Raw genomic sequence first — 52,861 nt, 5'->3', positions numbered from 1 at the left:
TCTGTGCTCATTCTGAACTATCCTCAAGTTATTCTTCTGTTAGTTACACAGCCTTGAGAATCACAGAATCATAGAACCAACCAGGTTGGAAGAGACCTCCAACATCATCCAGTCCAATCCATCACCCAGCCCTATCCGATCAAGCAGACCATGGCACTAAGTGCCTCATCCAGTCTTTGCTTGACCACCTCCCTGGGCAGCCCATTCCAATGCCAATCACTCTCTCTGCCAACAACTTCCTCCTAACATCCAGCCTAGACCTCCCCCAGAACAACTTGAGACTCTGTCCCCTTGTTCTATTGCTGGTTGCCTGAGAGAAGAGACTTAACCCCCACCTGGCTACAGCCTCCCTTCAGGTAGTTGTAGACAGCAATGAGGTCACCCCTGAGCCTCCTCTTCTCTAGGCTAAACGACCCCAGCTCCCTCAGCCTCTCCTCATGGGGTTTGTGTTCCAGGCCCCTCACCAGCTTTGTCACCCTTCTCTGGACACCTTCCAGCACCTCAACATCTCTCTTGAATTGAGGGGCCCAGAACTGGACACAGCACTCAAGGTGTGGCCTGAGCAGTGCTGAGTACAGGGACAGAATAACCTCCCTTGTCCTGCTGCCCACACTGTTCCTGATACAGGCCAGGATGCCATTGGCTCTCTTGGCCACCTGGGCACACTTTTGGCTCATCTTCAGTCTACTATCTATCAGTACCCCCAGGTCCCTTTCTTCCTGGCTGCTTTCCAGCCACTCTGTCCCCAGCCTGTAGCGCTGCTTGGGGTTGTTGTGGCCAAAGTGCAGAACCCTGTTTACAGTTTTTTTGAGAGGATAGGTTGCACTGCCAAATCTTTAAGCAATAAACCCCCATTTTTGGATCAATCATTCTATTTTTCTCTCTGAAATTCAGTATGTGACTCATGATGACTAAGATGACTGTGCTGTTAAATACCACACATGAGGCATTTCAAATATCTATCCAGTAATACAACCATTTTTCAGTCTGGTTGACAAGAATCACATTGTATAAACTTAGTCTTTGAAAGTAAGCCATAGAAATTTTATGAAGGACTTTTATCCAAAACGCTGGAAATTTTAAAGGAAATAAATCATCTTAATTTCTAAAATTAATAGGTGCAAGATTTATTCTTAAATCATGGATACTCCTTTCTAATTAAATTCAAATGTGTTTAATGCATCTCAGGAGTGTTAAGATAATAAGTAGTCCTTTTCTGGAACTTAAGATCCTCGATCCCTGTCAATAATTATATTGGGTGACTAATAAAATATGATGCCAGGCATTTTAAAAATCTTTATCTTCCTCCTCTGTCTCATTAGCCAAATGAATAGGTTTGCTTCACAGGCACCACATAACCTGGAGAATTCAACGTTGTTCAAGGACATTGCAAATAAATTTCAGAGCGTGTTCCTTCATGCAACAGTCATATATAAAATGCACTTTTACTGTATCTGCTAGTTCCCATTCTGACATTTCACTTCACTGTCTAAGCATATTGCTAGCATCAAAGGCTGGGTGGCTAAAAAGAGCCACTACAACTGTCAAGTCTGATCCACTGACCAGGAGAAATTTATGCATTTGCCATTGGAATGGGTTTCCCATGGAGGTGGTGGAGTCACAGTCCCTGGAGGTGTTCAAGAAGAGACTGGATGAGGCATTTAGTGTCATGGTTTAGTAGACTGGATAGGGCTGGGTGCTAGGTTGGACTGGATGAGCTTGGAGGTCTCTTCCAACCTGGTTGATTCCATGATCACTGAGTCAAATAGAGTGGGTTCATAAGCATCCATCAAGGTAGTCCCTGTTCCTCACAGGACTACCTAAAAATCATATGACCAACCTGGTTGATTCTGTTCTATTCTATGCCATTCTATTCTATGCAGTTATCCCATCAAAGGCTACACTGTAGGTAGAGCTCAAATGATCAGTATTTCACCCACAGAACATACAGCACTCATCAATTTCACCAGTGGTCTAGCAGAAAATCCTGACATCATGAGAACTGATCATTTTCTAACATAAGATAATGCTTATTTTCAGAATTGGACTCAGATCTAGGCCTTTTGACAAAAATCAGGCTATTAACATGAAATTAGCTGATTTGCTCTTGAGAATTGAAATTCCATGCTCAAGTAGATACTACGTTAGAGTAATTACACTTCCAAGTTAAAAAAGAAAGTATGGCAGGATCCTCAAACCCTGGGATGATATATAGTCCTCATATAAAAAAGCAAAGGCCATCTCTAGACTCAAACATTTGCCTATATCTAAGTATTTGAATGGAAGACTCCAGAGACTTGATATTGCCTTGAAGGTGGGAGGGTAGAATGAGCAATAGATTGTGATTCATCCAACTTCTTAAAATATTTTCATCTTCATCACTTTAAGTCCTGTGTCATATGTTAAATTCAAATGCTGCCCATATACTGTAGAGATAAGCCATGATGAATGTTCCTTGCATGTCTATGCTACAAAGAATATGAGATGTGTGAGCATGTTTGACAGTGTGTGTCACATAGAATCATAGAATGTCTTGAAGAGGAAGGCATGCTTAAGATCAGGAGGTGGTGGAGCCATCATCCCTGGAGGTGTTCAAGAAAAGCCTGGATGAGGCACTTAGTGCCATGGTCTAGTTGACTGGATAGGGCTGGGTGCTAGGTTGGACTGGATGAGCTTGGAGGTCTCTTCCAACCTGATTGATTCTATGATCACTGAGTCAAATAGAATGGGCTCATAAGGATCCATCAAGGTAGTCCCTGTTCCTCACAGGACTACCTAAAACTTAATCATATGACCAATCATTGTCCAGATATTCCTTGAAGTCTAATAGGCATTAATGGTGTGACCCCTTCCCTGGGGAGCCTCTTCCCATGACCAGCCACACTCTCACTCTCAGTGATGAACCGTTTCCTAATGTCCAACCTAAATTTATCCTGACACAGCTTCACAGGACACCCCTTTGAAAGTCACTATCACACTGTGCTTGCTTAGTTTTCTTTAAATGTTACTGAGCATAGCCCTTGTACCGGGAAAGAGAAAAGGTCAAGTTACACAACATATAGTAGAGCATGCATGGATTTATAAATGGCAGAGGAGAGATTCAAACTAGATGTTAGGAAAGGTTTTTTTCCAGTGAGGGTGGTGAGACACTGGCACAGATCACCCAAGGAGGTTGTGGCTGCTCCCTCCCTGGAGGTATTCAAGGCCAGGTCGGATGAGACCTTGAGCAACCTGTTCTAGTGGGAACCCTACGGCAGGGAGTTAGAACTGGATGATCCTTGAAGTCCCTTCCAACCTAAACAGTTCTATGATTCTATGCATCCTGAGCTCTCCACATTGGTCTAAGTCATGTCATTCTGTGAGCACTTACTTAAATGGTGGAGATGGTTCGAAGTTAACAAGGTTTCATAGGATACATTCTTATTGTTTTGTATATTTTGTGTTGATACCTCAAAACTTATTTGCTTTTGTCCCCGTAGGGCATAAATCCTGCCGGGCAGATTTAACCCTGGCTCTCCTCTTTGGGTCTTGCAGGGGTCTGGGAGCGAGTAGAAGAGCAAACAACAAGGGTTTCACCCCAGTAAAGCCTTGAGGGCTAGGGGACTTAGCATCTGTCTCAGGTGGCTTGTGTTGCCCTCAACGCACCAGCGTAGTTAAAGGAGGCTTTGAATTCATTGGCCAGAACAATGGTGCTAGTGCGTATTGGCCAGTTTGATTTCAAAATCGAGTATATAAAGGGGGATGACTTAGAAACCGTGTCTTTCTACAGCTGCTTTTCTTCCTTCTGCCTTTGCACTGTAGCCTTTCTGCCCCGCGCCTTTGCCTGCAGGGAGCATCTCCTCGTTTGCGGCTCGTTAACAGGCGGCCACGTGTCTGCGGCTCACACTAGAGGCTTAGCAGCATCTCCTTCCTCCTCTGCCTCAAACATTTGTATTTCACCCCAGGAGCAGCACGAGTGTGAAAGCATCTTTCATGCAGGAGACTTACTCGAGGACCAAAGGCGTCGTAAGTATATGCTGGAGTGAATGCCAAGGTTCCATTAAGTATAGTTAGAATTTTTGCTGGTTTTGTGTTACCTTCTCCGAGTTCTGATTGTTTTAACTGTTTAATTCTGTGCAATTGGCTTCTTGTCGACTGAAAATTTAAAGAACTGCAGGTGTTTTTCCTTTTTTAACAATATTCTTAATAAAAATCAATAGTCATAACTCATAACTGACTATTAATTTCTGATACAGCTTTTACAGGAACAGTGTTGTTTTTTATTAGTTAATTTGACAAAAGCTAAACATATGATAGAAGCCAACCTAAGGCACATCGGGAAACCTGGATAAAAAGGGGCCACTTCATCCTGCAGAGTAAAAACAAACCCCAGGAAATGACCCTGCAGTTTGCGGTCACTGGTAAAACAATGCATAGGATGTTGTGTTCTTTCAAGTGCTGGTAATGCTGCCCAGCATATGACAGTGTTGCTGTTTGTGTAGTCACGTCCACACTGAACACTGCTGCTGCAGTCTGACAGTTCACCTCCCTGCCCTCTGGCCTGTTATCATTGAGGCACCCAAGTGCCATTACTCTGATCCTTTTATAAACCCTAACCCATAGCATGCTTTAGTCCATTTATAGTTTAATGGTTCCAGAATTAGCATAATTAGAATGTAATTTCAGACCTGTTTGTTGTCTCTTTGTGGTTTAACACCTGGATATCATCAACAAAGTAAGTAAACAATCAACCTTTTTCAGATGGGTCTTCTCCACACTTCAGCTTTGTTACCAAAGTGCCATTTAGTCTCAAATGCATTCGGACTGCCAGCAAACCAGTGAGGAGAATCATTGGGATGGGCTGCCCAGGGAGGTGGTGGAGTTGCCGTCTCTGGAGGTGTTCAAAAGAAGACTGAATGAGGCACTTAGTGCCATGGTCTGGTTGATTGCATAGGGCTGGGTGCTAGGTTGGGCTGGATGAGCTTGGAGGTCTCTTCCAACATGGTTGATTCTATGATTCTTAACCATTGGTGTTGTCCTAAATAAGACTATCTGCTATGGCATTATGTTTAGATTTTCTGTTGCAGTGTTAGCAGTAGCACAGCACTGAGCTCATTACCTTTCCAGTTCTCTTCATGCAACACACCACAGTAAAACTCTGGCAGCAGCTTAGTGAGATAAAGTGTTTTAAATAGCTGAAACGTCAGCCATACTCCTTCCCTTCCTCTGTCTTACACCTCCACTACTGCCTCCCATCTTACAGATCTGCTGGCACATCCTGATGCCCTTTATATTTTCTGGTCATACCTTGAGTCATGACAGGTCTGAGGGAATACCAGCTTTCCTCTAAAACAGCTCATAAGCAAAGAAGGCTCAGATCTCTTCTCCATGGCTTAAAGGACCTTGCAGAACAACTGAATGTATTTTGTCTGCTCATGTTAAAAAATCTATCACATAATTTGGCACTCATGAAGCAATCCTGCAGTAGACACTGTACCACTCCAAATTCCTTACATCTAATTGATTTTTATATTACTGCAGGCTAGTAATCCTCATGGAGCTTATGAAAACCCCAAGTGAGGATTTCTTTTTAGCACTTCAAGTACTCAAGCAAGTACCTTTTGGGCTCTAGTGCTGATTCCATCCAGCTTTGCTGTTGTTCAATTTGTTCCCACCATTTCTTCAGCAATATTGACACAGCTATACTTGCCCAGACAGACCAGGGGACAATAACCTAGCAAAGATAAAAGCATGAATTGGAGCGAATGCTCTGAACCAGTTCATTCCATGTTCACACAGAAGGAATAATACAACTTAGGGAGCTGCACCAGCCACCACTGTTGTAGAGAGAAGTGCCTCTGAGCAACACTGTATGCTCAAAGCAAACACAAAGAGCTTCTGTCTGGCCAGTGCCATTTTTAGTACTGAGAGTAACAGAGAAGGTGAGAAACTCTATTGTCCTCTTGCACTGCACTCACAGCATCCTTATAAAGGGTTCATGAGCTTAGAATCATAGCCTGGGGGGTTGGTATCTCTCTCCAGGCAACCAGCAACAGAACAAGGGCGCACAGCCTCAAGTTATACCAGGGCATGTCTAGGCTGGATGCTAGGAGGAAGTTGTTGGCAGAGAGTGATTGCCATTGGAATGGGCTGCCCAGGGAGGTGGTGGAGTTGCTGTCCCTGGAGGTGTTTAAGAAAGGCCTGTGTGAGGCACTTAGTACCATGGTCTAGTTGATTGGCTAAGGCTGGGTGCTAGGTTGGACTGGCTGAGCTTGGAGGTCTCTTCTGACCTGGTTGATTCTATGATGGTATCTACTGATTTCTGGAAATGGTATTTTTGCCTTTATAAGAAAGCAGCAGGTTATAGTATTCTTTCATATGAGCTTGTGTGAATATGTATATGAAGGAAAGACAAGTATCATTTAATTACTGTTGGAGTCTCTCTTCAGGTTACCATTTTATTATGCAGGTTTTCTTCTATTTCCTCAAGGAAATAGCATTGAATCCTGTGCCCCAAATAAACCATTTCATTTAAAAGAGAGGAAATATTTAAATGGCTGCTTGAATTCAATACAAGAACTAACAGGTTTCATTATTACAAACTGAACAGAAATTAAGCATTGTTTTAGTTACCTTCCTCTGTCACAAAGCCATGTACTCCAAATTAATATCCTCACTGAAGCTACATTGGGGGAAAAAATGAGTTTTGACTACATGGGGGGGAAAAAAAGAACTTCACAATGTGACCTATAGTATTTTTCTGAAATATATTAATGGATGGCATGACGATGCCAAGATTAAAGAGAGTAGTAACAAAACATTAGTAAGCACTTCTAATGTAATTAATTTTTTGATGTATTACAATTTTTAGCATGTAATTATTTTTGAAGGAACTGGGAAGCAATATTGGTTCATACCCTTATTCAACTTTAGTTACTGAAGAACAAAAGGTGACAATGTTTTTCAATGCTGCTGCAGAATAATAGTGAGTTGTCCATCACAGAAAATGATGGCAAGAATTTTCTCCTCTGGTAATCACTCACAGTGATTACCTAATAAAAGGACAATCCTTGGTACTATAAGACCCTATGGTCAGTCCAGAATGTAAGCAAGTGTTGGAATGTGCTATATAAAGCATCTCAGCTTGCAAGTGACCTTGAATCTCTGTTTCCTTATTACTGGAGGCTGAGATTGTTCCATGGCTACATTCCCAGTCTGCATCAAGGGGCTGCTGGTAACATCAATCTTAAACACTGGTCTTTAAAACAATTTTTGATGTTAGTCTTGAGCAGGTCTAATAATTTTGCTTAATCACCTCTATTTCTACACAAAAACTGGGCTCTAGGCTGACTTCTAATTTTTCATTCTTGTGAAATTCAGCCACAGGCTTTCTGTCTGCCATCAAATATCTGGAATTACAGTTAGATAAAATATGTCAGATGCCCTGTGACACCCAATCATCTTTATTGTATAGAAGTTCACTTTCAGCTTAGAGTAGAATAAATTCCACTTGACTCAGAGGTCAGTACTTGGGAAGAAAAATGAGAACTGGATCATTTGCATGTTCTGATATGCAAAATGGATGCATCTAATCTGCATTATTTGTCTCCTAATGAGAATGACCTTTTCTGCTGATGGGAAAAGCAATTGAACTTGGGCATGTGAAAGTTATGGAAGAGTAGGGAATTCCAAATCTCTAATGAATCAGGTTGAATTCTTTTGTGAATTAAAAAAAATCAAGGTCATATTCAAGCCTAAATCACAGTGCTCTTTCCTCTTTAAGGACACCCAGGGTAAGCTTGGTATCAGAACTCTGCTACTCAGATGTATCTCTAATAACACTTCTTGCCTAGGACCTTTACTCCTTCACCATCCTTTACAAAGAACATAGAATCAGCCAGGCTGGAAGAGACCTCCAAGCTCATCCAGTCCAACCTAGCACCCAGCCCTGTCCAATCAACTAGACCGTGGCACTAAATGCCCCATCCACATCTAACATTTCTCCCACCACTAATGTGGCTCAAGTTAACACTGTAACTTCTTTATCATTATTTTACATAACAAAGTTTAAAGCTTCAAAATTTAGAGATGGATTTGGCCAAGGCTGCCAAGAGGATGATACTGTTAGAACTGGAACTCAGCTGCATTTGGTCTTTGGTCCTATGTTGAAACACTTCAGATCAAGTTTCTTTCAATATTGAAACTGAAATGGAAAGAAGCTGTGATCAGTTTCCAAAGCAGCATTAGGATTACAGAGCCTATGGTGTTCTATTTCTGTGAATGCTGGAGAAGGAAATGAGGCAGCTCACCTGTAGACAGGTAATAGCAACATTATTGCCTTGTAATACTAAACATTTAATATTGGGGGGGAATATATAATCATAGAATCAACCAGGTTGGAAGAGACCTCCAAGATCGTCCAGTCCAACCTAGCACCCAGCCCTGGCCAATCAACCAGACCATGGCACTAAGTGTCTCATCCAGTGTGGCCAGTAGGTCAAGGGAGGTTATTCTGCCCCTGTACTCAGCATTAGTCAAGCCACACCTTGAGTGCTGTGTCCAGTTCTGGGCCACTCAATTCAAGAGATGTTGAGATACTGGAAGGTGTCCAGAGAAGGGCTGTGAAGCTGGTGAGGGGCCTGGAGCACAGCCCTGTGAGGAGAGGCTGAGGATGTTTAGCTTTGAGAAGAGGAGGCTCAGGGGTGACCTCATTGCTGTCTGCAACTACCTGAGGGGAGGTTGTAGCCAGGTGGGGGTTGGTCTCTTCTGCCAGGCAACCAGCAACAACATAGTCAAATTGCCAGTATACTTCTCTTCCTTTCAAGTTTACTCTCATCTCCAGACCTCAAAACCAGGCAGTAATATTACATAGGTCATAGAACTAGAAACACTCAGGATTAATTAAAGGGCTAGGAATCCAAACAAATATCTTGGCATAGCTTATAAGCAAGGGCATAGTTGGTTATTCTTCTTTTTGTTTCTTTATCATTACAATGCTGCAGAAGTTCCCCACAAGGGATCAGGGCTCCATACTGTGAGGATTTATTTAAACACTTAATGAATATATGGCACCTGCAGTTAAGAATTTACAACTGCAATTACAACAAGAAGAATAAAACTGTCTCTTCAGATGATTTCTGTAATCATAATGTTCTAAATGATATAACATATACCTCATTTTAAGTGTGGGGTTTCACCTGGGTACTGCAATGGGCTGCTGTAAGCCTGACACTGTTGCTCTGAAATCCATCCAGACAAATGTGAGTTGTCCTAAAAACAGGCATCTTACCTTTGCCACTAGTAAGCAAGGAGGACATTTCTACCAAGGAAAGGAATATTGAAGCTGTACAGAACCAGCCAGCTCACTGGGCATACACATCCATACCCAGTCATTTAGAGCTTTGTTTTTAATGTTAGCTTGTTGGTATGCTGCCTGTCACAAAACTATTCGTGGGAGCAAAATACCAAACCTTTTCATGAGCAAGAATGTAATTGCACAGAGCTTTTGTAATTGTTCCTGTTTTCACCTCTGTTGCAAAACATATTTCCTTTTTGGCACCAGTGCCAAGTGTTCACAGACTGAACAGGACCTGTTAGAGTTGTTAGAGTAATGAATTCTCCTTTAAAGCAGCATAGGAAATAACTGCCCTACCAGCAGGTTACCCTAACAATAACTTTTGTAGTCCCCTAATGGAGTATATTTCATAATTGATTTAGTATAATCTTGGGGACATAGTCTCAAGTTGTGCAGGGGGAGGTGATAGGTTGGGCTGGATGATCTTGGAGGTCAGTTCCAACCTGGTTGATTCTATGATACTTCTGTGATATTTCCTTCCTATCAGCCAGCCCTATCCAATCAACCAGACCATGGCACTAAGTGCCCCAAACAGGCTTTGCTTCAGCACCTCCAGGGATGGTGATTCTACCACCTCCCTGGGCAGCCCATTCCAATGCCAATCACTCTCTCTGACAACAACTTCCTCCTAACATCCAGCCTAGACCTCCCCTGCCACAACTTGAGACTGTGTCCCCTTCTTCTATTGCTTCTTGCCTGGCAGATAAAAGCAACCCCACCTGGCTACAGCCTCCCTTCAGGTAGTTGTAGACAGCAATGAGGTCTGCCCTGAGCCTCCTCTTCTCCAGGCTGCACACCCCTAACTCCCTCAGCCTCTCCTCTCTAGCCTTGATGCCTTTCTCTGGACATGTTTCAGTATCTCATCATCTCTCTTGAATTGAGGAGCCCAGAACTGGACACAGCACTCAAGGTGTGTCCTGACCAGTGTTGAGTACAGGGGCAGAATAACCTCCCTGATCCTGCTGGCCACACTGTTCCTGATCCAGGCTAGCATGGCATTGGTGCTCCTGCCCACCTGGGCAGCCTTTTTGCTTATGTTCAGCTCTTCTCTCCCAGCACCCCCAGGTCCCTCTCTGCCTGGCTGCTCTCAGCCACTCTGGCCCCAGCCTGTAGTGCTGCTTAGGGTTATTGTGGCCAAAGTGTAGAGCCCTGCATTTGGCCTTGTTAAATCTCATCCCATTGGCCTCTGCCCATCCAGCCTGGCCAGCTCACTCTGCAGGGCTCTCCTACCCTCCAACAGATCCACACCTGCTCCTAGCTTGGTGTCATCTGCAAATTTACTGATGCTGGACTCATTCCTCTGGTCCAGATCAGCAATAAAGATATTGAACATATCTTACAATAGAATGATAGTTGGTATGTTGGTATGTTAAAGCTAAGCAATTAGCAACAAAGGAAAAAGAGGGGAAAGAAAATGTCCCTTGTTAAATATTTGCAGGGGGTTGATGAAATCTGCCTTATAAATGACAACATAATAAAAGTGTTCCTTAGATAAGGTCAGTGTTCAGCATTGAGTTGTCTTCCACAGGGATGTATGCTTCTTGGCACAGAAACTTTTGATTATATAAATTTCATATAGGAAATGCAAAGTGCCAAAATGGGAGACTTTGATCAATGATGCCATCCTGATTTATAATTGTGGTGGAGTTTTTTTTAACTGTGGTGTGCACAAAGCACTAATTTAAAAGCTCATTTTAGTTGCAACCTACCCCTTCCTTTTAATAACAAGCAAGTCATCTGATTACATTTTTTTCCAGTCATCTTTGTGTCACATATTGGATAATCTCCTTATAGTTTAAAACTAAAACTGCTAATGGATTGGGGAAATGGGTTCTGCTGTCACCCAGCATATCTGTCTTTTTTATGCTTGTCTTTTGGGTCATTTATCTAAATAATAACCTTTAGTACCCACTCCTTCCTTCCAATGAACTAAAAGATGATACTAATGATTAAAATCAGGGAATACACATCTTCTCCCCACTCTAGTTTTGCCAACTGAGGTTACCACTTTTAGCTGCTGCTTTTTTGAGGGGGGAGAGGGGGAGCTACAGACATTCCCTTGTGTTTCCTTGCAGAGCTACTCATGGTTACTTCCTAAATTGTCTTAAAACAGACTGTCTTAAACTAAATGTAGGTTTCTTAACATCACCAGTCAGCATGGACTGAAAGGACATAGAATCATAAAACCTTTTCAGTTGGAAAAGACCTTCAAGATGTTAGAGACCAATCATTATCTAACAGAACAAGAGGACACAGCCTTAAGCTGTGCCAGGGCAGGTTCAGGCTGGATGTTAGGAAGAAGTTCCTCACAGAAAGAGAGATTGGCATTGGGATGGGCTGCCTGGGGAGGTGGTGGAGTTCCCATCCCTGGAGGTGTTTAAAAGGAGCCTGGATGAGGCACATAGTGCCAGGGTCTAGTTCATTAGAAGGGTTAGGTGATGAGTTGGACTCGATCTCGGAGGTCTCTTCTGAACTGGTTCATTCTGTGTGAACTCTCCCAAGTTTGGTGCTAAGCCATGTACTTTAGCACCACATCTCTGCATCTTTTAAATGCCCCCAGGGTTAGTGATTCAACTAGCTCCTTGTCCAGCCCATTCTAGTGCTTGAAAACCCTTTCAGAGAAGTTTGTTCAACTGCCCAATCTAACCCTCTTCTGGTGCAGAGGCCAATTCCTTTCATCCTATCATTTGTTTCTAGGAAGAAGAGACAAACACCCACCTTGCTACAGCCTCTTTTCAGGTAAAGTGCAAGGAAGTCTCCCCTGAGCCTCCTTTTCTCCAGGCTGAAGAATCTCAGCTCCCTCAGCTGTTCTCCACTGATCTTGCCCTGACACTGATCTCAGTCACCAAAAGAAGGCAAATGGATGAACAAATCAGCATACAGCTTTCAGACAGCATATCTGTTGTGACAGCCCTAGAAAAGCAGGGAAGGTGCTGTGGGGTAGCAACTTCTTTAGCAGGCAAAACTGGAGATACAGGAGGATACATTTGCATTGCTTTAGTCTCCAGAATGATAGGAGATAACTAATTTTTGTTCCAAAACAGCACAGAGAAGATAAATGACCAGGTCCAAGGTCAGGAACTGAGATTGTGGAAATGGTGGGAGTAGGTGCCAGGACAGCTATTTTTGTAGGGTTATTTGTTCAGTTTTTATCTTGCCTGGCTTAAACTGCATGAGGACTGAGCTTTCAGAAGTTGCTTAGCACACACCCTCTGGAAAAATCAGGAAGACTGTGAGCAACAGGGATATGATTCTAAAACACTAAGGAAATTACTTTCCTCACCTACTGACACACTGTGAATAGATGGGACTGAAGCACATTTGAAGGGCCCACAACATCATACTTCATACTGCCTTCAGACTTTGGAAAGTGCTTCCTGGAGAAGTGCCCTTCCACAACCAATCTCTTCCAGCACATCAAACTTCAGCTCTGCCGATCACAGTGATAACAGTATGACACGGTGGGAAAACAATACTTCAAATACATGCATCTGGGGACAGATAGATGCAAATAGGGGACACAGTCTCAAGTTGTGCCAGGGAAGATCCAGCCTGGATGTTAGGAGGAAGGTCTTCACAGAGAGAGTGATTGGCATTGGAATAGGCTGCCCAGGGAGGTGAGGCTGTCATCCTTGGAGGTGTTTGAGAAAAGCCTGGATGAGGCACTTAGTGCCATGGTCTGGTTGATTGGCTAGGGCTGGGTGCTAGGTTGGACTGAATGAGCTTGGAGGTCTCTTCCAACCTAGTTGATTCTATGATTCTGTGCCATTCTAGAGACTCACAACAGAATCTTCAAGTAACTTGCACTGTTCTGAGGCTCTGATTGCTTAGAATAAGCTCATTCTGGCACAGTCTGCGTAGTCAAGAAAGGCTATGGAGCTAAAGCAATGTTCTTACACGAATCAAGCTGTTTTCTTCATTGATAAGAACAAAGAATGACATCATAATCTCAGTCTAAAAGTGTTTCTGGTGCTGCTTTGATGTTTCCTGTGGTGATAAATAGTATGATATTCTCAATATCTGCGAATTACAAGAGCCAGAATCTACCTATGTTTTATGTAGTCACTAAATGACATATTCATAGCTTGTGGGAGGTGTCCAGGAGACAATAGAAAACAGGCAGCTCATTCTGCTGAGGGGTGAAATAGGAAAGGAAATCTGTTAACAAAGATTGTCTCAGCAGGAAGCAAAAATGCACTGAAGCAACAATTCTATATGAACTTTTGTTTCCAGTGAATCATGCCATTATGTTCAGCTCCTTTTTAAATGTGAAACCTGCCCTTGTGGCTTGTTCTCTGCTGTGGGATCACTGTCAAAACAAGGAACAATTACAAAATGTTCCCTGGGTGCAGAAGTCTTATTTGGTGACACCCAAATGACGCAGAGACCTAAATGTGGCATTTGTGAAATGGGAACAACACAGGAAAGTTGGGAGAGTAGCTGACAGGATTTTCTAATTACTCACATTTTAGGTTTTAAGAAAACCCTATTTACCAAGTACTTGAAGTCAGATTCTTTACTGTAGAATGACAGAACATGATATTCTAGAGTACTGCCTGAAATACTTGTTGTGATGTGTTTACTTAGATATGACATCACTGGAATTGAATCATAGAATCAGCCAGCTTGGAAGAGACCTCCAAGCTCACCCAGCCCTAGCCAGTCAACCAGACTACAGCACTAAGTGCCCCAGCCAGGCTTGGCTTCACCATCCCCAGGGATGGTGACTCCACCTCCCTGGGCAGCCCATTCCAATGCCAATCACTCTCTCTGCCAACAACTTCCTCCTAATATCCAGCCTAGACCTCCCCTGGCACAACTTGAGACTCTGTCCCCTTGTTCTATTGCTGGTTGTCTGGGACAAGAGACCAACCCCACCTGGCTACAGCCTCCCTTCAGGTAGTTGTAGACAGCAGTGAGCTCTGCCCTGAGCCTCCTCTTCTGCAGGCTGCACACCCCCAGCTCCCTCAGCCTCTCCTCACAGGGCTGTGCTCCAGGCCCCTCACCAGCCTTGCTGCCTTTCTCTGGACACCTTCCAGCACCTCAACATCTCTCTTAAATTAAGTGGCCCAGAACTGGACTCAAGGTGCAGCCTGACCAGTGCTGAGTACAGGGGAAGAATGTCGAAGTAGTCTATTAAATGGGTTGATACTTCTTCCAGCATTACACTTCCTTTGCTGATTCTGTTTTGTCTGAATCACTGTTTTCATTTTTAGAAAGTATTTTTTACTTTCCCAACAGCTGGTAATAATACTACTTGCATATTTTTTGCATATTTTCTCCCAAATTTGGGATCATGGAGTTCACCAAAATACATGCCTGCCACATTTTGCTTTGTGGCATGAAGTACTGAAGAAGGCAAATGCTGGTATTTCCTCTGCTTGTAGATAGGTAAAATTTCCCACTAGTGGAAAGCTCTGAATGACAAATGAATGACATGATGAAACAGAAGGAAGATGCAAATCTTGGAAGTTGTATTTATCTGCCATCCTGGCATGCTGCTGGATTGCTGTTATCAATAAATCCATAAAGAGGATGCAAAATGCACATGGGCTGCCTGTGCATAAATCAAGAGTGGCCCAGCAATAAATTACAGCATAATATATAGTTCAAAGTGTAGCAGAAGGGATGCTTTGACAAATCCATGCAACGTACTTTGTCACAGAGGGTGAAAGATTGATGGTGCATCAGCCTTGAGAAAACTGGATTCCTGAAGCATGGGTCATCTAGGACATATGATGTAATGAAAGAACATGGAAAAGTGCATGCAAAGACAAAAATCATCTTCTAAAGAATAAAGCTGTGTTAAATACTCAGGTAAAACATGAGTATAACATGGTAGCTCATTGCTAAAGAGGGGTTGCAAGTGCAAGGCCAGAGAACAAAATAATGAAGCCTGACTTCCTTCTTATCAATGAAGAAAACAGCTTGATTCATGTAAGAACATTGCTTTACCTCCAAAGCCTTTCTTGACTATGCAAACTGTGCCAGAATGAGATTATTCTAAGCAATCAGAGCCTCCGAACAGTGCAAGTTACTTGAAGATTCTGTTGTGAGTCTCTAGAATGGCACAGAATCATAGAATCAACTAGGTTGGAAGAGACCTCCAAGCTCATCCAGCCCAACCTAGCACCCAGCCCTGGCCAATCAACCAGACCATGGCACTAAGTGCCTCATCCAGTGTCTCCTTGAACATCTCCAGGGACGGCGTCTCCACCACCTCCCTGGGCAGCACAGGTTTGGTTCACACAGGCAATTCAAGACTGACCCTTTTTCTGAAACTGGGTCACCTGCAGTGGCTTTTATATGGTTGGTTTGGGTTTTTTTTCTGGTGCCTGCTAAGGTCTGAGCTCATCTTGTGGCACTTTGTTCAGACAATAAATTTGGTCCTCTCTCCAGCCACCTGTTATGATGGAACTGGAGGAAATTCAGTGCTTCAGGGAACTCCAGGCAAACATGACTGAAACTGGCACTAGAGTTCACAGTTGGTGGAAGGACAGGATGCAGACAGCAGGTCACATAAGCCTCCAGTACAGCAAAGAGACCAAAATTAAGATTAACAAATTGGTTTTTCCAGCTGACAACAGCAAACTGCTATAGGACATTTAATTCCCTCAGACCACATCAGTGACATAGGAGCTGTCACCTGCTGTGCACAAAGGGCCAGACAGAGCAAAGCGGATCCCATGCAGCTGCATCACTTTGTCCTGTGCTCTCAGAAACTCGGCAAGGTCAGAAAGGGTCTCAAATTGGGAACTGGGCAGACAGGAGAGCCCAGGGACACTAACACCCCCCAGCTCCTGCGGCCTCGAATAGTGAGAGCCTAGTGCCCAGTGAGTGGCAAACTGTGACTGCAGCCGAAGCTATAAGGGATGAGCTGTCCCAGTCGCTTCTGTAAGGAAAGGGACAAGCTTCATATTTTCTTCAATATTGGTATATTTAAAAGAGGAGGCCTTTGCGGATTCAGCGGCTTTGGGCCGGGTTTGAAGAGAGGCCGCCCCCCGTGAAGACCCTTTCAGCGCCTCCATCGCCTAATGGGCCGCCCAGCGGCCAGCGCCCGCTAGGGGGCGCCGCTGCTCGCTAGGGGGCGCCGCTGCTCGCTAGGGGGCGCCGCTGTCCGCTAGGGGGCGCTGCTGCCCGAGCTGGCGGCCCGCGGCGGAAGCGGCAGGCTGCCCCTTCCCCAGCATGGCGGCGTCCAGGCGCGGCGTGGCTCCGGGCAGGACGAAGCGGCCGGCGGCTGCTCGCCCTCGGCGCGGCGGGAAGCTGGACAGGTTGCGGCACGCCGTGCAGGAGTTCGTGCAGGCGGCCGGCGACCAACCACAGCTGAACCTGTTGAAAGGGTCGGAGAGGCAGAACCACAGGAACCGCCGAGAGGCGAAGAAGGAGAAGCGCAGACTCAAGCGGAGCCGCCGCCGCCGCCTCCAACGCGGGGAGCTGGTGGAGGCCCCAGCCGCTCCGACCAAGCCGTCTGCGACCAAGCTGGCCACGGCGAAGCCAGCTGCAGCCGCCCGTCCCAGAACCCCAGCCTCGCTTGCTGCCCCCGTGGGAAAGCAGCGGCCGGGGCCGCCGCGGCAGCGAGAGGCGGCGCGGCCGGCGGTGCCAGCACCGACACTCCGCACGGCCCCCGCGGCCGCGGCCGCCTCGGTACGGAAGCGGGCCCTGCTGGAGGCCAACGAGGAAGAGGAGCAGGAGATCCGGCGCCTGGAGCGGCTGTTGGGGCTCAACAAGCGCCGCAAGAAGCAGGAAGGGGCCGCGGTGGAGAGAGTGCCTCAGAGCTTCCTGCGGGACGGGCTGGGCTACGTGCTGGGCGCTCTGGGCTCCCGGGCCGGCCTCAGCACCTTGTGCGAGAGCAGCGACGAGGAGGAGGCCGCGGAGAGCCAGCTGGGGCCGCAGAAGAGCCAGCCGGGACCGCGGGAGGAGGACGAGGACGAAGATGATTCGGAGGACGCCTCGAACCCTTCCGAGGGGGATGATGTGGAAGGGCAGTGGGAGAGCGAGAGCTCGTCCCCCGAGGACGGCGGAGTGCCTGAGGCCAGCGAGACCTCGAGTGAGCAGGAGGAGGAGGAAGAGGTAGGGTGATCGTCTTCGATAATGCAGACTTGCTTCTTAAGGTGTAATGCCGCAACCTGAGCGTAAAGCAGAGGTTGGATCCCCTTGACAAGCCCAGGAGGTTGCTGTCTAATCAGGCTGTACGGAATATGAGGCAGCAGCGTGCCCAGGTGGGCAGCAGAGCCAATGGCATCCTGGGCTGGCTCAGGAGCAGTGTGGGCAGCAGGACAAGGGAGGTTATTCTGCCCCTGTGCTCAGCACTGCTCAGGGCACACCTTGAGTGCCCAGTTCTGGGCTCCTCAACTTAAGAAAGATGTCGAGGTGTTTGAACATGCCCAGAGAAGGGCAGCAAGGCTGGGGAGGGGCCTGGAGCACAGCCCTGTGAGGAGAGGCTGAGGGAGCTGGGGGTGTGCAGCCTGCAGCAGAGGAGGCTCAGGGCAGAGCTCATTGCTGTCTACAGCTACCTGAAGGGAGGCTGCAGCCAGGTGGGGTTCAGGGCAGGTTTTGGCTGCACATTAGTAAGAAATCCCTCACGGAAAGAGTGATTGGCATTGGAACGGGCTGCCCGGGGAGGTGGTGGAGTCACCACCCCTGGAGATGTTTAAGAGGAGGCTGGATGAAGCACTTAGTGCCATGGTTTAGTTACTTAGAAGGGTTAGGTGATAGTTTGGACGATCCTAAAGATCTCTTCCAGCCTGGTTAATTCTGTGATTGCCGTGGTTCAGAACAGCACCGAGTCCAGCTAGTAATGACTGCGCAGACCTACCAAGTGCTTGGGACAACTGTTGGGCGTCAGGGTAGGGTTTCCCCGGGTCAGGATGCTAGCAGATAACAGCTTAAAGCACGGGGCCTGTGGCCTTGTCTCTGTATAAAGAGCACCAAATACACGGAGCTAGCCTGGCTTCAGAGTTTAAGAACGTGATTAAGCACTGATGCCCAGAAGAACCAAGAGACTGATGTTAGAAGTATTACCTGTTGCAAGCTGGATGAGCCCAGAGGTTCAGCCTGTGTTAGGTCTTGTAGCACGAGTGGAACAGAGGAGACCAAATAGCTCGTTTAGACTGCACGGTACTAACTTAACTAACTCTTAGTATGTCTGCAGCTAATAAAACCTGGAGAAAGCCAAGGTGTAAGTTGTTTAATTACAACAGCTCACAGAAAATGGCACGTAAGGAAGGCAGGGGGTAGGCTGCTGCCATCAAGTTGGTCCTAAGCAGTAACTTGTTGCATGCTGCTGTTTTGTATGAGTTTGTTCCTTTGACCCTGGTTATCATGTCAAAATATATACCGAACTGAAAGCTTGCTATATTTTAAATAAGAATGTATGTTTGTGTTCAAATATTTCAGCTACTATTTTCATTTGGTGTTTCATTTTATTGTTTTCCTTGTAAGAGTCATAACCACAGTGCTACAAAGTATGTTCCCCCTCAAGTAAGGAAAGCTCAGGAGACACTAGATGACAAGAAAAGAGAAGAATTGGGAAGGCTGAAAAAAATGGTGAATGGCCTCATTAATAGGTAATGTAATAAGGAGAGTCATTAATCTTTCTGCTGTGATGTGATTGTGATCGTTATTCAAAGAAAAGAGGCAAGGATGTGACTTCTCTCTTCAGAAACTGATTTTAAGTTGGCAATCATGCCTGCTATTCTTAATAATAATTATCTTTGTTGATATAAATTCTTCAAAGGTGCTTATTAGAGATGTTGAAAAACCTAGAATATAAATTTAAGGTTGGGCTGAATTCCACGCATCAGTTGCCTGCAACTGCTAGGTGTAATTCACTGCCAGTTGAAATATGTAGTGTGAGTTATAAGTCTTCCCCTAAAAAAAGCATGAATTTCTGTTTTTTAATTAATTGAACTCAAATTTCTCTGATGCTACTGCTGAGACAGAACAACAGTTCATAGCTTACAGTGCTGAAGAGAAGAAAAAGCAGTTACAGTGCTGAAGAGAAGAAAAAGCAGTTAACACTTGCACACATTTTTAGAGGTTGGTCTCTTCTGCCAGGCAAGCAGCAACAGAACAAGGGGACACAGTTTCAAGTTGTGCCAGGGGAGGTCTAGGCTGGATGTTAGGAGGAAGTTCCTGCCAGAGAGAGTGATTGGCATTGGAATGGGCTGCCCAGGGAGGTGGTGGAGTCGCCGTGCCTGGAGGTGTTGAAGAAAAGCCTGGATGAGGCACTTAGTGCCATGGTCTCGTTGATTGGCTAGGGCTGGGTGATAGTTTGGACTGGATGACCTTGAAAGTCTTTTCCAACCTGGTTGATTGTATGATTCTATAACTATTTTTAATGTAAGAAACATGTTGGCATTGTTTTATATATGTTATCTGTACAAATGCAGACTACAGTGTGTAGTTTGTTCAGTCACTTAGAATTTGAGACATATGTTAGGAAATTATGAGGTGTTTTCATACTTAATTTCTCTGGAGATTGATGTACCACACTTAGAACTGCTAAGAGCAAATTTTGTTTTGTTAATAACTCTGTTCAGTGTGACAGTAAGCACGTTGACAGTGCTTTGCAAATACTGCACTAATCTGTTCTTACATGGAAATAATAGCAGAGACAAACAAACAAACCCACAGCAATACAAAAAAACAACTCCACCCAGAATTTTACCTTCTTTTTTGTTTGGTTTCGTGGACACAGCAAAATACAAAAGGTCTTTTCCAGTCAGCTTTCCAGTCTGTCTTCTTAAGCCAAGCTAATTTCTCTAAAAAGAATAGATAGACTGGTTGGTACATTGAAAATTATGTAGTCATCTAAAGAAGAAAACCCAATTAACTCTGGATTTGTTTCTCAATAGGCTGAGTGAACCGAATTTGTCCTCTATTAGTGGACAGATGGAAGAGCTCTACATGACCAACAGCAGAAAGGACATGAATGAGACTCTGACAGATATTCTGATGAATGCTTGTGTTGCTGCAGTTGCCATGCCTCCAAGACTGATGATGGAGCATGTTCTTCTGGTCAGCATTCTTCATCATAATGTAGGAATTGAGGTAATTCTTGTGGTTTGGACTAATTTTGTTGAATAACACTTATTGTAGAGTAGTTTTTCTGGTGTCTTGTTTAAATTGATTTTGATTTTTTTCAGTTGTGTCACTGAACAGTGTTCTCTGGTTGAATGTCTTGAGTATTTGTAGATTATTTGCTAGATGGACACAAGTGAGTTGAGTCTGTTGCTTGATTTATTTCCTTTATGAGTCATATAGGTCAATTTATAAAAATACCAAAGTTTTAATCAGAATCTTTTGGCATCTCTAAAACTGAATTTTCTATGCTTCAAGTCTCCCCCTCTTTTTATACATTTGTGCAGTGTGATCATGGGATAGACAAATACGAAGCTGCTCACGGTTTGTAATGCAGATCAGTACTGAAGCCAGGACTGCTGATTTTCATAAGAACCATCAACAAATATTAGCACTATATTAGTGAAGGGGGTCTTGTTTAGTGTACTGTGTTCATTACCCACCTGTGTTTTAGTATGCTTTCTGATTGGGGTGACCTCATTGCTATCTACAACTACCTGAAGGGAGGCTGTAGCCAGGTAGGGTTGGTCTCTTCTCCCAGACAACCAGCAACAGAACAAGGGGACGCAGTCTCAAGTTGTGCCGGGGGAAGTATAGGCTGGATGTTAGGAGGAAGTTAGTTCCTGATAGAGAGAGTGATTGACATTGGAATGGGCTGCCCAGGGAGGTGGTGGAGTTGCTGTCCCTGGAGGTGTTCAAGAAAAGACTGGATGAGGCACTTAGTGCCATGGTCTAGTTGACTGGCTAGGGCTGGGTGCTAGGTTGGCCTGGATGATCTTGGAGAGAACTCTGACACTTACAATGGCTATACTTTATCCTCACTGCAAAATCAGCCTAAGCTTATGCTGAGCACCTGTGAAAGCCTGGTGCATTGGGAGTTGTTTTGCATATATACATCAAGAAAATACCACACCACTTAGATATTTGTGTATGTAAATCATCCATATTGGTTGAGAGGAGCAAGAGTTTATTTCTTTAAAATTAGTAGTGGCAGTACCCCAAAAATAAATGTTTTACAGATGTCTGTAAAATCTACTTAGAGTTAACTGCTGCTTTTCCTTTTTTCTCCCTTAATGGAACCATTGCCAGGTCGGTGCTCACTTTTTGGAAGCTGTTGTGAAGAAATTTGATGAACTCTGTAAAAGTGATGCTGAAGGGAAAGAATGTGAAAATCTGCTTGCCTTGATTGCTCATCTCTATAACTTTCATGTGGTTCATTCCCTGCTGATCTTTGATATTCTGAAAAAGCTCATTAGCACTTTCACTGAGAAAGAGATTGAGTTGATTTTGTTTCTTCTGAAAAATGTGGGCTTTTCCTTACGAAAAGATGATGCCTTGGCTTTGAAGGAACTGATCACTGAAGCCCAGAGAAAAGCAAACACAGCAGAGAAGAAATTCCAAGACCAGGCTAGGGTATGTATTAAAGCTCAATAGATTTCAATCTGTCCTTGGATATGTCTGTTAATTTAGCAAAATGTTTTCTGCTTCACTCTATTTGGATCCAAAGTTACCAGCAACGTTCATTTGTTGTGTTCACTTATTTGTATTCTTCTTGTCTGTCTTCACTGATTGTTTTTTAGGACACAGGCACTGAAATGTTTGTAATAGGTGAGACTAGGACCGTTTTTGTATCTTACACATCAAGCATTGCTTCTATTTCATGATGCTTTGTGCACTGCAAAAAATGATGATTGGAGCATGACTTCTAGCAGATTAAGCTTTGAACCAAAGCCCAAACATGAATGTAACATAGAATCATAGAATGGTTTGGAAGTCACCTCCGAAGGTCATCCTGTCCAAACTCCCCAGCAGTCAGCAGGGGCATCCTCAGCTAGATTAGGTTGCCCAAAGCCCTCTTGGGTCTTACTTTGAATGTCTCCAGGGATGGGGCCCCAGCCACCTCCTGCATAGTAAAGAACTTGTTCCTAACATCCAGTCTAAATCTGTTCTTTAGTTTGAAGCTGTTGGCTCACATCCTGTCACCACAGCCCTTTGTAAATAGTTCCTTTCTAGCCTTCTTGTAGGTCCCCTTTAGGTACTTGAAGGCTGCTATTAGGTCTCTGTGGAGCATCCTCTTCTCCATACTGAACAACCCCAGTTCCCTCAGCCTGTCTTCGTAGTAGAGGTGCTCCAACGCCCCTGTCATTTCCATGGCCCTCCTCTGAACCCACTACATCAGGTCCATGTCCTTCCTATATTGAGGGCTTCAGACCTGGACACAGTACTCCAGATGAGGTTGTGGCTGCTCCCTCCCTGGAGGTGTTCAAGGCCAGGTTGGATGAGGCCTTGAGTGACCTGTTCCAGTGGGAGGTGTCCCTGCCTATGGCAGGGGTTTGGAACTGGCTGAGCTTTGAGGTCACTTCCAACCCAAACCATTCTGTGATTCTGTGAAATGTTTCTTTCCTCACTAGGTTCGTTTCATGCTGGAGACTATGTTGGCACTGAGGAACAACGACATGCGCAAGATTCCTGGGTATGATCCTGAACCAATTGAAAAGCTTCGCAAGTTGCAACGGTCACTGGTGAGAACTGCCTTGGCAGTACAGTACAACTCATCTTAAACCAGGAGTAATTCTTTGTATTGTGTGATGGTTTGGGAGTTACGTGCCCCCTCTTATGAAATCACCCAGACTAGACTCTGCTGGCTGCAAGTTAAGGAAAGAAACTTTATGTTCACAGCTTAGCACAGTAGACAAGCAGACAGGTGAAATATACACAGCTACAGACAGAAATAGACAAGTTAAAAGTAATACAGAAACACAACTCTCCTGCCAGAAATCAGTGTCCCCAGGAGGGGCTCCCAACCACCCTTCCACCTTCTTTCCATCCCTCTGCCTTACTTGCAAGGTGAGTTTGAAGGATTGGCAAGGGGGATTTAGAAGCAGAATTAGTTGGGTTACACAGGGAGAAAAAGCACAGGCATCCACTGAGACAGACACACACACTGTGACTCCCACTGTCTTATCTATATTTTCTGTTCTTGTCTTTATATATCTCAGCAAGCCTATGAGTGCAGCAGACCTCACCGTTGTTTCCTTTTCACAGCCTATAATCTGGTTTCTCTACTAAAATATTCCAGATAGCCTCCAACTAGCACATATTGTGTGTTGGATTGATGAGCTTGTAGCATTTTTAAATTCATTTAACAGTCTGAAACTATTGTGGGCAAAAATCACTTCTTGGATCATTAAGTATTATCTCCAGTGTCCAAGTTAAGTCAGCCTTCTGCAGAACAGTTTGAGAAAGGACCAAGCACTTAGCCAAAGACTTTACCTCAGAGTCCTATATTAGAAAAGAGGTTGTGGGTTATTTAATAATTGTGCAGGAGAAATGAGTCATTATGACAAGTTATTTTTTCCATAGATTTTGATTGCAGGCACCCACTCCTGACTTCACCAGAACTGTTTTGGAAGTCTTAACACTTCTGAAAACCTGAATGGTTTTGGCTTCTTGTGAGTTGTTTTTTTTTATTTTTGATGGAGAGAAGGCAGTTTGCTTCTCTGAAACAACCCACTATAAAATGCATGTAAGTAATTGTCTCTGAAATGAGAACAAAGCCATTTTCACAGCAGTCTGATTTTACAAGTCTGTGTATCTCCAACCTCAAAAATAACACTACTTGTTTACAAGACTTAGAGCATCTTATTTTGCAGATTTATAGGTGCAGGATGAGCATGTTGGTCATAACAGGTCAGGCAAAAATAAGCTAGGTAACTAATTCCTTAGTCCTCTTCTTAGGCTTTTAAGCACTTTTGTTGACAGTTCTTTATTCAAAGAGTTTAAACTTTCTGTTGATAGAATTGTATGAAACACAAAGCAGTTCATCATGTATCTTCCTCTGAGTGTTCAGAAAGGAAATTATGGCCAGATCATAAGCTGCTGCATCTGATTGTCTGAATTCTAGTCAAGTTTTATGGGTGGAAGGTGGCTACTTTTTAATTGATTATCTCTCTTCTGAAATTAACAAATCAAGATCTTTTAAATGCAGTTTTAAGCAACTTCTTTCAGAGATTAGAGCATGTGGGAGACTTCTAAATTCTTCTCGTATTGTTGACTTGAAACTAAGAACTGGGGAAGGAACTTGTGAACATCTTTATGAAGATGAAGTTCTTTGTTTAAAAGTAATTTCAAGTAATTAAAGTATTTGTTTTCTTTAAAAACAATCCTTCAGATATAAGCTTTGGGCTTTTATTTTGTTGTTCAAGGTTCACAGCAGTGGTTCTGGAAAAGACACTCAGCTTCGAGTCTCCCTGGAATCTCTCCTCAGTGCTGATCAGATTGGTCGCTGGTGGATCATAGGGTCGTCCTGGAGTGGAGCACCAATGATTGATGATAAAACCAGCAAGAGTCAGCAAAAACTACGTGTAGGAAAGGTAAATCCAAGCAGTTTTAAGTCTGAGTATTTGTGATCTTTGGAATAGTCTTTATACAGGTGAATAAGTTCATTTTCGAGCTCGCTTTCAGGGATTTGTGAGTCTTAAGCTTTTGGACTGCAGATTCTGCTCTGATGCTTATGTTCTTGTGCTTAGTAAAAGCACATTATTGCTTGTTTTTCTTACCCTGTGGGCTTGCAGAAGTGACTTGGGTAAGCAGAATAAGAGACCTGATTTAGTGGGTTTGCTAGCATGAACTCTGACAGGTAGAGCTGTCTATCTGTGGGCAGCCTCTATCTAAGCCTCCCCTAAAAGCCTGGCAAGATGGCCATGGTGGCTTATATTAAAGAAGTATAGAATCAGTCAGGGTTGGAGGGGACCACACGGATCATCTAGTTCCAACCCACCTGCCATGCCCAGGGACACTCCACCCTAGATCAGCCTGGCCTTAAACACCTCCAGGCATGGGGCCTCAACCACCTCCCTGGGCAACCCATTCCAGGCTCTCATCACTCTCATGCTGAGCAGCTTCCTACTTATCTCCAGCTTCACTCCATTCCCCCTAGGCCTGTCACTACCTGAGAGCCTAAAAAGTCTCTCCCCAGCTTTTTTGTAGGCCCACTTCAGATCCTGGAAGGCCACAAGAAGGTCACCTTCTCTTCTCCAGATTGAACAGCCCCAACTCTTTCAGTCTGTCCTCACAGCAGAGCTGCTGCAGCCCTCTGACCATCCCCATGGCCCTTCTCTGGACGCGCTCCAGCATCTCCACATCCTCTTGTGATGGGGGCTCCAGAACTGGATGCAATACTCCAGGTGGGGTCTCATCAGAGCGGGGTAGAGGGGGAGAATCAGCTCCAGGGCCCTGCTGGCCACACTTCTCCTGCTGCAGCCCAGGCTCTGGTGGACGCTCTGGGCTGCAAGTGCACACTGCTGGCTCACGTTGAGCTTCTTGTGTGCCAGCACCCCCAAGTCCCTCTCCTCAGGTTTGCTTTCCAGCCAGTAAAGAAACATATCTTAAAATAATTGGCACAATTAAATTACATTAAAAGGTGTTTCTCTGATTCAAAAAGCTCCTGATGATGCCTGTGCCTCTGGACAAAAGCTCAGGACCCCTGGATTGCTGCTTCACAGTTTAGTGGAGGTCTTCATTAATGATCTGATTTGAGGCTGCACAGAAATAGCTTTCTTAAAGCAGGTATAAATAGAACACCATTTAATTTGTCAGTTGCTTTTTTCAGGTCAGTTCAAAGATACTGGAGCTTGCTCGTAAGCTGAGAATGAACACTGATATCAGGAGAAGTATTTTTTGTGTCTTGATGACAAGTGAAGACTTCTTGGATGCCTTTGAAAAGCTTCTCAAGTAAGTAGAGAGTAGGCCAGAACAAAAATAACATTACTTGAGTTGGAAAAACACCCACTGCTGTTGTAGGCTTAAAAACATTCATTTGATAATGTAATTGAAGAAGTCCAGAGCTAAGGATCCATGTAGGGTGAAATGATTGAAGCCTGGTGTAAAGGAAAAGAGTAGCCCCTGTTGTTGTTGCTGATGTTCATAACTTGTGATGTAGAGTGTCTTTTTGACATCAGGAGTCTTGGGGTTGAAGACGTCTCCCAGTCTAGTGGATGGAAGCTGTTGCAGGCTTGCTTCCTCTGTAGGCAGACCAGAAGCACCTTCAGAACATCCCTTCCTTTTGTTGCTGGATTTTCATAGTACTGCCACTTCCTTCTCACTGCTTTGTTTAACTGTCGTGTAGGTCTCTGTCCATACTTGCATGTCCTAGCAGTGTCTTAGCACCTCCACTTTCCTTTTCCAGAATGTATTAGCTTTGGATTTGCTCCAGGGTCACATTTTACCTTAAGGCCAGTTTCCTTACCACTTGGCAAACAGCTCTTTAGAGGAAGATCAGGGAGAACTCAAACGAAGCTATTTTTTTGTGTTTGTCAGAATATTAATTGTAAGTCAGTAGTAACTGGGAGGGGAGAGATCAGGTCTGAACTTTCCTATTGCAGCCTTGTAATTCAAGGGAATTGTCTTGCCAGGATGGCATTCAATTATTCAATTTGCTAACCAAACCAAAACAGACTTTGTAATAAAGTCAACTAATGTTTGATTAAATGCCACTTCTGCAAAACACAGCCTGGATTTAAGACTCTGATGGAATCATTCCAATAGCTTAATATGGCCTGTTCAATTAAAAGAAATTAGCTGCTGCTGCTGCAGTTTTTGCCAAGACCTGGCAGCTCAATTTGCAAATTGATCCTCAACTCTCATCCATGCTGTTGAAACTAGCATACAAATCTGGACACACGGAGGCTTGGCAGAAAAACTGTCTGCAGATTGCCTGATGCGTGTTGCCAATGATTTTTAGACAGCAAACTCTTTGAGAGGAATTCTCAAAGCTGCCCACATCTGGCAGACTGTAATGGAAAGTACACAGAATTGTCAGTGAGGAAGCTAACCTCAATGTGAACATCTGCTCCAGAGCGTGGAGGAGTTGATAGTCACATGTTTAATGTCAGTCTCGTGAGGAAGAGCATGAGACATACATAAAGAAACATTTTCACTGCACTTGTTGATTAATCCACTGCTGGAGTGAGGGTGCGGTTAAAAGATCATTTCAAGCATTTTAAATCCAGGCTGCTACAGTTCTGCTTGTCTTTCTCCTCCTTACAGCAAAGTAATCAGTTTGGAGCAAGAACAGCTCTCTGAAGTGGCTCAGCACAAGGGAGGGTTGGGAACATCACTGGAGGCAGAAAAGAGTAAGACTTGATCTATTTCACGAGAGAAAAGGCCACATCTTGGCAAACCACAGATTCACACAGGATGGGGAACAAATGCTTCCTAAGCTTGATGGAGAGGGAATTTTTAAAGCTATTTTATAGAGATGAGGGATTTGAGAAACTTAGCATTCACCAAAAATAGGAAATTTGTACAAGTTCTCAATATCCTGCTGAAATGGGATGTGTAATTCAGGACAGCAAGTATGTGATTGTACCTACTGAAGTGATTTGAAGCTGAGATTGCTTTGAGTGTTACTCTTTTTGATCTAAAGGCAGTAATAATCTTGGCCTTCAGCTGATAGCTTACCTGTTCAGAGGCAAGCTTCTGCTGGTGGTGAATAACCTGCTTCTGAGGCAGTTATCCCATATACACCAGGAAGTTTTTAAAGTGATCAAGGCATGCGAGTCCCTGGGAATGCTCTTGACTCGTGAGTGATTCAGTAGGTCAGGTGGTTTCATATTCTTTTATCAAAGTTTATCAGGCTTATGAAATCTGTGCAGATTTATGGTGAAACTCATCAGTAAAAGACAATCTGAACTCTTCAGTCTCAGATGGTCAGGAATGCTAGGTCTGAAAAGATTAAATACTGCTAGCTCTGTGAAAATGTGAAGATAAGAGCAAAACTAAACATCAAATTGCTGTTTTCCTTGCTTACAAGTGTCTGGCAACCTGAATAATCAAGGCATGATAGAATTGATGATGACCAAGGGAAAGGAGAGTGTGCCAAATGAGTGATGGCTGTGTTAACTTCACAAGTCATCTCTTAAATATGTGTCTGTTGGCTGAAAAAGTCTGTATTAAAAAACAATGTGTTGCTCTTCTATAAAATCAGTTAGAACTTGGCTGATGGGAGAGCAGCTGAATTACGTCACACACAGAGCACTTACAGCACTGCTCATTTAGAGAAGCAAATCTTCAAGTTTTCACCACTCATTAGCAATCAGCCTAGAAATCATCCCAGGTTTTCCTATTGTAAAACCTTACATTCTGAGAAGTTTTGGCTAAAAGACAGTATTTTCTCTGTTAATCTGTTTTGTGTCTGTGATCAAAGGCAGTGGCAGATGTTTGGAGGTGTATGCAAGCAAGTGATGTTAAAATCAAGAAATGACAAATTGCTCTGCAAACAGTAGAGCAAATTTCAGTGGAATCAAACTTGGTTACAAAATATGCTTGAGTTATCCTACCATATGTAACTTGAGCTTGAAGCCATGAGAAGAATTTTGTTTGACATTTTTCAGTTTCTAATATGAAACGTTTTTCATTTTAATTGATTTTAATGCTGCCAAGCATTTGGCAATCCTGGAAGCTAAATCATATTATTCACGGAACAGGTGCATTGTGAGGTAGTTACCATTCCCTGCCAAAGTGCCTCAGTCCTCTTTTAGGCTGGTCAGCTGCTCAAGTGGGAGGGCTGTTCAGTCCTTGGCCTCTGTGCTGAGGTAGCCAGCAGTGGTACTCATTAATAATGGTTTATTCAGGCTTTGTTTTTTTAAGATGCTTTGAAGGCACTGACTGCATCCTCTTATGACATTTCAATTATTCTGCAGCATGGATTTGAGAGATTAAAAGATTCATATTACTAGCTAAGTAGGAAAAACATCTTAAAATGTTTTCTTGGCCCTAGCACATACCACAGAAGTAAAGGGCCCTGGGCATGTTTCTCAGAACAGACTTCCACTGATCCAAAGGCTGTTTGTCCATCTGTGAGATACAAGTGTGAGGCAACCGAGTCCTGCAGTTCTTGTTTCTTTAGCCTTTGCACACCATTCAGCACTGCTTGTTGCACCACTGCTGGGACATTATACTCCATGTTAATAGTGTTCTCTCTGTTTTTCTTCGTGGAGCATGGAATGGGCTACCTTTCCTTCCCTAGGGGGTCACTCTACTTGTAGTATTCCAGTTCTGCCTGTTCAGGCCTTGCTTTTGCAGCCACTCCTTTAACACCAATAATAACCATAGCATTTTCATATTGCCATATTAGGATACTGATGCAGGCCCCAGGCTTAAGGTTTGGGTCCATTCAGTGTTTGAAACATTGCAGGAGCTTCCTTACAAGCTGAATTTAATGTGGTGTTTGGGGATTTTTTTTTTTAAGTGTTGCTCTTGACTGTAACTCCTATTTTGTGGCAGTAACTCTTTCCTTACTAAAGATTCTCTTTTTCTTGCTATATTTTAGGCTTGGACTGAAAGATCAGCAGGAGAGAGAAATTGTTCATGTTGTGATTTTCTGCTGCCTGCAGGAGAAAACATATAACCCCTTCTACGCATTCCTGGCTAACAAGTTTTGTGAATATGAAAGACGATTCCAGGTGAAGAAAAATCTGATTCCACTTTGTTTTTAGTGTAACAACTGTGGTTAAGAAAACAGTTGTTGAATACCCAAAAATAGGTTTGTGCCTGTTAAAATCTTAATCCTGACCAAAAATGCTTCTGGTGTGACTGTGCGTTTGAGCAAGGTATACTCACAGTCAGACGTGAGTGGGAAATAAAATCGCTACAGCAGAGCATTTGCTTTCCTCTGTTCTTTGTATTTTAAGAGTTGAGCAGTCTGATGTTGATGAAGAGGCATAATGATTAGAAGGTCAAAAGAGTTTGTTGCCAGTCACTAAACAGTCCCTTGATTTATAGGATTCTACTTTTTTTCCTTTGACACCTAGGTGACATTTCAGTTTAGCATCTGGGACAAAATCAAAGACTTGGAAAACCTGTCAGCCACTGCTAGCTCCAACTTGGTTTCGCTGTTGGCTCACTTATTAAGGACAAAATCCTTGCCACTTTCAGTTCTCAAGGTTGGTGTGGTTTTCTTTTCAAAACACTTCTGTGCTTTCTTTACATTTACTAGTTCTACACAAAATGTATTTTCTCTGCTACCTAGCTGGTATTTCACCTGTTTGTGGTCAGTCAAAACTTCTTCTGATGTTACCAGATAAATGATTGTGGTAATGCCCCCATTTGAGGAAAAGGGAGCTTGTGGTTGCCCAGGCATACAGAAAGTCTTCAGCTCTATAAACCACTTCTGGGACTGTTTTCTTTAGAGTATCAAAAGTTGGAACTGAGGCCTCTTTATTAGCAGACTTTGTCAATGGATTTTGTGCTCTTCTTATTAGCTGATGCTGATTTTATTAGACCAGAAGGAAATCTACTGAGCACTTAAGATTTCAGAATGGAGAGTTCACTGAATTTTATTATAATAATTGAATTGCATTAAATGGGCAATTAAATAAATTGTCTTAGGTACTTCTGAAGGACTTATTTAATTGATAAATTATATCTGGTATTTTGGTGCTAGCAGACAGGTTATTCCTTTGAAAGTTCTCTGCTTTCCTTGCTGGTTGACTTCTGGAGGCAGCATTCTCAGCTAGTTTTTCTAAGACTTAAATCTCAGTATATGCAGGAGGCCAATTTGTTTCCTAAAAGCTATTTCAAACAGCTGATTTCTAAGTACTCTGATTCATGTAATTTTCCCTTTCTCTCTACTAGGTAATTGAGTTCAGTGAACTAGATAAACCCAAGGTCCGCTTCTTGCGACAAGTGCTAAGCACATTGTTAATCAAAACAGATGCTGAGGAACTTAATGACATTTTTCTGAGGTAAGTGATCAGAGTTCTCCAGGGAGCTCTCGCTGAGTAGTCACTAGGAGGATAAGAAGCTCACTTATTTTGTTTAGAATTACACAGTGCCTTTTCCAAAGATCCATCCCTTAAAAAGTAAGCACTCCAGGGGTGAGTGGAGGGAAGCACTCACTCGTATATTAGTGCAGGCTCTGATATAGATGCAACTGTGACAAATGTAGAGCTTTCAGCTGCTCAGTGTATTGGTTTAGTCACAGGATTTTCTTGAGCAGAGCTCTATACTTACCTGCTTTGCTCATTGCTGCACTGTCTCTCTGCAGTGGGGCTCACCCTACAGACACTCTGCTAAAAGGTTATCTTTAGAGTAATAAGGGAAAATAAAGAAATACCGAGGGAAAGGTTTGGGGGATTGGTTGTTTTGTGGGGTTTTTTAATTGCTGTGATCTGGAAAATATTACTGTTGTACATGGAACAGGATTTCTTGGGGATTCTGGGAGATCATCTTCCTTGGAGATGTTAGGACTTGAATGGATAACACTGAACAACCTGACCACAGCTAAATGTTAGTCTGGCTATAAACAGGATGCTGGACAAGATGACCTGCAGACATCCTGTATGACTTAAATCCTTCCACAATTCTGTCGTGTTAGACTTTCAATGTCATGTCACTTCACAGGAAAAAATGGGTAGTGGTGCCTCAAGCATTAAGACTGCAACACAAGGAAGCTCCAACATGGTGTTTACCTCCTTTTTTGCTGTATTGTGTTTACAGAAAGCAAGTACAAGGCTCAAACATTCCATTTTATTTTTAAGGATTAATTTTATGTTGAATGTGTTTGGGCTGTTTACCAAACCACTGTAAACTTGTTGATAATTCAAAAGCCTCTTCAGAAAAGCTCCTTTTATAGGGTGGGAGGTTGTGGTGTTGTCGTCGTTGTTTTTTGCAACGTGTCTTATTTAAACAAGATTAAAAGCAGAAATAAAACCCTAAATACTATCTTTATCTTTTTTTTTCCCTTTATCTTAACAGAGTATCTGACAACCCCAAACTGGGAATACTACGGGAAAGCTTGAAGCTCTTCCTTAACCACTTCCTACTGAAAAATGTACAAACACAAGAGAGTCCTGAAGAAGCTAGCTTATTACAAGAAAGAATTGAGATAGCAACCAAGGCTTTGCAAGCAAAGGAATCCAAATTGAAGCTATAGCTCTGATTTTCCAGTAAAACATACAGAAAAAACTTGAGTCTGCAGAAGATGCAAAGCTTTCAGATCCAAGCCATTGAGGATGAGGAGAGCCTTGTTACTCTAAAGGATTCGGTTTTGATGTGAACGTTTTCTGTGTCCTGCATACAAAATCACAGAACGTTATACGTTGGAAGGGACCTCCAGAGACCATAGAGTCCAACCCCCCCTACCCCGCCAAAGCAAGATCACACTGATGACAGGCTTTATTGTAGGTGATAAAAGGGCCTTTCTGAAGAAAGGGATAGATGTCGTTTATTGTCAGTGTCCCTTTTTAGTCTGTGTGCTTCATGCTCATGGTTAGTATCCGGAGAAGAGAGTGAGTTTCTTTACTGTGATACTGCCTGTCAGGAGCAACGTTCTGCGTTGTGTATTCTACCCTTTCATTTTAGGTAATAGCATGATACTGACCACTGTGTGTTGAAGCAGCAGCCTTAACCAAAGGCTTTCAGTAGCTAAGCGTTGCAGTTGCCACTAGATGGCAGAATACTGGTGAGTCACTTCTGAAAGCGACCAACTCTTCTCTGGAAGCGTGGAGGTTATCTGCTAATTCTGTGAATTGTTTACCTGACTGAGTCAGGAAAAGATCTTCAGTTGCATTCAGAGCTGTAGTAGAAGAACCTGAAGATCTGACTTTGCCCACTTATATTGGGTTTAGAGGTGACAGCATGTTTTTATTGCTCTTTTTACTTGTTTATCACAGCTGTGAAAGTAGAGTTGCCTAATCAATCCAAACTTATATAAGCATAAAGAGTCATATCACTATGAATATTTTAATAAGAGAATACCTTCCTTAAAAGTTCACCTGTATTTTCTATTCAGATGTTTAAAAGTAATCATGTACATTTATTTCTGTAACACTGGGTGTTAGTGCTTTGTTACTTCTGTCACCTTGCTACTACACATTAAACTTTAATGTTGCTAAAGACTTTTCTGGTTGTATTAGCTTTCTTTTCACTGGCTTGCCAGGAAGGGAATGACTTTAAACTGAGGGGGGTAGAGGGAGCACTTTCTCACCTGCAATGTGCCCTGTGTCTGCATGATCTACCTATGCTAGACCTGCCAGTTCTACGTCTATAACCAGGCTTGCACAGTGGTGTTCAGCAGTCCACTCAGGGTGTCTTGTAGTCTTGTTTCATGCCAATTATCTTTTCAGCTGGTCTGGATTTGTCCCTGTTGGGAAAACTTGTTCCTGGTAGGTACCCTCCAGAAAATTTTCAGTTCTGCAGCCAGAGAGAGCTGGACAAGATTTTTGTATGTTTTAACCAACGAGTTGAATGTAGTACTCTGCTTACTCACACAATCACAGAATTGCTTAGGTTGGAAAAGCCCTTCAAGCTCATCGAGTCAAATCATTAGTTTCACACTAGCAAGTCCTTGACTAAACCAAATCCCTCAGCACAACATCTAATCACTATGAGTTGCTGTGGCTGGAAAGGACCACCAGGATCAGCCAGTCCCACCTTCATCCCAGCATCCTTCATCACTAGACCATAGCCTCCAGTGCCACATCCACTCTTTTTGAGCACCTCCAGGGATGGTGATTCCACCAACTCCCTGGGCAGCCTGTTCCAGTGCCTGACCACCCGTGCAGTGAAGAACTTCCTCCAACCTAAACCTCTCCTGATGCAACTTGTGGCCATTTCCTCTTGTCCTATCACTAGTAATTTGGGAGAAGAGACCAGCTTCAGCCTCACTACACCCTCCTGTTAGGTATTACTTTAATAAGTAATATTTTCAGGTGGAGTGTTTCCCCTCAGCAGCCAGGGGAGCTGTTCTTCTCACCTCTCCGAACAAGGAGTCCTGGGAGAAGAAAGTTTCAAAACCCCAAGTTACACCAGCAAAGTAACAACACAGAAGATACTGCCATCAAAAGAACGAATGAGATATTTTCTTCAGTCTCTTTTGTACCATTGGCAGCTTTTGAGCAAACTAAACTGGCCGTTCCCTCTCAGCTGTATCTTAAATGCAAGGGGCAGAAAAGGAAAATAGTTCATTTCTGTTCTTTGGTTTATGCTAATTGGAAAAAAAAAATATGGGCAAAAGGAAAATGTACACCATTTTGAGGGATACAGAAGTCACAGCTTCAGGGAGCTTGTGTAAACAGCTCTGTTACAGACATCCATGCCAAAACTTGTATTTTAATTTTGGAGGCTGAGCTTGGGAGAAAAGCTCTGTGAGCCCCCTAGAAACTGGCTGCTGTGCAATGCATGGGCCCTTGGTGAGTGAAAATTACTCCCCCTAGACTGCAGCAGCCACCCAATGAATCGGTGGTTTTGCAGGAGTTTGGGTAGGCTCAGCATTTCAATGTGTCTGTGATTGGATAATGCATAAACAGAGCCACATTGCTCTAGCTGGGAGGTTGAGACAACTTTGCTCCTCGAGATAAATCTTGAAACCTCTTCCTTAAATGTGACAGCCTGCCAGTTCCTCATGCATCTGCTTTGCTTGGTGATCAGAAGTGAGCACCCTGTGCTGCTTGGGGAGAGATTGCCTTGTGTTTTATGGGTCTGAACCTATTCACCTGCTGCAGCTGCCTGAGGCAATGTGATGCAGGTGTTGCTATGCAATTAGAGGAGATGGTTTTACCCTTACAGTCTGAAATTACACTTGCTCTTTTTCCTGAGCAAGACTTGCCTTAGTTAGTTTGCATCCCAAGCCTCTAGTCGGTGTTGTTCAAGCTTACAGAGACATCGCTTTGCTCCTGAAGAAAACAGATTTTACCTGCCTGAGGGTTTTACATTTGTCACATCTACATTTAAACACAAATTCATTAATTGGGTTTAATGTGTTTTTAGGGAAAGCAGCCAAAATACACTGCCAGGCCCTAGCACTGGAGTCAGGCACAAGGACGGATTCCATGTGAGTCCTGTCCTTGCTACCATGCAGTGAGGGAATCACTGCCAGAAACAAAACAGGTTGGCACTTCTAAGATAAATGTCAACTCCTCATCTTGCTGTGTTTAGCAATTTGTTTTGTGGTCCTACTGACCAAATGGCCATAGCTTCATGGAAGTGGAAAGCCTGTCAGGGTGTGCTGACAATGTGTGTCTATGTCTGCAAGCTGTCACTCCTGGGGTCCAGTCTCCTTCCAGGTATATGAGACACAGGTGAAGAGGAAAGCTGAGGTGATTTATCTTTGTTTATTATATATTTATATGAAAATACTTCTACATTGTATATTTTATAGATATTATACCTGACAAAGTGTCCATGTTAGTATATATAGAATCAGAGAATGGTTTAGGCTGGAAGGGACCTCAAAGCTTAGGCAGTTCCAAGCCCCTGCCATAGGCAGGGACACCTCCCACTAGAACAGGTTGCTCAAGGACTCATCCAACCTGGCCTTGAACACCTCCAGGGAGGTTGTGGAGCACAGAAGCACCCAGTGTGATTGAAGATCAAAGATCACATTGGGTGCTTCTGTGCTCCACAACCTCCCTGAGCAACCTGTGCCAGTGTCTCACCACCCTCACTGCAAACAACCCTTTCCTAACAGCTACTTTCAATCTCCCCTCTGCCAGTTTAAACCATTACCCCTCGTCCTGTCATTACAAGGCCTTGTCCGTAGTCCCTCCCCAGCCTTCCTGTAGTCCCCTTCAGACACTGGAAGGCCACTCTAAGGTCTCCTCAAAGCCTTCTCTTCTCCAGGCTGCAGAGCCCCAACTCTTGTAGCCTGTCACAGGCTCACAGTATGTTAGGGGTCAGAAAGGACCCAAGGAGATCATCAAGTCCATTCCCCCCTGCCAGAGCAGGACCACACAACCTAGCACAGATCACAGAGGAGCACATCCAGACAGGCCTTCTCCAGAGAAGGAGACTCCACAACCTCTCTGGGCAGCCTGTTCCAGTGCTGTGTGACCCTTACAGCAAAGAAGTTCCCTCTTGTGTTGAGGTGGAACCTCAAGTGCTGCAACTTACACCCACTGCTCCTTGTCCTGTCGCAGGGAGCAGTGAGCAGAGCCTGTCTCCCATTTCCTGACCAGCCCTCAGCTGTTTAGAAACATATATATTAAATCCCCTCTCAGTCTTCTCTTCTCCAGACTGTAAAGTCCCAGGTTCCTCATAGCAGAGCTGGTGCAGATCTCTGAGGATCTTCGTGGCCCTCCTCTGGTCTCGCTCCAACAGTTCCATGTCCTTCTTGTGTTGGGGCCTCCAGAACTGCACCCAGAACTCCAGGTGGGGTCTGAGGAGAGCGTAGTAAAGGGGATGAATCACCTCCTATCATAAGTAAAAGCTTGTCACCAGCAACTCCAGCCCCACCGAAGTGTCTCCTTACAGTGGGGCTCTCAGTGCTCAAAGATCTTTCTGTAGCAACAGCAATTCCCCACACTGGGAAGTGGCTTCCTGCAAAACAGCGCAGTAAGCACTGACAGACTGCCAGCAGAGGCTGCTGCAGAAGTTACGCTGGGCTTGGAAATGTTTTGCTTTTTCCACTGCAGAATAAATGCTTGATAACACATCTACACCAAACAGAGCACGCAGAGATTTCTTCCAGCTGAGTCTATCAGCCACCATCAAACCTCCATGAGAAATATTCCCTCTGCTCCAGTAGCTGAAGGGGCCGGGGAGGGATGATTTACAAGGCCTTGCAATGACAGGATGAGGGGTTTGAACCAGTTTAAACTGGCAGAGGGGAGATTCAAAGTAGATGTTAGGAAGGGGTTCTTTGCAGTGAGGGTGATGAGACACTGGCACAGGCTGCCCAGGGAGGTTGTGGCTGCTCCCTCCCTGGAGGTGTTCAAGGCCAGGTTGGATGAGGCTTTGAGCGACCTGGGGGTGCTGATCAATACCTGCCTGAACATGAGCCAGCAGTGTGCCCAGGTGGCCAAGAGAGCCAATGGCATCCTGGCCTGCATCAGGAATGGTGTGGCCAGCAGGAGCAGGGAGGTCATTCTGCCCCTGTACTCTGCACTGGTTAGACCACACCTTGAGTACTGTGTTCAGTTCTGGGCCCCCCAGTTTAGGAGGGACATTGAGATGCTTGAGCGTGTCCAGAGAAGGGCGACGAGGCTGGGGAGAGGCCTTGAGCACAGCCCTATGAGGAGAGGCTGAGGGAGCTGGGATTGGTTAGCCTGGAGAAGAGGAGGCTCAGGGGTGACCTTATTGCTGTCTACAACTACCTGAGGGGTGGTTGTGGCCAGGAGGAGGTTGCTCTCTTCTCTCAGGTGGCCAGCACCAGAACAAGAGGACACAGCCTCAGGCCGCACCAGGGGAGATTTAGGCTTGAGGTGAGGAGAAAGTTCTTCCCTGAGAGAGTCATTGGACACTGGAATGGGCTGCCCGGGGAGGTGGTGGAGTCGCCGTCCCTGGGGCTGTTCAAGGCAGGATTGGACGTGGCACTTGGTGCCATGGTCTGGCCTTGAGCTCTGTGGTAAAGGGTTGGACTTGATGATCTGTGAGGTCTCTTCCAACCTTGGTGATACTGTGATACTGTGATACTGTGACCTGTTCTAGTGGGAGGTGTCCCTGCCTATGGCAGGGGATTGCAAGTAGATGATCCTTGAGGTCCCTTTCCAACCTAACCCATGATTTACATTTACCCATGTAAAACATGATTCTATGTTTTACAATAAGAGAGATGCCACTTAAAATGTTCCAAATTCTTCCACAAAGGAGGTTTGAAGGAGTTACTACTTCATTAGCAGAAAAGGGCTTGGAATTGGTTAAAATCCACTACAGTGGGAGACCAAGCAGCTATGGTTGCAAAACTGATTCTTCTCCCTGATGAGCCAGTGGAAAATAGAGCACGGTTGGCTTTAGCTGCACTTCACCAAAGGCCGGATGCTTGGGTTTTTAGCTATATAGCAGAAGCCTTCAGTTCCCTTTTCAAACAGCACTCTCCACTCACAGCTATTGTCACGCTTTCAATTTTTGTTGTCTTTTTAAGCTGGACAGCAACGTTCTAAACCTCTGTTTTCTGTATCAAAATGAACGGTGCAGGGAAGTCTGGTTTTTAGCTTTGGCCAGAGCCTTACGCTGATAAATCATACACAAGTCCTTTTTGGCAGGGTTTTAGCACCACACCTGAATGGGCCAAGTATCTGCAGGGCTTTTTCAACTTGAAGTTTTTCCATTGTCCTGCACACCGGGGATGAGGGGTTGATATCAGCCCTGCTCCGGAGGCACAGGCGCAAGTGGGTCTGCCCTGCTTAGTGCTAGCCGAAGGTGTGCAACTCAATACTGCGCTTAAAGCACATCTGGCATCGCTTGATCTGCATTGTTCTAGGGGTGAACTTTGCACGTGAGAAGTTAGAGCCCAGGAGCAGTGTGGTGCCAAACATGCATGACAGCACTTTCAGCTTAATAAATGCACGAGTGGCAACTCTCATGCTCACATGCCTGTTGCACTGAGTGTTACAACAGCTTTGTGCCTGACCGTGTCCCTTGTGTGGGACAATCGAGATGTGGTTCTTCCCTGCAGTAGATGAAGCAACTTTGTTTTCAGGAGACAATTTGATCCATAGGTGAGGTATAAGTTTTACCCAAGATTTTTTCAGTTGGACTGATTTCAGGAATTGTAGGTAGAGATATGACTCCTTTACCATATGCCACTTTTTTTTTGTGATTTCATCTCCTGGGGGAACTTTTCCTTTGCCCTCCAGTAAGGCTTGGTTTACCATGAGGCTCACAGGGATGAAGATCACAGCTGCCTGTGTAAAACAGCTGTGCTACTCTTAAGTTCTGGTGGAACCTGCAGCCTTGCTTCAAAACTAATTACAGGAGCCTTCCACTAATTTAAATGTGTCCACAATTCAGAACCAGATATGCATTTCCCTCATAACACCTCAAGGAAATTAAGTGCACATCTATCAAGAATAAGCTAAGGAAGAGCTATGTGGCACTAAAAAATCATGAAAACTTGTGGTTTTGGACACAAGAGTTTGCACACCAAAATCAGCTCACCTCATGTGAGTGGAGAATTTCAAAGTGAATATGTTAAAAGGGGATTAAGTGATGGAACTTGAGTGAGAGGTACAGAGTAAAATTACAAACAGAGATCTTTTTTGAACACTTCCTTCAAAGCCTTTCACCAGTAACAGTGAAGTGGTTGTTTCACAGTATCACAGTATCACCAAGGTTGGAAGAGACCTCACAGATCACCAAGTCCAACCCTTTACCACAGGGCTCAAGGCTAGACCATGGAACCAAGTGCCACGTCCAATCCTGCCTTGAACAGCTCCAGGGATGGCGACTCCACCACCTCCCCGGGCAGCCCATTCCAGTGTCCAATGACTCTCTCAGTAAAGAACTTTCTCCTCACCTCCAGCCTAAATTTCCCCTGGTGTAGCTTGAGGCTGTCCTTTTGTTCTGGTGCTGGCCACCTGAGAGAAGAGAGCATTCGTTTTTACAAGTGAAAGATTTCCCAACACAACACACTTTTCATTAAGAACTCAATTATGGACCTCTTGTTGTTCAAATGATAAGACACCCCTCAAGTCTCCCTTGGGCATGCACAGCTCCAGTGTGAAGTAAAAAGGAATGGAGCCAGTGGAGCCCACTGTGGGAACAGCCTTCAGTTACAGTCAAGAGATGGAGCAATGCCTTTTTTCCAGTACAGAGACAGTAAGGTGAAATATCCTCAGTGCACCTTAGGGAAAATAAGTTGTCTTGGTTGGGCTTTCCTAGGCTTGTATCTTATTCACGGAGCCATCTCTCCTCCTCATCCGAGGAACAGATTCTGAATATCAGGGTTTTTTCCTTACCCTGTTATTCAATTCACCCTTGAAATGTTGACTAGACAGTGTTTAGGCTCAAAATGTCCCTAACTAATTGGTTTTAAACCAAGACTGTTGGCCTCTTGAAGATTTGTACTACACAAAGGACTATGCAGGTACCATGCAGCAGAGGCTGGGAAGCAGTGCAGAGAGGCAGGGGTAGCAACTGTGAATCATAAATGTTTCCTACAACTAATAAAAGCTGTTGAGGAAGGCTCCAGAGAGCTCTACACTGGCACTTCAGAGCTTAAGCATCAGGTTGTCTCAGAAGCTGCTGTGATTTTTGAATCATTTGTTTTTCTTATCTGTGATCTAAAAGCAATGTGAGAAGCAGATCTAGAGAGACACTCGACTCATTGAATGTTTCTTGGACTGCCCTATTCTTGTGAAACTCTACAGAAGATCTGAGAGTTTAAAAGAGCCTTCAGAATGCTAAAGACTGGAGAAGCAAATCTTAATTTCCAGTCAGGTTTTTGACACTCTCATGGATGCTGAGTAATACTTCCTCTGAAATGGATTCCTCCTCGTCCAGGGGGGAGCCAGGGCTGCCCAAGGCTGATATGAAGATGTTGGAGGCACAGGATTAACAAATTTTGCAGAAGAGCATGTTAAGCTAAAACTGGCCCTTGTATCTAACCCCTAGATGAAACTATCAGTCCTAAAGATGAAGATCTAGAAGAATAACGCAGTGGGGGTTTCAGGTATCTTTCCACCTGTAGCTGATGAAAGAGCTTTCTTCCTCCCACCCCTAAAGCAAAAACCACTTGTAAGGATCTGTAGTAATAAAAGAGGAGCCCTCATTTGACATCTTTTCCATGGTGCAAGCTGCTAGGAGCTCCTGCTCCCCAGCAGTAGTACAACTTTAGACACCTAGGGTGGCCTTCCCATCTCGAACATGACTCTATGGTCCTTGCAGGTGATCACTCATCTTCTTGCTGTCCTACAGCCACAGAACTGGCATGCAGGCAGTTCAGCTCCTTTACCTGGGAAAGCTGCAGGAGAAGCACTAAATGAACTCCCACACCAACCTGCCCACCCCCAGATTTCAGTGGTATGTCTCGGCTATCTGTCCTCCACTAAAACCTCCATCATGAGCATTCCATCACTTGAAACCTGCATTACACTGAACAGCATCTGATCATGGGCTGCAGAATGAAAATGTGGATTAAACTGGTGAATTTCATCATGGCAAACCATATCCCTACAGCTGTTATTCCAACTCCTCTATAGTCATTAATACCAGCCATGATCTTTTCATCAGAGGTTTCCAAGGCAATAAAGATGAGAAGATGTGCTATTACATGAGGTGGAGGCAGAATGAGGGTGAAGTAACTCATGCACAGTCTAAGCAAATCATCTGCAGAATAGAAATGAGTACTCTGATGCTCTGAGCAAAAGCGCAGAAGCAGCAGATCACTGCTTTGCATCACCTGGAGCTGCCTCCCCCATCACCCTCAGCTCATCCTCAACAAGACTGTGTGAAATGCTTACATACAGGTTAAAAATCCTCAGGCCACAGTCAGTCAAGCCCTTCAGAAAAGATGGGGAGCTAAAAGCATGGGAAGAATGAAGGTAGTGAAGAAGATCCCTGAAGTACTGTGAGAGCCATGGCAGGAGCTGGGAGAGAAAAAGGCGACAGCAGAGACAGCAGCAACCACTGGCTGATGCTTCTGAAGTGTCATCTTAATTATCCCTGGCAAAAGAACAGTGATTAACATCAATGACTGTGGACAACCTTTATGTAATTACTCATTAACATTTCTAAAATTGCACCTAGCTGCTACAGCAATACATGCTTTATAGATTCATCATGCTGAAGTCCAGAAAGAATCATTAGATTGTCTATGCAGACCTCTGCGCCTTGCCAGCCGCTATTACGCTGCAGAATTAGCACCGGAGGTGGCTTGGCTACTTCTGCTTGGCTTTCACATACTTTCCAGAAAGGGCATGTGGGGATACTAAGCCATGGACAATCTGCCCTGTTCCTTCAGAAGTTGTTCTAAATTGTGATCATTCCCCTGCCCCATTCCCACGTTAAGATCCTTGCTGGCTGCCTTTACTTTTTATTTATGGACACAGTATCCACAGCCCATCAGGGCTGGATGGGGACAGGAATTGTCCATCCCCATCTCCACTGTGTGGGAGGAGAGAAGGGAGCTGAATTAAAGTCTTCTGCATTGTCCATCCGTGCTCCTGATTCAGACACAAGTCCAACCTGCCAAAGGCTGCCATCGGTCAAGAACATTAACAGAAGTCCTGTGAATAATAATTTCAAATAATGGATTCATTAGAGGAAATTGTGTCCTGCTTGCAAATGTCCTGCAAGCAGTAAAATGGAGCTAAGCTTCCAGCTACACAGTACATGGCAAGCCACTGCCTCTGCTAGATTTTACAAGAGGGAAAGGATGTCATTCTTCTCACCTACTGATTTTAGAGACTAGTTCCAGTTGGATTTAGCCTAGGAAAGCCTGCTTCTTCTCCAAACAGAACCCAAAATTTTCATGCTAGTCTTCAGAATAGGGAGACCACAACAGTCAACACCCTCTCTGGTTCTGCCTTTGCAGGGAACCCTTTAGAGAAGGCACTACAAAAAATCCTCAGTCCTTAAGGCAAAAAAAAAATAAAGCAAAAAGTCTCACGAAAGACAAATCCACCTCGTCTAATCAAAGGCAACCCCAAGCTACCAGAGATGTGATCCTGATGGCATGAGTGTTAGTGAGACATAAAAAAGCCTGTATCACAGCTGCTGAGTAACTCCCAGTTACAGTTGCAGTTGATATTAACTCTGGCCAGACCTGAGCCAACATCTGGGGGGCAGAAGGCCCATGATTTAGCTACTACACACAACACCCAAGGGAGACTAAGGTCCCTGGGAGCTTCATCACTTCCACTATTTGTCCTGTGATGCTGTCCATGGGATTCAAAGGCATAACCAAAACGCAGCCTGCACAGCATAGGAGAGATGTGGGCTCAGAAATTGTAACATAATGTTTCTTTTTTCACAGCTGAAGCACCAAGCAGTTATCCCACTACTCACAGCATACAAGGGAAAGTCAGAAAAGAGAGAAGAGTACCTATGCTGAGATTGACTGCCTTGGGCAATCCTCTTGTACCTGAGGTGCCACTTGGGGAACCATTTCTTAACGTAGTGCCCCAGCAGGAAATGAGAGCCGGGAACAGAAATCAGAGCCTGGAAGGATTCACAGAACCTTGCAATCTTATCGGGAGCAACAGTCACACAGCACTCCCACTCCTGGCCCTTCCGCTGCCAACCTGGTGAGCATAAAGAAAGAGATCTCAAAGGAGGAGGGAGCATGACGTAGAATTTTACCGAGAACTAGAGAAAAGGCTGACATTAATGCCTTCATTTTGGATGAGCATGACAGTTTTGGACCTCAGAAATAACCAATAGTCTTTCTGCTAGTGAAGAATTTCATTCCCAGCAGTTTCACTGGGAGACTGAGGGGGGATTAGATATTTACTGTTTCCCATTTGAAAGACTTTTAGCAGGTTTACCTCAAACATATGGAACCTATTTTGATTCTTTTGTTTTAGCACTTAATGCTTATGAAATTGCCAGTTAATGACATCCATGCCTAAACCATGTTGCTTTTTAAAGCAAAATGCCCACTAAAGGTCCATGTTCATACTTACCACTTCTCAAGTAGAGCAATGAAAGTTTTAAGAGGCTCGTTACCTACTGTGTCTGGGGGAGGGAACCGATAGAATAACGAAATTCGACAAACAGGGAATTAGATTAAAGCTTTGCTAGCCCAGCCCTAAGGCAAAGCAACCTCACCAGAACCAATGGGGCACCCCATGGTTAGGTGTGGGGGCACCCCGGAGTTGGGTGAGGAGGGGGGACCCCAGGGCGATGCTCAGCCGGAGAACGCGGCCACTCCCTCCGCAGCCTCTTGCTAACCTGCGGGTGCAGGAGATAAGGAGGTCTCTGGCGCAGCCCGGAGGGGCGAGCCCCGAGGCACCCACTGCCCGGGGTCTGGCCGGGCCGCTCCGGGAGCGGGCGGCAGGGCGCGCACGTTACCGGCTTCCCCTAATCCCCCTGAGCCTTTGATTGCCCTGCACGGGAGACGAGCCTCCTCACTTCAAAAGAGCGTGGGAAATCCTGATTAAAAGGCTTTTCTCCCCCGTTGGGATCGACACCTTCTTTGAAGCCCTTCCAAACGACAATGCAAACGCACCCACCGGCAAAGGACCGTATCTATATTTTAAGTGACTTTAATTTCTCTTTCCCTCCTTCTTGCTCTCTTTCCCCCTCCTCTCCTTTCAATTTTGGAAACACCTGGCAAGTTGTAAAATGATTTACGAAGTGAAAGTGTTAAATGAGGCCACCAGCTGTAAGACTGACAGAGCTTTATGAGTTTTATTAGGTGCCCTATTATGGAAAATAAACTTTAATCCATCCATAAAAACAGAATCTGAAAAACATATTTGCCCTTGTAGTCTGGAACACTGAAGGTATTCTTGTGAGACGCTGGGCTTAAAAGAGATTAATTTTATTGAGACAGACACAATACACCGGTAGGACTTTGATACAGAGCCCGTGAATAGCTGCCTGTGCACCCAGGGCTATTTTTCATCGGGCTGAGACACGTTTAGGCACACACCTCTTGGGCATACAGTAAATTTCTGGCTTGGTGGCAGAGGCCTGCCAATTTCATTAACGGGTGTTTAATTGGCATTTTTGTAGATGAGAGAGGGTCTTTTGGGGAGGGAGAAGTGATCTCAAGTAGGGCTTCTTTTTTATGTTTCTGTTTGGTTGGTTGGTTTACTCTGTTTTAATGTAACAATAAGGGTATGGCCTCCAGACTGATGTCTTGTAGATGTTTTAAGGTGTAAGCAAGAGGTAAATGCTACTAGAGGCGAGTAACTCGGGCACATTGCCGGATTTAGGGCGGAAAAGTCAGCGGCCCTTCCAGGCTGTTGCGCGGCCCTACGCAGCCCTTCGCCCACGAAGATAGAGCTGCGTCCAGAGACCTCGAGAACTGCGGAGCGACCAGAGCCTTGAGCTTTCTGTCGCCTTGAATCCCCTGCAACCTGCCGCTCAATATTTTGAGTTAGACATGGTTGTTTCCATGCAAGGGCGGGGGAGATATCGATCAAACCCAAATCAAGTTCATCCCCATCAAGTTTTTTGTCTTGTGGGATCCGTCCAGATCTGTAATTTACGTGTGTGATTTGCGGTGTGACCCCCCAGTGCGCCGAGTGTGCGGGGCCGGCAAACCAGTATCTGACCGCCTTGTCTCTAAATACCATCTTCAACCGGCACTACCTGAAGCTCTCCTTGATAGGCAACGCTTTTCCTCATGCCGTGAACTCGTGTATCCGCCAGCCTGTGCTTCACAAGATGGGGTTTTAGACCCCGCTTAGAGGGGCCATGCTGCTCCCATGTGAAAGGTGCTCGCGGGTTTGTGAAAAATCGCTTTCGGAGAAAAATAAAACCCAAAAGGTGTATGGGAGTGGGAATGCTCCGTATTTCGGAGCTCGTCACCCTCCGGGGATCTGCGGGGCACTGGCGGCACCCAGGATTCAGGAGGATGCCGAAGACCGGACACCACGCCTGGCAGCGTGAACCTTAGGTTCCAGCAGGTCCTCCTCCCCGCTGCGCAGCCTTACGCAGGAGCGGGAGCTGAGCCACACGGTAATTCATTAGCGGGGATGAATTGCCAGCCGTGGCCCCGAGCTGGTGGGGATGAGCCAGTGATTATATTTAAATTCTCTATAATTGATTCGGGGAAGAGCTGCAGTGACAAGGATTAATTGATCAGCAAATTTATTGGAGAGATAAATCTCACCCTTATCGAAAAGCCGGCGCTTCGCTACCTGGGCGGCCATCGTGGGGGGATGTGGTCAGTCCTCGGAACCGAGAAGAGCTCGGGGGCTCCTTCCCGCCTTCCACCCACCGCAGCGCTTCGCTCTTTTGCTCCATTCCTCCCCGGTACCGAGGCTCTTCTCTCAGAAAGCCCCACGCTGATGCCGGATATTGCGCCATGGCTTCAGCTCCGAATCAAAGTCGGGTTGGAAACTGGCTCCTTGCTGCCTTCCAGGATCTTCCGCTTCATCAAGAGCGCTGGGATCTCCCGACCCGGGGGAGTCCAGCATCACCCCACCCCAGCATAAAGCGCTCATCCAGCTGAAGTACAAAACGTCGTTTATTTTCCACCCCATCGCACAGGTGGGAGTGTCTGGGGAATAATTTAGCATGCATAAGTAGAGGCTTTTTTTTTTAATATAAATACAATATATAAAAATAAAGACAGTATTCAGATTCCCAGCAGTCTTAACATTCATCACATAAACAGTTTTCCCGATATATAGCAAGAACAAAACATTTTCAATACTCAGTAAAAGGAACACGTTTTTTGTGGGAGGCAGGGATGGGGAGGCTCAAGTTTTGTCTGATCTGCAGTCAACAATAACACTGTATGCACCGCAAATCCTCTTCCCTGCCTGGCCTGCGGAGCATCCTTTTCTTCATCTCCCTCCAAGCAGGGAGAAATCGGAAATAGGGCGGAGGAGCCGGGCTGGTGCCTACCGGGAGCGGTGGGGCTGGCCCCGGGGCGGGACGGGCAGAGCCCGCGTCTGGAGGAAGCAGGGCTTGCGGGGAAGGCTCACTGGGGCTGCGCCGGGGTTCCGTGCCGGCCTCGGGGTTTCGTGTCCTCCTCGTCAGCCTCGGAGCAGTCGGAGGAATGGTAGGGACAGCACCTCCCAGCAGCTGACACTGTTGCCTCCTCTTCTTCCTCCTCATCTTCATCGTCCTCTGGGTCGCTGTCGGCCAGCTCCCGCATCCTCCTCCCACCGCTCTTCTCCGGAACGGGCAGAAGAAGGTCCTCATCCCCTTTATCCTCTCCGCAGCTCCCCTTCTGTTTCTCGGCCTCCTGTGCCGCCTGCTCCTTCGCCTTCTTGCTGCGCTTCCACTTCATGCGCCGATTCTGGAACCAAATCTTCACCTGCAGGAGACGGGGGACACACAAATCCCCCACACTTCATTCACTGCTCCTCCCTCATCTGTCCCGCGGAGCCGGAGGTGGGGGAACTTACCTGAGTCTCGGTGAGCATTAGCGACGTGGCCACCTCGAAGCGCTTTGGCCGGGAGAGGTACTTGTTGAGCTTGAACTGATGCTCCAGCTCCAGCAGCTGCTGGCTGGTGAAGGCCGTGCGCGGCCGGCGGCATTTCCCCAGCAGGTTGGACTGTGCCTGGGCTGGGAAAAGAGAGAAGGGAGAAGAGCAGAGGTGAGCACGAGGAGCCATCCAGCCGCAACCAGGCATCGCTAGGTTCGGTGTGAGAAGTCAGGAAAAACTGTCATTTAATCAAGAACGGATAGTTATGCACCAGAGCACGAATGGAGGAAGGGATCTCCTCCAGCCTCCGAGTCCTCCGGCTCCGGGGTTTCTCGGCTTGCAGTGTCAGGGGATCCCCCACAGGGACCAAAAAATAAATTAAATTAAATCTTTTAAATAAAGAAAAATACGTCTCTTAATTTCCCAAGAGCCTAACAAATGCGAGACAATAAAATGGAGTCAGGAATCACGGCGAAGGGGTACCGGGCTCTCCAGGGAGCAGCAATTTGCTCCATTTAATGCTTTAGTTGAACGTGCCGCACTCCCAGCACGCCCATCCCCGTTTAATTAGCGGGATTGCAGGAGGGCACTCCTCCACAGGCTGGGAACGCTAGGCACCAGCCACTCGTTTCACTGTAAATCAACAGCGCGGCCTAAGAACTTGTCTTTGAACAGAAATATCTGCGTTCAGGAACAATAATTTAAATACAGGATTGTATGGGGGGGGGAAGCAAAGCTGGAGACACTGCGAAAGGGACTTGAGCCCCTTTGCGGAGTCTAAATATGCCCAGGGATGATGTGATGCATAGGCACTCATTTGTCCAAGTATTTGGGCACTTGAGTTTATTTGATTTAGAGAAAAAAAAAAAAACCACCACCACAAAAACAACTCCACAAAACCCAACAACCCAACTCCGAAGGGGTGGCTCTCGCTGCCTGGCTGCGTTTGGAGGCAGCTCGCTAAAGCGGGCAGCAAGAGAAAAGGCCAGTGTCCCCTTCCCGGCAGCAGCGCCGGCGAGATTTTCTCACTGCGGTGCGATTTTCCAAGGCTCCATTCTCGTTTCTCTCTGGTTCTTTATTCCCCCTCTACATCTTGTTTGAGAGGCAAGGCTCTAACAGCTCTTCTAATTATTTTTCTCTCTCTCTCTGAATGTTTCAGTCTAAACAACCCCAATTCGAGAGAAAACAATGGGCTTTTTTGTCTGCGAATGTGTGTGCAGAGTATGAGAGGTGAAAAGGGGAAAAAGGGGGAAAAAAAAACAGCAGCAATCCTTTTCCTCGCACGATTTTCGTAAAACTACACCTCCGGTACTGTTAAATGGGCCATTCCCACAGAGAGCTCACACCTCTGAAAACGATTTCTGCCCAAACCAGATGCACACAAGGTCCTCATCGCCGCGAGGCCTAGCGCTCGGCACCACCTTAGCAAGGACTTCGGGATCGCCTGGCTTCACGCAGCGTTTCAGCCTGCCCTACTCCCAAACCTAACCCCTTCTCGCCGTGTTTATTTCATGGCTATGCATTATCCCCAGGGAACGCGCAATCACAATTTTTTTTGGCTAATCTGAGATCCTACCTACGACCGCTTGGCCAGAGAAACCTGCCGTAATTATCCTAAGCCCATTGCCAGGAGAAGAGAGAATTCAGAATGGGGGCTGAGTGATGGTGATCTGCGATCCCGCTTTTGGGGGACACATCAAAACCAAGTTTTGGGGGAACATTATGAAGCGACTGCCTGCTCCCCACAGCCCCCCATACATTCTCCACGGCGGCTGCTGCATCCCGTGGATGGTGAGCAAAGGCTTTTGCAACGGCAGGCAGCAATTTGCTACTTTCTTATTTAACCTGCCCCGAAAACCCGAGCCCACAGGAGCCGCGACCCACAGCCCTTTTCCCCCGCCCGCCACCTTCCCATCGTGGAAAGCTATTTCCTTCTTCTAATAAAACGAAACAAACAAACAAACAAATAACAAATAATAAAATTGTCCAGTCCAAATTAAATGTGCAGCTTTATTTAGGCGAGGCAAATGAGGGATTTTCTTTCCTCTAGAAAATGGGCATCTACCGGTCGGTCCCCGCACCGGGACAGGGGAGAGAATAGATGCAGCTACGGTCAGAGAGCGGTAAATACTCACAGTTGAAGTCGGGCATTTTGGGCAGGATCATGCCGGCGGTGGAGGCCCGCAGCCACTGGTCCAGCTGGAAAGTGCCGGCACTGAGCTTGATGGGGTCGGCGGCTGGGTGCGATGGGTGCGCTCCTTGGACTTGCGAGTAGGAGTAGGAGAGGGCCGGGTGCTGCCCGCCCAGCGCCGAGTACCCGTACACGGGATGCCCGTAGAGGGCTGCCTGCGCCGGCATGCCCGCCCCGCCAGGAGCGGCGGGGTGCAGTCCCAAGGCCATGCCGGCTGCCGAGGCGTGGTGATGCGGATGAGAGCCGGCGCCAGTACCGGGCAGAAAGCCGGGTTTGGGGACTAGGGTGCAGTGAGCGGCCAGGATGCGAGGCGGAGAGGGGCTGTCAGTGCGCAGGCAGTCGGCGGGGCCACCAGCAGGATGCTCCGAGGAAGATGAAGAGGACGAGGAAGAGGAGGAGGATGGCGGGCTGCCGCTCCCGCTGCTACTGCTGCCGCTCAGTGAGGTGACCAGAGCAAGCGGCGCGCTCTGCCCGGCTGCCGCCGCCGCCGCCTTCGGGGGATCGACAGCCAGCAGAGCGTCGATGCGGAAATTTTTGGATTTTTCCATGGGAACGCCGGTGGGCTGAGATGGGAGGCGGCCGGCAGCACGGAAGAACCACGGCTCGTAGGGCGGCCCTGGGCCGGCCGCGTCTCCCGGCGGCGGGCGGCAGTGCGGTCCTGCTCCGCGGCGCGCCCCTTCAAGGGCCGCAGGCGGTTCCCATTGGGCCGGCGCCTCTGCGGCCTCGCCTGCCATTGGTTCCACCGCCCACCTGTCACGGCGGTCCGCCCCCTCCCACCCCTCCGCCTCTAGACTCACCCCGGGGACTCCGGCCAGCGTGTGGGGGTTACTGGGAGGGGAAGCTCCGGTGTGCGGACGGCTGACCGGCTCCCCTGCTCCCCTCCGCAAGGGGAGCCCTCCCAGCCACAGCACCGACCTGGCTTTGCAGATCCAGATACCTTCTACCGTGTATTCACTGACAGTTTTCCACCATGCCCGCACAGGGCAAATATTTGTTACAAACGCGGCGCTGACCGCTTTTTAACGAGACGGAAAGAATAAACACCTGTGGGTCAGGGAGTCAAGCTTGCCACCAACTCCTGGGTCTGTCAATAGTGTTATTAGACCTGCTTATCTAACGCAAACAACTCCGAACAGAAAAAGGAAAGAGCGAGGCTCGGGGTCCTTCACCAGGGTCTCATTTTCCCGGGGGGCCTGCGCAGACCCCCGCAAAGGCGATGTGAGGGGAAGGTCAGGCTGCAGCACCAAGTGCTGCCACGGTAGTTTTTGCCAGCTCCGCGGAGAAGGCATAGACTGCGGGGAATGCCCATGCCCACGTCGAGGGCTCGTCTCCCTGAGGCCTCCTCAGAAGGAGCTGCTTCGCGCCCTGGGGGCAATGGGGCTGTACTCCCAGGCCTTCCCGTGCTACCGCGGCAAGGATACACTGCCCGTGACCCTGGGGTGTAAAAACTAAAAGCAGTGAAAAGGGAAGAGGGGAAAGAAAGGAAGAGGGTGGGGGAAAATATGAAGAGAGGCAGAGTCTGACACAACCAACAAAATATGATATAACTTTGCTTCTGGTCTGCCTTCTCACCACTGCTCGATGAGCAGAAGGCTCAGAGCAGCTCCGCGGGGTGCACGGAGGCACAAGGCACCCTTTATCCTGTGCCCCGGTATTCACCGATTTTCCTGCACGATTTTTTCCCTTGGCATTCCTGATTGGAGTCTGTGGACACGTCCAGAAACAGCAGACACACGAGCACGCTACGGCAGACACAGCGAGACCCACAGACAGAAGCAGGACAAACATTCAGGCGCACCTGTACAGGCCAGGCACAGCGGCAAAGGCTCCCGCGCGTCACTTTGGAGCCCTGTGCAGGTGGAAAACACTTGCACACAAGTGTCCCCTGTGCCCGCACACAGGGACAGGCAGAGCGGAAGCACACAGACCCTCACAACGGTTGCTCCAGCACAGGGACCCCCGACACGCACATACTGCAGGGGAGCCTGGGGACAAGCCCCGTGGACGCATCCCTGCACCCCGCTCTCCCGGGAAGAGGAGTGGGCCACCGAGTCGCAGAATCAGTTTCATGAATCACTTGGAGGTTTTTGCCGGGCCACCGGCGGGCTCCGAGGGGCTGGGGAGACCCCAAGGAAAGGGCCCAGGCTCACGGTCTGCTGCTGCAGCTCCCGAGCTGGCCTCCTATTTCCATCTGAACGGCAGTCTAAGCCCCACGTGCGGGGCATTCCCACGGCAGCGAGTGTCATCGTCACCGAGACTTGTTCCCATGGCCGGCTCCAGAGGCAGGGGTAATACTGACCCTGTACTCCCTCCTTCCCTGCATCCCAGGCCCTGGCAAGGCTGAAAGTCACCTCCTTTCGGCGCATCGTAGGCAAGGGGCATGTCCAGGCCCTCCGAAACGGGGACGCGGCTGCCGCCAGACAGAGCCGCTGTCAAATCCCGATGCCCGGGGCTGTGCGGTCGCGTCCCGAACGTAGGTTGTTCGGTATGTACGGAGACCGCTTTAGAGCAGTTCTGGGGAGGAGAGAGCGGAGCTGCAGGGGAAATTATCCCGAGTTAAGTGCAGAGCCATCGGCGCAAGGCTGCACGCAGCACACCGAGGGGAAACCGTGTCCGAAGCGATGCGCGTCTCACACCAGCCGGCGGACGAGGGTGGCTGGTACCGTGAATTTTGCTTCAGACAATGATGGGCCCGAATCCCTATCACGCCCATTCCTGGGTCCATCAGCACCTCCCGAGGAGGACTCAGGCGGGTCGCGCAGTCCGGGCACCCGACGCCCACAGGCCCAGCATCGTTTGGCTGATGGACGTGCAGCAGAGCTGGCCCCGAGTGGGACTTTGCTCCTCCATCCGCTCCGCAGCCCTTTTGGAGCATCCCAGCGGGGCCAGCCTGGCCTCCGCTTCCAGGGAGCCCTCACCTGGGACCCTACTGATCGCTCCTAGGCTGTCCTCCTTCCTCGGGGGCAATATTCGGTGCTTATAGGAGGATTTCGATTTTCAGATTTATTATTTTTTAATCGAATACTTTTTTTTTTTTTTTTCCCTCCACCCCTTTTTCCCGATTATTTTTTCCCTCCTTCCCGCTCCATTTCTTGTGCTCCCTCGGACAGGTGTCGTAGGACACCCGGGACAGCTGAACTTCCCGCGGCTCCCGCACCTGTGTTGATCCAGTATATTGCCCGGGAGCCAACAATGCGCGGTTATCTCGGCGGAGATAGCGCAAGGAGCGCGCTGCCTCGACACCTCCGGGTGGTCCCTTTTCAGCAGAGCCCCCGCTCTCCCGGCCGTGGACAAACAGATGCCTATCTTGCCTTTTGAAAGGCCGGGGCGGTGCACTCAGGGGGCGGCGTGGGGCCGTGGGGTAACCCCCGTCGGCCGAGGGCTGCCCGGTGAGAACAGCGATGTATCCGGAGCCCTGCGATGGGGTCGTGGGGGAGTGGATAGTGTGTCTTAGTCCTCTGAATTACACCCCACCCCCCCCCCCAT

At 46.3% G+C, this 52,861-nt stretch overlaps 2 protein-coding genes across 2 annotated transcripts; one reads left to right on the top strand and one right to left on the bottom strand.

Annotated features, from left to right (window-relative positions):
- The first annotated feature begins 16,507 nt into the window (after positions 1-16,507).
- On the top strand, positions 16,508-33,315 carry NOM1 (nucleolar protein with MIF4G domain 1). Its single transcript, XM_064162811.1, has 11 exons — positions 16,508-17,404; positions 18,776-18,900; positions 20,191-20,386; positions 21,506-21,829; positions 22,828-22,938; positions 24,622-24,789; positions 26,028-26,149; positions 29,748-29,880; positions 30,229-30,360; positions 31,052-31,161; positions 32,174-33,315. Exons 1-11 carry the CDS (start codon positions 16,520-16,522, stop codon positions 32,349-32,351), a joined length of 2,484 nt encoding a protein of 827 aa, XP_064018881.1. The 5' UTR covers positions 16,508-16,519; the 3' UTR covers positions 32,352-33,315.
- A 12,941-nt stretch (positions 33,316-46,256) lies between these two features.
- MNX1 (motor neuron and pancreas homeobox 1) lies at positions 46,257-50,013 on the bottom strand. Its single transcript, XM_064162959.1, has 3 exons — positions 49,320-50,013; positions 47,164-47,324; positions 46,257-47,072 (listed from the first exon to the last, which is right to left on the bottom strand). The coding sequence occupies exons 1-3, from the start codon at positions 49,921-49,923 to the stop codon at positions 46,734-46,736; spliced, it is 1,104 nt and encodes a 367-aa protein (XP_064019029.1). The 5' UTR covers positions 49,924-50,013; the 3' UTR covers positions 46,257-46,733.
- Between the last annotated feature and the right edge of the window lie 2,848 nt (positions 50,014-52,861).

Source organism: Pogoniulus pusillus, chromosome 23 (genome assembly GCF_015220805.1).
Source record: "Pogoniulus pusillus isolate bPogPus1 chromosome 23, bPogPus1.pri, whole genome shotgun sequence".
Lineage (NCBI taxonomy): Eukaryota > Metazoa > Chordata > Aves > Piciformes > Lybiidae > Pogoniulus > Pogoniulus pusillus.
This window is presented reverse-complemented; position numbering and strand designations above follow the sequence as displayed.

Coding starts and splice junctions, on each gene's coding strand:
- NOM1 (XM_064162811.1), top strand. CDS start 16,520: ATGGCGGCGTCCAGGCGCGGCGTGGCTCCGGGCAGGACGAAGCGGCCG. Junction 21,830..22,827: donor AATTCCAAGACCAGGCTAGG/GTATGTATTAAA, acceptor TTTCCTCACTAG/GTTCGTTTCATGCTGGAGAC. Junction 24,790..26,027: donor AAAAACTACGTGTAGGAAAG/GTAAATCCAAGC, acceptor TGCTTTTTTCAG/GTCAGTTCAAAGATACTGGA.
- MNX1 (XM_064162959.1), bottom strand. CDS start 49,923: ATGGAAAAATCCAAAAATTTCCGCATCGACGCTCTGCTGGCTGTCGAT. Junction 47,325..49,319: donor CAAAATGCCCGACTTCAACT/GTGAGTATTTAC, acceptor CTCTTTTCCCAG/CCCAGGCACAGTCCAACCTG. Junction 47,073..47,163: donor TAATGCTCACCGAGACTCAG/GTAAGTTCCCCC, acceptor CGTCTCCTGCAG/GTGAAGATTTGGTTCCAGAA.